Source organism: Lolium rigidum, chromosome 7 (assembly GCF_022539505.1).
Source record: "Lolium rigidum isolate FL_2022 chromosome 7, APGP_CSIRO_Lrig_0.1, whole genome shotgun sequence".
Taxonomy (NCBI): domain Eukaryota; kingdom Viridiplantae; phylum Streptophyta; class Magnoliopsida; order Poales; family Poaceae; genus Lolium; species Lolium rigidum.
In genome coordinates this window covers 31,306,767-31,378,855 of record NC_061514.1, presented here as the reverse complement: position 1 = coordinate 31,378,855, position 72,089 = coordinate 31,306,767, and the positions used below count along the sequence as shown (strand labels likewise).

Below are 72,089 nucleotides of genomic sequence, written 5' to 3'. Positions count from 1 at the left end.
AAATCACGGTTTTCCATGTCAAAAATAGAGAGACGCAATCATAATACATCTAAAATGATTCGCTTACTACAGAAAGTGAAACAATTGGTGCGCTACTTTTCAACTTTAATAATCTGAATACAAAACCAGATAAGTAACAATTTTATTGATAACCAAATGACTGAAAGCTATATTCTAGCTTTTATCAAGCAGACACAAGCTATGCACTATCATCTGAAACCCTATAATCACGTCGTCAACTGGAAGGGGCCGCCATAGAAGAACTGTCCATTGATCATGGGACTCACTGAGTACATGCTCGGCCGAGTCACACGTACTGGTAAGTTCTGGTTCACGAGCGAAGGTTGCCCGTTCTGATCTATAATCTGGAAGTTGCTAAACGCTGCCGCTGCGGTTGTCGATGGGAGATAGCCGCTGCCCATGGGGACTAGATCTGTACTACGGGGCGTCGCAGCGACACCGCCGATGATAATGTCGCTTGCTCGTTCTGCCAAGCCGCCGGTGAACAATGACTTAGGAAAACGACCGATCAATGTGGGTTCATTCTGGTTAAACCCATAATACACCAACCAGTCTCCTGATGCACCGTCCTGTAGTACCATACAAGTAAGTGAACTATTAGTTCCAATTTTAATTTAGTTGGTACAACATAATACATATTTCAGCTAAGATTGATATGCGTAAACCTATTTGGTATACCACCTTGAGGATTTTGATCGTGATGTTTTGCTTAACTCCGTTGGGCTGGGAGACATGCTCAATGACATCACCAAGGACTATGGGTGCGCCAGCCTGAGATTGGAAACCAGGACAGGCGGTGTTGAGGCAACGCGTGTTTTGAAAACCATCATTCTGCACCCGAATCAAGCAAATATAGCATTATTAACATGATCAAGGGAAAGAAACAGTGAATGACACTCCCTTTGTTCTAAAACAAATGTCTCAAGTTGACATCTATATTAAAATGCAGCTAGATACATCCGTATCTAGACAAAAGTGAGACACTTATTTTTAAATAGAGGTAGTAACTTTGATTGATTATTAAGCTAACTTACCGTCCAAAAGGCACATAAATGAGCACGTGAATCACCACCGTATGTTAGTGGGTTGATCTGCAGCAAATTATTGGCAACATCAAAAATAAATACAGCACGTAGATCGTGTTGCAATCGAGAAAGTGTGTGATATATATATACATGTAGATAAGATGGCTAGGAGCTTACCTCCCAACCGATCTGGATGGAGTTCATACTGGTTACTGCACCATCTCCCGGGTTGAAGATTTGAGCAAGGGCGAAACTGTATTGGTCGCTGGCTAGCGAGAAGTCGTACACGTCCATGGTCACGCTGAATCCGTAATAACCAGCGGTATCTCCCGCATGCATCCGGTGAACTGCCCACTACGCACGTGATGCAAACAAATGGCGTTAAGGGGACTCACTACAAAAGTACTCGTTTGATGCGTATAAATATGTACTTCCTCCGTCTCATAGAACATGCATGTTTAAGATTTATTTAAATTTAGATATATCTAGACACTTTAGTAGCTAGATATATCTAAATTTATAAAAATCTCAGAAGTACTACAAAAAAAAAGATAATGTCCCTGCAACAGAAAAAAAAACATGGAAAGGAAACATACACTAATATTGCTCAAACCAAATGAGCAATGCATGCAGGACAATTAAGAAAACACCAAAGAAAAGAAAACACCAAAAAAAACACCAAAGAAGAAACAATGATCATTATTGAACTTAGAAACGGGAGATTATGATACGTACGTAGGTTATGGGGGAAGCAGAATTGGTCGAATCCGCTTGACTCAAGAAGCTTGTTCCGTTGTTGGACTTCTAAATAAAAAGAAAATAAATTGAGTGGCCAAAACGTACGGCTAATTTTTTCAGGATGCAAAGGGATTTCTACTAGCTAGTACCTCCTGGCTTGTTGGGTAGAGCCGCGCTGCATTGCTTCCACCGGCGAAAACCAGCAGCATCAACACGGCGGCTAGAGAAAAGTAGCCCATCGCGACTATCACGATTTGCAGAGGATCGGGAGCCCTAAAAACTGCTCCACAATTTATAGGGGTGGTTTGGGTCCAGTCCATTTAATTTTGGCATGTATGCGACTCGATCTGCTGCTATAAGGGAAATGAATTTGAACATGCGATTGACATGTTGTACAAGGTAATACATGCACAATTTTTGATCCGGCTTTCCGTTGTGACGACGTAATTCTACTATTGCAAATATATGGAATGCGATCTCTCTCCCAATTTCCACGTTTAATTATACAGATTTTAAAATCCGATTTGGAGCATCTTTAACAAGAAGCAAACACGAAGGCTAATTGAAGGCCGCCCTTATTTTCTGATCCCCAAATAATGGAGGCAACTAGTTTTTCTTTTTGATATGGAGGCAACTACTTTTAATTCCTCGTCTCTTATTTAATTTCGCTCAGTCGTAAACATGAACCAATATTACATATCAGCCTCGTCCTCAAAGTAGTACAGTAAATATCAACATTTATTATATAGTAAAAGCAAAATACATGTCTATTTAATAGAGAAAGCAGGTTAATCCACGTTAAAATAAACGAGTAAAAAAATCTCATGTAACGTGTACAAAGTGTGTCCTGGTCACGTAGTTCCTGAAGCGACGCCATCGTAATTACAAAGAACGGGCCGGACACCTAAATCGTACTCCCTTCGTTCTTTTTTAATTGACTCAAATTTAGTATAAAGTTGTACTAAATCTGAGTCAATTAAAAGAGAACGGAGGGAGTATTTCCTAGTTGTTCCTTCTCTCTCTAGCGTCATGCGGGCAAGGCTCAGGCGACACCGGATGCAATCTGATGGTTTTTTTTTTGCGGGTAAAGGAAAATGCAATAAAACTCCAGTCTTACAGACAGACCCAGAAACAAAGCAAAATTACAGATAACCCATTCTGGATCTCGATCTCGCCGTCGAGCAGGAACTGTCGGCGGCGCACCGCTACTGAGCCTCCACTTGACGCCTTGGATTGTTGGAGCACCCCTTACCGCAGCCGGGAAGTCGAGCACCGGCTCCGAAGAGCCTATCCCTGGAAACGACGTCGTCGCCGTGAAGCTCCACTGCATCTTCCTCCACTTCAACATCAACCTCCGGATCCGCCGCCTACACTCTAATCCGGCCGGAACTTGAAGAACTCGAGCACGCCGAGGGTCCTCGAGCTCCGAGAAGTCGCGCGCGTCACGGCGGAGCCCCAAGGAGCGCCACCGTAGGAGGGGGAACACGCCGACACCAAACTACCCACCGCCAGCACCATCGCCTCCATGACGCAGCGGGTCGGGATCCTACCTACTCCTACACTATATACAAGCCAGGAATCAGGGATCCCCCCCTCCCGCCGCCGGAGCGGCCGGCGGAGGAGAGGAATCCCACGATTCACCGGCGAGCAAGGTGGGGAGACAGAGAGTGCCCAAAAACCGCCTTCTGCACTGTAGATGGCTTCTTAACGCTTCCTATTGACTCGGGGCGCGCTTGGTTGCTCGAAAAGTCATCTTCCGGCTTTAGGATACAAAAAATCGTGAGCTTGGATGGTAACCGTGTTCCGCATTGTGGGTTTGCACGAACTTTAAAGCGGGTCGGGAGAGGTTCGCTAGGCACCCTCGATTCATCTGTTGTCGCTGGGACAGGCGCTGGCGGGCGCAAATGGAGGAAAGTCGGGCGCGCGGGGGAACACACGGGTGCAGAGGAAGATGGTGGAAGGGGGAAATTGGCCAGCCAGTATGGCGCGAAAAGTAGGACCATCGCCCCCCATAGTGGGTCACCTCAGTTGGAGAAGAGACCATACCCCATTTACCCTCTCGGATAGGAAAGGCGCTATCGATTTAGATCTGCGGCACCGATAGGTCGTACTAGGCAAATCTACCTCACCGACTTCGTCACCCTCCCATTCACGTCCCATGGACGGCAGGGTTTGCAGATTAGCGGCAGCGGCGACCTTGCTTCGTGTGGAGCGCCATCTTTCCCGTCTTCTCCACCGACGCCACCATGGCGCCAGCTTCAAGTAACGTTGTAAGCACCTATAACCCTCTACCAGCTGAAACCATTAGAACGTATGCCGATATTGCCGTTACTTAGCTCTTATGCCGATATTGCCGTTACTTAGCTGAATTTGCCATTCTCTGAACAGTGGAAGCTCTTCACTCACTCAGCTAAGATCATAGCTGTGATCCATGTCTGGATGTTTGTGATTCTAGAGCGAGCGGATCGTCGCAATGCCATGCTGGCTATCACCTACGGTCCAATCTTCAAACATGATAGAGATCGGATGAACAATCTGAACTATATCTATAACAACAATGATGTAGAGGTCATCCAAATGCTGAGGATGAAAAGAGCACCTTTTAACAGCCCGGTGAACACATTCAGCGTTTGGGGTGCCTCGCCAGGCATCATGACCTCCGTCGTGGCGCTCGGCGACGCGAAGCTTCTTCACACTAGTAGAAACAGGGGCTTTTATCCTGTCCTCGAAAGAGCTTTTGCACCGGATTTGGCACGAACCGGTGCTAAAGGGGTCATTAGCACCGGTTCGTGCGGTCTGGACGTCCAGGAGACATTAGCACCGGTTCGTGAGGGACCTTTTGCACCGGTTCGTGTTACGAACCGGTGCAAAAGGGTTGGTGTCAGCCGCGAACCCTTTTGCACCGGTTCGTGTTACGAACGGGTGCAAAAGGTCTACCCTTTAGCACCGGTTCGTGTCACGCTCCTCCACCCCCCCCCCCCGGGGGATCGCCTTTTTAACACTGTAAAATAGAAAAGAAAATGATAGAAAATTCAAAAAATAAAATCTTTTGAGATTCTTGTATGTTACGCAACGTACTATTAGGGAAAATTAACAAATTTGAATTTCAAATTTTTTTGCAAAAAAAGTTTGAAAAATGGTAAAACCGCATTAACTTTTGCATACGACGTCGAAAAAAACGTATAATATGTCAAAATCATCGTGGGAAAAAGTTACATCCGAATTCACCTGGGTTTACCAGGTTAGCCAATTTTTAGATTCTCAAAATTCGAAATTAAAATATAAAAGAAGGAAGATTTTAGTTTTTTCTAGAAATTTAGGATTTTATATATTTTTTTATTTTTAAAAATTAAATTTAATAATTTCATCCTGCATAAAGATTACACTCTGCAAATTATAAGTTTTTCAAAATTCCAGGTTATAGGTTTGGCAAAAATATTTAAAAAAATTGAAAATAATTAAAAATAATACAAATTATAAAGTTAATGTTTATTTATTTATTCAAGATTATTATTATATCATTAGTTTTGTTTATTAAAAGAATTATTTGAAATTCGAACAATAAAGAAATATGACATCGACCGATATGTTAATACGATAGATATGATACTACTATCACATACATGCGCGTGAAGCACTTAGATGCGGGATGGAAAGGAACTTGGAAGTTAAGCGTGCTAGTGCTAGAGTAGTGGGAGGATGGGTGACCGAGCGGAAAGTCTGAGCACGAGCAAGTAATTAGACTAGAGATAAGGATAGTTGGAGACAAAACTTGTGAAATAACTAAAATATTAGAAATTCTGAAAAAAGAAAAAAAGGAGTGAAAAATAATTCGAATTTTTTTTACGGTAGCGGGGTTCTACCGCGGCAGCATTTTGGGACATTTTCCTGCCGCGGCAGACCCTTTAGCACCGGTTCGTATTACGAACCGGTGCTAAAGGTCATCTCGCTCGGCCGCCCGGGGGCCGCCATGTGGTGCCCCCTTTAGCACCGGTTCGCAACTGAACCGGTGCAAAAGGGGGGATCTTTTGCACCGGATGCTTTGCACCGGTTGGACATCCGGTGCATATGACCCTTATCAACCGGTGCAAAAGCACCATTTTCCACTAGTGTCAGATCGTTGGCGAAGAAGGTCTACGGTGCCCATCCGCTGGTACAACCCTTCTTCGTCGGAACGTTGCTGCCAGCAGTGCGCTTGCCCTTGGGTTTTCCCATGGTGCTTGCAGGAGCACGGATGACGGAGCTCGAGGAAGGCAGTATTTGTAGCGGCGGTGCGAGGAAGAAGATGAAGGCAAGAAAGATGAACAACGCAAAGGGGGGAATGATTTTTCACGGCAAGAGTCCAGATCGGATCGAGATCTGGAGCGGAAGCTCGTCGCCATCAATATTCAGCAACAACTCTTCCTCCTGATAATTGCTTCGCGTCTACATCAACACATGAAGCTGATCATCGCGAGTTTGCACTCTTCCCTCTGATCCTTGCTGTTTAACCGTGTGATACTCGTGTAAAGCAACAATTAAAGCTCGAACTCGATTTCTTCTCATCCCTTTGCTAGTGCTTGTTGATTCATTGTGAATCATGAACTGAGTTACAAGTGATTGTGTGGTTAGTCAGTTTTCTCTCTTATTCCCCTTGCTTGTGTTACCAGCTCGTGAAAAGTGATCCATGTTGTGCTACGATTCTGAGAATTTCCCTTCCTAAACAAACCTTAAAACCTTGCTAACTAGGATGTTTGAACATGTTTGAATGGTAGTTTAATCCCTGATGAGAACCACGACAATACCTAAACCCTACTAAATTGCTACGATCAGGAGGCTCCCAAGTGGAGGCTAGGCTATGCGTCCTACACGGCCAGTGTCAAGAATAGTGTCAAGAATAGCATAGTCAGGGTCACGGTGGCCGTCGATGGAGAAGACGAGGCTCCTGGCAAGAACGTGCTTCCATCTCGTCAAGGGTCACAAGTCCACCAAGGACGATCTTGCCCGCGAGGCTTCAACCATTGCGTTGAGTGAGACCTTGAAGTCGATGATGGCCGAGTCTTAGGACGCCATGGCCAAAAGGGACGAGAAGAAGCGCCGGCAGAAGGAGAACTCTTCTTCCATCTACATCGACCTCACCAAACAGGCCATAGAGGTGCAAAGGCTTGACGGTGAGGCCAAGTCTCGCCCATACGGCAACCGGAGCATGCCCGCCGACTTGAGCACAATGGATGCATACCAACGGGCTTGGTTCGAGAAGAAGCGAGCCGAAATCCGGCAAGGGGACGCCTGATCGCCCGTGTCTACGTCGATAGCACTATGGCCACCTTCTACCTTTGCTACGTATGCCTCTCTTGTGTGCCTTTTGGACGTTCGTTTCGTACTCTGCTTAGTGAACTTTGTTATTGGACTGAATTCAGCGTATTTTGAGCTACTGATGCGGCGGTTGAATGACCTAAATTTTGCCCTATTTGATGCATTTGCTTGATTCAAACATACATGGCGACCAAACAGACAATCGTGGTCAGGCAACCAATCTCGCGTTCGCGTCCCGATCCTAACGAACACAGACGGGCACTTTTGCCGTTTATTTTGCATCGGACCGATGGAAATATCCTTATCTGTAAGAGAGCTTCTTACCCTTCAAGTCTTGTACTCATATGTATACTCGTTATCAGAGGCTTAATACAACATCCACTCGTGTTACACAAATCTCTCTCCCTATCTATCATTCTACACATGTGTTATACACACAACATCATGATAATTCTACTTTGTATATTTTCATATGCGCAATTCTATCTATTGAGAGCCATGTCGTGTTAACCATAGACCACACAGCTTAACGTCGTGGGCTAGGACACGTATCGCGGTTGAAATAGGCCGGGAATATAGACATATATGTTTATAGGAAAAGGTTATAATCTTTTTCTTGAGCTATATCTCTTCTTTAGAGAAGTAAGGCTACCAAACATGTGAATGTACTCCCTCTATACCGGTATATTATTAGGGTAATATATACTTAGAGAAAACACTTTAACTATTAATTTGTTAAATAAAATGTAAAATATATGCCACAAAAAATATACCATTGAATTCGATATTTTATTAGCCAAATGATGGGCCAAAGTTTTATCTTGAAGTACATATTATCTCAATAAGCCGTTATGAGGAAGTAATTGAAATGAATAAATTAGGGATGTGCAATTTAATAAATTACATCGAAGAACAACTGCCTTAATTTATGACTTGGGATTCTTTTTGAGTAAATCAATCATGAAGAGACCGAGCGCTTGCTCTGGTGGCTCGCCTCGCAGTCTTGCAGCTAACCCACCCAAGTTCGAATCCAAAAGCTGAATTCTTGGTACCTCACCCTTCCATTTTACCACCCAAGTTTGACTCGAAAAGCGTGAGACTCCTCCCACGCTAGGTTAAAAGAAGTAATTCAAACATGAAGCTTTCATCAGCAACTTGAACTACACTACAACAATAAATCTTTATTTTTAGTAGAACTTAACTTTGCCAAGATCAAATGTTTTTAAGGTGAACCAAACATGATTAAGTTCAGATAGTCTGCAAGAACAAGGCAGATATCACAATAAGCAAGTACATACCTTCTACATTTAAAAGCACAATCCGTATGTATCTATTACAAAATCACTATGTATAAAAAACATAAGCTGAAACAGCTTGTGCCACTATATTTTGTCATCTACAGTGAGACAACATTTCTAACTACATAGGAGTACTCCCTCCTTCCTCAAATTAGTGTATCTTAGGACATGTCTTCAGTTAAAATTGTATAAACTTTTGATCAACTCTCTAGAAAAAAGTAGAAATATTTATGACACTAAATTGCTATTTTCCTAGATTCCTCTTAACATCTAGTTCAGTAATAATATAGTAATTCAATGCTACATATACGCTTATTTGCAGATGGAGGGAGTAGAGAGAAAGAACAAGAGTAAGAGCATCCCCAGCCGTTGGGGCTCCCCAGGCCGAAATCCGGCGTTATTTAGCGCCGGATGGATGTATTTTGTGGCCTGGGGAGGCCCATTTTCCCAGCCGCGAGCCCATGGTCGCCTTCTGACGCGCACCCACCGCGTGCATAGCGACGGTGCAGTCACCGGGAAGGGCAATCGTCGGAGTGCCCTCGACGTATTGAACCTTCGCGAAGTGGTCTGGAGAGCCGAAACGACTCGTCGGGAATGGTCGAAGTGGCCTCGATGCGAGAACCGCCGTAATGGAGCACGAACTCCGCGGAAGAGCAACCGCCGCTCTCTTCGTCGAGAGACCTACATATACGGTTTCCGACGGCCGACGCCATTCATCCGTTCTCTCCTCACCATCCTCCGTCAACCATGAGCGGTCTCTCTTGGCCATCGGACACCGACGAGCGAGGGGAAGCCGCCCGGATGGCGCCATTGGTGGGATAAAGCTGCATCGTCCAGCAGCGACGATTCCCCCCCCCCCCCCGCCGCCGGCCAGCAAGGACGAATGGGATGACGACGAGGAGGAGGACGCATGGGATGGCGACGAGGAGGAGGACGAAGAGGCCAAGGAGCAGGCCGAGGAAGAGGCCGAGGAAGAGGAGGAGGAGCAGCAGGAGGAGGATGACGAAGAGGCGGAGGACACTGACGAGGAGGAGGACTCAACTTCCTCCGATGAGGAGGTGACGAGCCGGAAGCGTCGCCGCCACGACGATGAGGCGGGGCCATGTAGGAAGAAGAAGTAGTTTAAGTTTGTTTTAAAGTTTTTATATGTAATTTTTATGTTTATTCGAATTATATTCGAAATATATATAATCTATCTATGTTGCACCACTTGAGAGTTCAAAGCTTTCGTTCGACGAGGGTATTGCCGTAGATCGGGAAGACGAGGGTATTGCCGTAGATCGGGAAGACGAGGGTATTGCCGTACAAACCCAGGCTATTGTCGCTGACAAGTTGGGGCCACGCGCGCTTTTGTTTCGTCCGGAGTCCCCGAAAGCTCCCCGGGGGGGCGGGGATGGCGTGGGATCGCCGGATGAATTTAGGCCCAAATCCGGACGAAAACGAGGAACCGGGGGCGCGACTGGACCGAATTACGCCGTCTGGATGGAAAAAAACGTCGTTCGGGGGCCTCGTCGGGGAGACGAGTGGAGATGCTCTAAGAGCATCTCCAGCCATCTCCTCAACGAGGCCCCAGGACGCCTTTTTTTCATCCGGATAGACGAAAACGGCCCAGTCGCACCCCCGGTTCCTCGATTTCGTTCGGATTAGGCCTTTCATCCGTCCGGGGAGCCTAGGCCATCCCCGCCCCCTGGGGAGCGCTCGGGGAGTCCGGACGAAACGAAAGCGCGGGAAACGCCGAGGAAATTTCCCACGCGGCTGATACGTCTCCGACGTATCGATAATTTCTTATGTTCCATGCCACATTATTGATGATATCTACATGTTATATGCACATTTTATGTCATATTTATGCGTTTTCTGGAACTAACCTATTGACGAGATGCCGAAGGGCCGGTTCTCGTTTATCGCTGTTTTTGGTTCCGAAATCCTAGTAAGGAAATATTCTCGGAATCGGACGAAATCAAGACCCAGCATCCTATTTTTCCACGAAGCTTCCAGAACAGCCGAGAGTCGCCAGAGGGGGGCCATTGGGCCCCCAGATGATAGGGTGGCGCGGCCTGGGCCCTGGCCGCGCCAGCCTATGGTGTCGCCGCCTCGTTGACCCTCCGACTCCGCCTCTTCGCCTATTTAAAGGTCCCTGACCTAAAACCTCGATACGAAAAAGCCACGGTACGAGAAACCTTCCAGAGCCGCCGCCATCGCGAAGCCAAGATCTGGGGGACAGGAGTCTCTATTCCGGCACGCTGCCGGGGCGGGGAAGTGCCCCCGGAAGGCTCCTCCATCGACACCACCGCCATCTCCATCAACGCAGCTGTCTCCCATGAGGAGGGAGTAGTTCTCCATCGAGGCTCGGGGCTGTACCGATAGCTATGTGGTTCATCTCTCTCCTATGTACTTCAATACAATAATCTCATGAGCTGCCTTACATGATTGAGATTCATATGATGATGCTTGAAATCTAGATGTCGTTATGCTAGTCAAGTGAATTTTACTTATGTGATCTCCGGAGACTCCTTGTCCCACGTGTGTAAAGGTGACAGTGTGTGCACCATGTGGGTCTCTTAGGTTATATTTCACGAATACTTATTCACCGTTATGAATGGCGTAGTGAAGTGCTTATTTATATCTCTTTATGATTGCAATGTGTTTTGTATCACAATTTATCTATGTGCTACTCTAGTGATGTTATTAAAGTAGTTTTATTCCTCCTGCACGGTGTAATGGTGACAGAGTGTGCATCCGTGTTAGTACTTGGCGTAGGCTATGATTGTGATCTCTTGTAGATTATGAAGTTAACTATTGTTATGATGGTATTGATGTGATCTATTCCTCCTACATAGTGTGAAGGTGACAGTGTGCATGCTGTGTTAGTACTTGGTTTAGTCGTGTTGATCTTTCATGCACTCTAAGGTTATTTAAATATGAACATTGAATTGTGGAGCTTGTTAACTCCGGCATTGAGGGTTCGTGTAATCCTACGCAATGTGTTCATCATCCAACAAGAGTGTAGAGTATGCATTTATCTATTCTCGTTATGTGATCAATGTTGAGAGTGTCCACTAGTGAAAGTGTAATCCCTAGGCCTTGTTCCTAAATATCGCTATCGCTGCTTGTTTACTGTTTTACTGCGTTACTACTGCTACCATATTACCACCATCAACCACACGCCAGCAAGCTATTTTCTGGCGCTGTTACTACTGCTCATATTCATTCATACCACCTGTATTTCACTATCTCTTCACCGAACTAGTGCACCTATTAGGTGTGTTGGGGACACAAGAGACTTCTTGCTTTGTGGTTGCAGGGTTGCATGAGAGGGATATCTTTGACCTCTTCCTCCCTGAGTTCGATAAACCTTGGGTGATCCACTTAAGGGAAACTTGCTGCCGTTCAACAAACCTCTCGCTCTTGGAGGCCCAACACTGTCTACAAGAATAGAAGCACCCGTAGACATCAAGCTATTTTCTGGCGCCGTTGCCGGGGAGGAAAGGTAAAAGGTACTCACACTCCGGATCTCGGCTACTAAGCTATTTTTTCCGTTGTAAGTACTCGAAGCTATTTCCTTTAGATCCTGCAATTGCATCTTTTTGTTTCTTGTTTACACTAGTTTGGCATAATGGACAACAATGAGCTTCTTATTCTATTTCCTGATTTAAGACATGGATGGTTTGATGCGAAAATTAAAAAACCTATGGAACATATTAGTATGAACGCTTTGAACACCATTGTTGCTAATGATATGGAAAATTCTAAGCTTGGGGAAGCTGGTTTTGATGAGCATGATCTTTTTAGTCCACCAAGCATTGAGGAGGAAATTTACTTTGATGATACTTTGCCTCCTATTTATGATGATTATAATGATAGTAGTCTTTTGGTGCCACCTGTTATGGAGGATAAATTTGATTATGATTACAATATGCCTCCTATATTTTGAAGGGGTTCGTAGCATAGAAAACAAAAATTTCCTACCGCAAGACGAATAAATCCAAGATCTAATCTATGGAACACCCAAGATCTAATCTACCAAGATCAAAGCAACGAGAAGATCATGTGAGACTAACCCTCGAAGATTTCCAAAGCCTACGAGATTAGATCTCGTTGTTGATGTAGTCGATCATCTTGTGCTGCAATCCGGCAGCACTTCCGTACTCGGTCGTGCGTACGGTGTCGATGAAGCCCGTCCTCTCCCCGTTCCGAGCGGGCAGCGGAGGTGTGGTAGATCCCCTCGGAATCCCAAGCAAGCACAACGGCGTGGTGGTGGAGGTGGAGGAGAAATTCCTCGCAGGGCTTCGCCAAGCCTCGCGCGAGAAGGAGGAGGGAGAGAGGGGCGGCTAGGGCTTGGGGGGATAATATGCTGCGCCCCAGCCCTCCCCTCCCTCTTATATAGGCGTGGGGGGGCTGCCTTGGCCCCTCCTCCAAGCCTTTGGGTCGGCCAAAACAAGGGGGGGGGGGACTTCCCCCCAAGTTAAGTCCCTATTTTCAAGGGATTTGATCTTATCCACTTGGTACAGCCACATGGGCCTTGGGGGGCTGGTACCCTCCGGAACCTTCTAGAACCTCCGGTACAATACCGAAAAATCCTGAACTTTTCCGGTAACCCTGAAAATGACTTCCCATATATGAATCTTATTCTCCGGACCATTCCGGACCTCCTCGTGATGTCCCGGATCCCATCCGAGACTCCGAACAAACTTCGGTCTCCATCTCATATTCCGAATCTACTTATGCGACATCGAACCTTTAGCGCGTCACCCTACGGTTCGTGAACTATGCAGACATGGTCGAGACTCATCTCCGACCAATAACCAATAGCGGGATCTGGATATCCATAATGGCTCCCACATATTCAACGATAACTTAGTGATCGATTGAACCATTTACATACGATACCGATTCCCTTTGTCACGCGATACTTTACTTGTCCGAGGTTCGATCATCGGTATCTCCATACCTTGTTCAACCTCGTTACGACAAGTACTCTTTACTCGTTACCGTGGTATGTCATCTCTTGTGATCCAATCACATGCTTGCAAGCTAATTAGACGACATTCCACCGAGAGGGCCCAGAGTATATCTATTCGTCATCGGGATGGACAAATCCCACTGTTGATCCATATGCCTCAACTCACACTTTCCGAATACTTAATCTCATCTTTATAACCACCCATTTACGCAATGGCGTTTGATGTAATCAAAGTACCCTTCCGGTGTAAGTGATTTACATGATCTCATGGTCGAAGGACTAGGTAACTATGTATCGAAAGCTTATAGCAAGTTGAACTTAATGACTTGATCTCATGCTACGCTTATTTGGGTGTATGTCCATTATATCATTCACCCAATGACATAACCTTGTTATTAACAACATCCAATGTTCATGATCACGAAACCATGATCATCTGTTAATCAACAAGCTAGTTATACAAGAGGCTTACTAGGGACTCCTTGTTGTTTACATAACACACATGTATCAATGTTTCGGTTAATACAATTATAGCATGGGATGTAAACATTTATCATGAACATCAAGATATAACAATAACTAATTTATTATTGCCTCTTGGGCATATCTCCAACAGATCTCCCACTTGCACTAGAGTCAATAATCTAGTTTACATTTATAAAGATATAACACCTTGGCCTTCTGGTGCTTATCATGTTTTGCTCACGGGAGAGGTTTTAGTCAACGGATCTGACATGCTCAGAAACGTATGTATTTTGCAATTCATTTGCGTCTCAATGCATCACTCATTTTCCAAATGAGTCGGCATATATGCTTAGTCCTCTGGTGGAACCTTAATTCCGTGGTCTGAAATATGTCACTAATATTGTCACACACAATATAGCTTCAAAGTTCTGACACAACATTTAGAACTCATCTAAATCTAGCATAGACTTCTTCTAGCTTATTGTGCTACCTTTTAAACAACACTTAGCCTAATTGAGATTGAAATTTTTATTTTTATATGAGAGCAAACTAATATCGATGCAACACCTTACAGCGATTTGTTTGTCATTACCCCATACAAAACTATATATATATCCTTGGTTCTTCTAAAGCACTCAGGGATATTCTTACTGTTGTCCAATGATCATCACATGAATCATTCTGGTATATGCTCCTAACTCTTTAGAGCACAGGACATCTGATTGTGTACATATTATTTGTGATCTAAAATCACTCATGTGTTTTTACTCATTGAGTGTCAAGTACACTCAAGTCTTGTTTAAACCTTCACATGAAAAAAAACTTCTTAATACTTTTATATTGAACTACTTCAATATTCATTCTATGTACTTTAACTTAAAATTATTATGTGTTTCAATCTATCTTCATAGATCTTGACACTAAATATGTTTCAGTTCATATCCATTCATTGAAGTTAATTCTCAATGAAATCTTCTAATCACATCAACTACATGATTACATTATTTATAATCAACGATATGTCATCTACACAAAGTATTATAAATATGTCTCAGTGCTCCCACTTAATTTCTTGCAAATGCAAGCATCTTCATCGTTTCTGATGAAATCAAAACTCTTTGACTATTTCATCCGGTGAAGATTCCAACTCCGCGATACTCACTTCATCCAATTGAAGTTCGTATACCTATCTAGTATTCCACGGACTAGCAAAACTCTTTGGTTTGTATCTAGTATACATCCTTCATACACACTTCTGGTAAGGAATGTATTTCTGCCATCCTACTATCATATCTCATAAAAGAAATATGTAGCGATTACTAGAATAATCCACATAGACTATAAGCATTGCTACGGAAGATCTAATCTTATCGTAGTCAACTCTTTGAACTTTATCGTAAAACAAATTTTCGACAAGTCGAGCTTCTTCAAGGATATTGCATCCAAGTCCATCAATTGTTATCGATCTTTTTACTTTCAAAAAGTATTCACCTATCTTGGATTTCATGGCACATAGCCATTTTAACGGAGTCAGGGCCCATCATAACTTCTTTGTATGTAGTTGGTTTATCATTGTTCAAAATCAATCCTTTGTCCACAAATCATTTATTTGATCACAAAGTAAACCATACCTACAAGGTTCAATAGGTACTTCGATCTCCATGGCTAAAACACTTTGTAGTCATGGGAGCCATGATCGTCGTGGCCGCTTCCGGAACCATTTCCGATGCTGCGCTACTCTGATCATTATGCTCGTGTTCATCAACCTTATCAAGTTCTATTGTCCTCCCACTCAAATACTTCGCTAGAAAACAATTTCTTGGAAATAAACAAGTAACATTAACAAGCACTTTTGTCTTTTACTTCATAGTGGAAAGAATTCCCAATTCGGGATAACAACAAAGACATTCATCCGATTTTGGTTGTAAACTTATTTACTTATGCTATGCATACCAAAATTTAAGAAAGGACTATTAGGGTTTATACCCATGCCATAACTTGTATGGTGTCATTTCAACGGATTATGATGATGCTCTATTTAGTGTAAAAGCGGTAGTCTCTAAAGCATAATCCACAAAAATATAATGGCGTCATTTTATATTATCTCATCATTAATCCAACAAGGTTTGGATACGTTTCTCGGATACTCCATCATCACTATGATACTCCAAGAAACGTGAGGTTGTAGAACGATTTCATAACTCTCTTAGATATTTGCTAAAACTCGTAATTCAAATATTTCCACCATGATCCAATCATAGATATTTGACTTTTCTATTACGATGATTTCCACCTCATGCTGAAATTTATTTGAATCCATTCAAATGTTTCAAACTTCTTCCTTATCGAATATATCCACATATATATACTCAATTCATTGTTAGAAGTTTTCATGAAGTAGAAGAATCTTCCGCACACAACTATGCCCAGTGAACCATATACATCACCATGTATGTTTCCACTAAGTTAGTTGCCCGTTCAACTCTTGGCCTATGAACGGTATTTCAGTCATTCTCTTTAGAAAAGATTTGCAAGCGCCAAACGATTCAAAAATCAAATGACTCCAAAAATCCATTTGCATGGAGTTCCTTCATGCGTTCCTCTCTAACATGACCTAAATGGCGGTTCCGAAATAAGTGGAATTCAAATCATTTGCCTTATGGCATTTTAGCGTCAGTGTTATATATGTGTGCTTCACCATTAAGATTTATAATAACTTATCCATCGTCCATGGAGTAATGTCATAATTTGAACAACTCATTGTTTTCATTTGACCAGAGCAAAATAACAATTTATTAAGTTCTTTATTATAAATTCTAAGGGCTAGGTAGAATGCCAACGACAAACATAATAACACTTTATTATGTTCCAGACGTGCATCATTACCATATTCCTTATCAGTCACTTAGGCCATCGTATTCTTGTATTGCGTTGTATTGTATGACATCTCATACCAACCAATCTGGTACTAATACCCAAGAATTTTATTATGTGACCAAACAAGGAATACATCCATAACATGTATATCATCTATATACACCTGAGCTAGACTTTCTAGTCTTTTTCTTTCTTTCTGCCAAAATATCTTTTGTAGTCTCTCTTTTAGCTTTCCCCATTCTCAGAAAACACTTCACCTTCAATAACTTTTAGGTCCATTGGTCAAATACCAATAACCTTGAGGTTCTTACTTTGAAGTTGATCATCACATGACAAGTGTTCCAGATTTCAATGTTAGTAACCTTTTAATGTGATGAACAATTTCACTCATAATTTTATCCATCAAATCATGATGACTTTCCGAGACCATGTATGTACATTCTAGTCTCGTAAAGTTTAACCTTAGTATTCGCATGTGCAAATTTGGCTTACACCCGTTGTATGCACACGTAGAATATATAACACCCGATCATCACGTGATGCTTCAAAACGACGAGTCTTAGCAACGGTGCATACTAAGGACGATCACTTCATGGATATGCGAATATCGTTAGTGCCCAACTAGTTGGAGGATCGGGACGCCTAGCGTCTTCAACCTTCGTACATTCCCATAAAACTTATGAGTTTATGTAGTCTCACTAGATTATATTCTATCATCTTGCAATAGGGTCTTAGATATCACACATATCTCATACCTTGCTTATTTCCGAAAACAAAATTTCCAGCTCCTTACTTTTCAAACAGATTTGAACTTCAAGTTTCACGGAGACAAGATGATTTGGTACTAATTGAAACAATTGCTCTTTGAATCATCAATGTGAGGTTTACTAAAAGTTTGCATTAGGACTTAATCATATCTTGATTCTTTAACAATACGGTACCAGTCCGTAAAGTTACTTGTCAGACTTAACAGTATTTCTATCTCAATTACAAGACTAGCGCATGGTAGATAACGGATGCCAATTCTACAAATTTAATTCAAAATACTATTCGGACTATGTTCATGATAATAAGTTCATGTTTTAATCTAATTACTAATGAACTCCCACTTAATACAACATCCCTCATAGTTGTTAAGTGGCACACGATCCACATCCACTACACCAAAACCGATCATCACGTGAGATGATGTAGCTTCAATGGTGAACATCAACTTGTTGATCATATCATCCATATGACTCGTGTTCAAACTTTCGGTTTCCGTTGTCCCGAGGCCATGTCTGTACATGCTAGGCTCGTCAAGCAAACCCAAGTATTTCCGTGTGTGCAACATGGCTTACACCCGTTGTATGTGAACGTAGAATCTATCACATCCGATCATCACGAGATGTTTCGAGACGACGAACTGTAGCAACGGTGCATACGAGGGGAGAACACTTTATTATCTTGATATTAATGTGAGGGATCATCTTATAATGCTACCGTCACGATCTAAGCAAGATAAGATGCATAAAGGATTAACATCACATGCAATTCATAATATGTGATATGATATGGCCTTTCTTCTTGTGCTTTTGATCTCCATCTCCAAAGCACATGAGCATGATCTCCATCATCACCCAGCATTGCACCAAGGTCCATGGCACCGCTTCATGGTTGTCCATCACTTATAGCTACTATAACAACTACTTGAAATAAAGCTATTACATGATGAATAGACACGCAGGTCTTTAACAAAAAATTAAAGACAACCATTAGGCTCCTGCCGGTTGCCATAATACAACAATGAACATCTCATACATCAAATATAATCATCATCACATCATGGCCATATCACATCACCAAATCCTGCAAAAACAAGTTAGACGCCTCTAATTTGGTTTGCATATTTTACGTGGTTTAGGGTTTTCGAGTAAGATCCAATCTACCTACGAACATGAACCACAACGGTGATACTAGTGTTGACAATAGAAAGTGCAAATTGGAATCTTCACTATGGTGGGAGAGACAGACACCCGCAAAGCCACTTATGCAATACAAGTTGCATGTCAAGCGTGGAGCAAGTCTCATGAGACGCGGTCATGTAAAGTTAGCCCGGGCCGCTTCATCCCACCATCCCGCAAGATGCAAAGTACACAAACTAAAGCAACAAAAGCATCAACGCCCACAAAACCATTGTGTTCTACTCGTGCAACAGATCTATGCATAGACATGGCTCTGATACCACTGAAGGGGTTCGTAGCATAGAAAACAAAAAATTTCCTACCGCAAGACGAATAAATCCAAGATCTAATCTATGGAACACCCAAGATCTAATCTACCAAGATCAAAGCAACGAGAAGATCATGTGAGACTAACCCTCGAAGATTTCCAAAGCCTACGAGATTAGATCTCGTTGTTGATGTAGTCGATCATCCTGTGCTGCAATCCGGCAGCACTTCCGTACTCGGTCGTGCGTACGGTGTCGATGAAGCCCGTCCTCTCCCTGTTCCAGCGGGAAGCGGAGGTGTGGTAGATCCCCTCGGAATCCCAGGCAGCACAACGGCGTGGTGGTGGAGGTGGAGGAGAAATTCCTGCAGGCTTCGCCAAGCCTGCGCAGGAAGAAGGAGGAGGGAGAGAGGGGCGGCTAGGGCTTGGGGGGATGATGTGCTGCGCCCCAGCCCTCCCCTCACTCTTATATAGGCGTGGGGGGCTGCCTTGGCCCCTCCTCCAAGCCTTTGGGTCGGCCAAAACAAGGGGGGGAACTTCCCCCCAAGTTAAGTCCCTATTTTCAAGGGATTTGATCTTATCCACTTGGTACAGCCACATGGGCCTTGGGGGGGCTGGTGTGCATGGCCCATGTGGGCCTATGCGACCCCTCCGGTCCATGTTGGTCGTCCGGGATAGGTGGGCCCCACTATGGTACCCTCCGGAACCTTCTAGAACCTCCGGTACAATACCGAAAAATCCCGAACTTTTCCGGTAACCCTGAAAATGACTTCCCATATATGAATCTTATTCTCCGGACCATTCCGGACCTCCTCGTGATGTCCCGGATCCCATCCGAGACTCCGAACAAACTTCGGTCTCCATCTCATATTTCGAATCTACTTATGCGACATCGAACCTTAAGCGCGCCACCCTACGGTTCGTGAACTATGCAGACATGGTCGAGACTCATCTCCGACCAATAACCAATAGCGGGATCTGGAGATCCATAATGGCTCCCACATATTCAACGATAAATTAGTGATCGATTGAACCATTTACATACGACACCGATTCCCTTTGTCACGCGATACTTTACTTGTCCGAGGTTCGATCATCGGTATCTCCATACCTTGTTCAACCTCGTTACCGACAAGTACTCTTTACTCGTTACCGTGGTATGTCTTCTCTTGTGATCCAATCACATGCTTGCAAGCTAATTAGACGACATTCCACCGAGAGGGCCCAGAGTATATCTATCCGTCATCGGGATGGACAAATCCCACTGTTGATCCATATGCCTCAACTCACACTTTCCGAATACTTAATCCCATCTTTATAACCACCCATTTACGCAATGGTGTTTGATGTAATCAAAGTACCCTTCCGGTGTAAGTGATTTACATGATCTCATGGTCGAAGGACTAGGTAACTATGTATCGAAAGCTTATAGCAAGTTGAACTTAATGACTTGATCTCATGCTACGCTTATTTGGGTGTATGTCCATTATATCATTCACCCAATGACATAAACTTGTTATTAACAACATCCAATGTTCATGATCACGAAACCATGATCATCTGTTAATCAACAAGCTAGTTATAAAAGAGGCTTACTAGGGACTCCTTGTTGTTTACATAACACACATGTATCAATGTTTCGGTTAATACAATTATAGCATGGGATGTAAACATTTATCATGAACATCAAGATATAACAATAACTAATTTATTATTGCCTCTTGGGCATATCTCCAACATATTTGATGATGAGAATAATAATGATAGCTACTTTGTTGAATTTGCTCCCACTACAACTAATAAAATTGATTATGCCTATGTGGAGAGTAATAATTTTATGCATGAGACTCATGATAAGAATGCTTTATGTGATAGTTATATTGTTGAGTTTGCTCATGTTGCTACTGAAAGTTATTATGAGAGAGGAAAATATGGTTGTAGAAATTTTCATGTTACTAAAACACCTCTCTATGTGCTGAAATTTTTGAAGCTACACTTGTTCTATCTTCCTATGCTTGTTACTTTTTTCTTCATGAACTTGTTTATTTACAAAACTCCTATGCATATGAAGCATGTTAGACTTAAATTTGTTTTGAATTTGCCTCTTGATGCTCTCTTTTGCTTCAACTACTATTTCTTGCGAGTGCATCATTAAAACTGCTGAGCCCATCTTAATGGCTATAAAGAAAGAACTTCTTGGGAGATAACCCATGTGTTTATTTTTCTACAGTATTTTTGTTTTATATTTGTGTCTTGGAAGTTGTTACTACTGTAGCAACCTCTCCTTATCTTATTTTTATCGCATTGTTGTGCCAAGTAAAGTCTTTGATAGTAAGGTTCATACTAGATTTGGATTACTGCGCCGAAACAGATTTCTTGCTGTCACGAATCTGGGCCTAATTCTCTGTAGGTAACTCAGAAAATTATGCCAATTTACGTGAGTGATCCTCAGATATGTACGCAACTTTCATTCAATTTGGGAATTTTCATTTGAGCAAGTATGGTGCCTCAATAAAATTCGTCTTTACGGACTGTTCTGTTTTGACAGATTCTGCCTTTTATTTCGCATTGCCTCTTTTGCTGTGTTGGATGGATTTCTTTGTTCCATTAACGTCTAGTAGCTTTGAGCAATGTCCAGAAGTGTTAAGAATGATTGTGTCACCTCTGAACATGTGAATTTTTGATTATGCACTAACCCTCTAATGAGTTTGTTTCGAGTTTGGTGTGGAGGAAGTTTTCAAGGGTCAAGAGAGGAGGATGATATTCTATGATCAAGAAGAGTGAAGAGTCTAAGCTTGGGGATGCCCCCGTGGTTCATCCCTGCATATTTCAAGAAGACTCAAACATCTAAGCTTGGGGATGCCCAAGGCATCCCCTTCTTCATCGACAAATTATCAGGTTCCTTCTCTTGAAACTATATTTTTATTCGGTCACATCTTATGTACTTTACTTGGAGCGTCCGTGTGCTTTTGTTTTTGTTTTTGTTTGAATAAATGCTTGTGTGGGAGAGAGACACGCTCCGCTGGTTCATATGAACACATGTGTTCTTAGCTTTTAATGTTCATGGCGAAGGTTGAAACTTGCTTCTTTCATTGTTATATGGTTGGAAACGGAAAATGCTACATGTAGTAATTCTAAAATGTCTTGAATAATTTGATACTTGGCAATTGTTGTGCTCATGTTTAAGCTCTTGCATCATATACTTTGCACCTATTAATGAAGAAACACGAAGAGCTTGCTAAAATTTGGTTTGCATATTTGGTCTCTCTAAAGTCTAGATAATTTCTAGTATTGAGTTTGAACAACAAGGAAGACGGTGTAGAGTCTTATAATGTTTACAATATGTCGTTTATGTGAGTTTTCCTGCACCGGTTCATCCTTGTGTTTTTTTCAAATAACCTTGCTAGCCTAAAACCTTGTATCGAGAGGGAATACTTCTCATGCATCCAAAATCCTTGAGCCAACCACTATGTCATTTGTGTCCACCATACCTACCTACTACATGGTATTTCTCCGACATTCCAAAGTAAATTGCTTGAGTGCTACCTTTAAAATTTCCATCATTCGCCTTTGCAATATATAGCTCATGGGACAAAATAGCTTAAAAACTATTGTGGTATTGAATATGTACTTATGCACTTTATCTCTTATTAAGTTGCTTGTTGTGCGATAACCATGTTTCTGGGACGCCATCAACACTTTGTTGAATATCATGTGAGTTGCTATGCATGTTCGTCTTGTCTGAAGTAAGGGCGATTTTCATGATCAAATGGTTTGAGTATGCATACTGTTAGAGAAGAACATTGGGCTGCTAACTAAAGCCATGATTCATGGTGGAAGTTTCAGTGTGGACAACTAATCCTCAATCTCTTATGAGAATTTTAACTGTTGTTGTATGCTTATGCATTAAAGAGGAGTCCATTATCTGTTGTCTATGTTGTCCCGGTATGGATGTCTAAGTTGAGAATGATCAAAAGCGAGAAATCCAATGCGAGCTTTCTCCTTAGACCTTTGTACAGGCGGCATAGAGGTACCCCTTTGTGACACTTGGTTGAAACATATGCTATGCAATGATAATCCGTGTTAATCCAAGCTAATTAGGACAAGGTGCGGGCACTATTAGTATACTATGCATGAGGCTTGCAACTTGTAAGATATAATTTACATGATACATATGCTTTATTACTACTGTTGACAAAATTGTTTCATGTTTTCAAAACCAAAGCTCTAGCACAAATATAGCAATCGATGCTTTCCTCTTTGAAGGACCTTTCTTTTACTTTTATGTTGAGTCAGTTCACCTATTTCTCTCCATCTCAAGATCGAAGCAAACACTTGTGTGAACTGTGCATTGATTCCTACATACTTGCATATTGCACTTGTTATATTGCTTTACATTGACAATATCCATGAGATATACATGTTATAAGTTGAAAGCAACCGCTGAAACTTAATCTTCCTTTATGTTGCTTCAATACCTTTACTTTGATTTATCACTTTATGAGTTAACTCTTATGCAAGACTTATTGATGCTTGTCTTGAAAGTACTATTCATGAAAAATCTTTGCTTTATGATTCATTTGTTTACTCATGTCATTACCATTGTTTTGATCGCTGCATTCATTACATGTGTTTACAATAGTATGATCAAGGTTATGATGGCATGTCACTTCAGAAATTATCTTTGTTATCGTTTACCTGCTCGGGACGAGCAGAAACTAAGCTTGGGGATGCTGATACGTCTCCGACGTATCGATAACACTAGTAGGAAAACCCTTATAGGTGAAGCTTAGTTCTGTGGCGCACCGTTTTGAATGCGCCACAGAAACTTATTTTATGGCGCACCAGGCACGGTGCGCCACAGAAATAGCTTAATTTTGTGGCGCACGGTTGGGTAGTGCGCCACAGAAACTGTGTGGGGCCCACATCCTGCCACCACCATTTATTACTGTAGGTATTTACGTGGCGCACATGTCGTGCTGCGCCACGAAATAACTCTTCGTGGCGCACCGGCCTTGGTGCGCCACGCAGTAGTTGAATCCGTGGCGCACCTTCTCCGGTGCGCCACGGAATAAGGGACTTATATCATCTCGCCCGTGCCCTCCCCCGCTTGTTCACCTCTCCCTCCCGAGCCCCTCCCTCTCCCCTCTCCCCTCTCCTCCGTGGTCGCCTGGATCCGCCGCCGCCGCCTTCCTCCGTGGTCGCCTGGAGGATTACCCCCCTCTCCCCTCTCCCCTCTCCTCCGTGGTCGCCTGGATCCGCCGCCGCCGCCTTCCTCCGTGGTCGCCTGGATCCTCCATGGTCGTCGCCGCCGTCGCCGCCGCCTTCCTCCGCGAGGGGCGCATGCCGCCGCGGTCCTCCCATCCCCGCCACCTGCATCACAAGCTGCCCCTACGGCGAGGAGGGGCCGCCGCGAGGAGGGGCCGCCGTCGCGGCAAGGTGGAGGATCCGCCGCCTCCTCCACCCCTGCCGTCATCTTCAAGCTCGTCCTCCACCCCTGGCATCGGTGATCTCTCTCCCCTCCCCTCCTCTCCCTCTTAATTCCTCCTCCGCTGCCCCTATGGCTTGTGTTTGCAAGCTCTGGTGATCATTTGATCACCAATTGGTTGATAATTACTTACTACTTTCTCTATCTATGCATGTTGCTTGATATACTTGTGTTGTTGCTTGATTTGTATAGCTTCTCATCATGTACTTGGTGGTTGCTTATGCTTTGAAAAGCATATGAATGGATGCATGATGCTTGCCAAGCATCCCTGTTGCCTAGCAGATTGACTAATTCATTTATCTCGTGAAACTTTATCTTGTTAATGTAGATAATTGAGATGAACTACTTTGCGAGTAATGATTCTATTATCGTATTTACTTAAGCTAGATGGATGCCAACTATTGTTGGGGACCCTAGCTTCATTTTGAATCCTGTTGGGTAATGATAAGTGTGTAGGCTTGGTGGTTTGGATGGTTTGGTGGTTGAATTGGCCTTTGCGGTCATGAACTGGCTGGCTTGGTAAATCATCCGGGATGGTTTCCTTCCTAGTTCCATTTGGAAGATGCTACTATTCAATTGGTTGGCATAACCATGGTGACTTGAGTTGGTCAAATTCCTGGTCCTTGCCATTTGTACCAGGCTTCACTTGGTCTATGATTAAATGATGACCAAACATTGTTATTCCACCCTATGTGCTTGTGTTTGACATGGCTGTTGCTATGTCTCGTACATATTTACTTGATGGATTCTTGTGAGCTTATGGTATGCTAAAATAGAGATATCCACTCGTAGGGGATCATGTAAATGAATGCCACTCGTGGTATCCTTTGAAGAAAAAGGATCTGTTTCGATGGTTTTAAAATGCTAGGTGGTGCTAGGTGATTCGGTTGGTCGTCAAGGTTGGTTTTATCTCGGTTAACTTGGATAGGCTATGTGTTCTTGCTTACTTATGCATATCCATCTCTACTTGGATTGACTAGCTCGAGCTTGGCCTCTCTCTTGCCAGCATCACTTGGTTACTACCAAGTGATGAGTAATCCCTTATGGACCCTAGCTTTGTTTTGAACTCAACCGAGTAATGATATATTTCCTTTTCTTGTTGGCTTTGATGAAATTAGAGATATCCACTGTAGGGGATCATGTAAATGAATGCCACTTGTGGTATCCTTTGAAGAAAAAGGACTCGTTTCTGATGGTTTTAAAATGCTAGGTGGTGCTAGGTGATTCAGTTGGCTGTCAAGGTTGGTTTTATCTGGTTAACTTGGATAGGCTATGTGTTCTTGCTTACTTATGCATATCTACCAAGTGATGAGTAATCCCTTATGGACCCTAGCTTTGTTTTGAACTCAACTGAGTAATGATATATTTCTTTTTCTTGTTGGCTTTGATGAAATTAGAGATATCCACTGTAGGGGATCATGTAAATGAATGCCACTCGTGGTATCCTTTGAAGAAAAAGGACTGTTTCGATGGTTTTAAAATGCTAGGTGGTGCTAGGTGATTCAGTTAGCTGTCAAGGTTGGTTTTATCTCGGTTAACTTGGATAGGCTATGTGTTCTTGCTTACTTATGCATATCCATCTCTACTGGATTGACTAGCTCGGGCTTGGCCTCTCTCTTAGCCAGCATCACTTGGTTACTACCAAGTGATGAATAATCCCTTTGGAGCATCTCGCTCCATGCATGCTATGTGTGTTTGAGCATCTTGACTTATGTCACCATGGTTGCTGGTTTGGTGGTGTTTTTGTACTTGTCGATGATTAGATGGTTGGTTGATCACTCGTACACTCCGGGTGTCGCTAGTGAGCCCGGTGTGATGGCACAAATATCAATCTCTTGTGCATCCTACCCGGCCTCACTAACGTCATCCCGGGATGTTCATATTTGTTTCGACCAACAAAGTATGAGGCATTCCATTTAGTTCATACTAGCTACTTCTTAATTGCATTGGCCTTTCTTCCATTTTAGTGCCGATGATTAGAATGTTTGGTCACCTATACGCCGCAATATACTTTGTAGACGAGCCCCCTTTCCTCGGCCGCCGTTCCGTGAACGAGTCCTTGATGAGACAACAACGCCGACATGCCTCTCCGGCGCAGCGACCACTTTTCTTCTCTCGCCGTCCAGTACGTGAACGAGTCCTTAATGCCAAGACGGTGCCAGCCTCCCTAGCATCATGCCGACCCTCGTTGTCGCGCTTCGGGCCGTGTCGATCACGCGCCCTGCACTCTTCGCCTTTTGCCCGGTGAACGAATAGACTAATCGTTGGAATAAGGAAGCCGATGACGGCCGATCGCAATTTAATCTTGCGACCGGCTGTCATCGGTTTCCTTATTCCAACGATCAGCCTATTGGTTCACCGGAGCAAGGCGAGCAGCAGTGCAGGCGCGGGACACACGGCTTGAAGCGCGGCAACACGGCCCGGCATAATGCTCGGGCAGGCCGGCACGGTCTTTGCATCAAGGACTCGTTCACTGGACAGCGAGGGACTGGCGTGGTTCTGCGCCGGAGATGCAGATCGGCGTTGTTGTGTCGTCAAGCACCCGTTGACGGAACGCCGACCGGGGAAAGGGGGCCCTTCTTCAAAGTATACGGCGGTGTATACTGCAACTATGGTTTCTGACCATAGTATTTGTGTTGACCAACAATGTATGAGGCACATATTCCATTTTGTCATTCCATTTGCTTTGAGATTTTCAAAATGCCGATGATTAAAATGTTTGGTCACCGTACACTTGGGGGTGGCGTAAGTGAGCCTGGTAAGATAGCACAAATATCAATCTCTTGTGCATCCTACCCGGCCTCGCTTACACCATCCCTAAATGTTAATATTTGTGTTGACCAACAATGTATGAGGCACTTATTCCATTTTGTCATTCCATTTGCTTTGAGATTTTCAAAATGCCGATGATTAAAATGTTTGGTCACCGTACACTTGGGGGTGGCGTAAGTGAGCCTGGTAGGATAGCACAAATATCAATCTCTTGTGCATCGGACTTGGTCTCACTTACGCCCAATGTTAAGGAAATCGGTAATCGTTAACTGCTCGGCCGACTTGAGAGTAGCGATTAATCGGAATTCGGATGATTAACTGATTTAATCGGTCGGCTGTTAATCGGTGCAACCTACACAAATTAGCACTTAAAATAATTTATATAAGAAAAATAATAGTATATGAGCCTCTATATGTCTCTCCCTACTTCTCTAAAGCCTAAAATCTTAGAAAAACTTGTACGCTTCTCCTCCATGACCTAATCTTTAAGGCCAGGAGTGAATCAGGATCCACTAGCCGAAGCCGTGTTCCTTCCTTCCACTTCTTCTCCTCTCACCTCTGAAGTTTATATTCTCCCACCACCTACCTAGGGTACGACCCCTCTTACACCTCAATCACCTAACCTACTGAAGGCGTCCTCCAGTTCCTGGACGAGCTCCTCATCGTGATCGAGCTCCTGTATCTGAGGTCTGGGCAACTATGAGTAACTGGTCTGGGAGGGCAAGCAACTATTTGGCAACAGTGTAAATGAAGCTACTGGAGGCTGCAATCAAGCGGGAGCTTCACAAAATCTACTTTATTGGGGAGGGGTAGCGCCTGTATTAGCGATATGCATTTAAAATATTGTAACTTTTTTTACCAAGTGTGGTAGTTAATCGGGAAAATACCTAGTAATCGGACTTTCGAACTGATTAATCGGGCTAAAGGATTAACACAAGAGATTAATGGTAATCGACACGGTCACGCCCCTAGTAGCGATTAATCGGCCTAGTAATCGTTGAATCGGCCTAGTTTTTGAACAGTGCTTACGCCATCCCTGAATGTTAATATTTGTGTTGACCAACAATGTATGAGGCACTGCTTATTCCATTTTGTCATTCCATTTGCTTTGAGATTTTCAAAATGCCGATGATTAAAATGTTTGGTCACCGTACACTCGGGGGCGGCGTAAGTGAGCCTGGTAAGATAGCACAAATATCAATCTCTTGTGCATCGGACTTGGTCTCACTTACACCGTCCCCGAATGTTAATATTTGTGTTGACCAACAATGTATGAGGCATTTATTCCATTTCTCTTGTGCATCGGACTTGTTGGTCTCACTTTCTTCCATTTTCATCATAGTAGGAACTGGATGAAGGACCCCGATGCAAGCGAGCCTGGTGGGTAGAGATGACGGAGCAAAGGAGGAACCGGATGAAGACTACTTTGTATCTCGAAATTGTGAATTTTGTATGAATTAAGAGTTGTATGCAAAACATTTGACACTTGCCACTATATATGTATCTCGATCGGGCTCTAAGTAATGTGATGATGATGTCTATGTTATATCTCTGCAATGTACATGATATTTATATTATATCTGAATATATCTGAATGTTGCTTGTATATAACCTGTGTATACTGTATCTATATTGCTGTCTATAAACCGCATGTGTATAGCGAGGCAGCACAAAATCGTGTATAATACAAGCAAATTCCGTGGCGCACTAAAAACAAATTCTGTGGCGCACGCTTTTCCGTGGCGCACCTAAGAACAAGTGCGCCACGGAAACCTTAATTCTGTGGCGCATGGGCAGGTGCGCCACAGAAACCTTATTTTTGTGGCGACGTTTCTGTGGCGCACCTCCCATGCGCCACAGAATCCATTTTTCGTGCGCCACTGATGAGGCTTTTCCTACTAGTGTAATTTCTTATGTTCCATGCCACATTATTGATGATATCTACATGTTTTATGCATACTTTATGTCATTATTATGCGTTTTCCGGAACTAACCTATTGACGAGATGCCGAAGTGCCGGTTCTCGTTTTCGCTGTTTTTGGTTCCGGAAATCCTAGTAAGGAAATATTCTCGGAATTGGACGAAATCAACGCCCGGAGTCCTATTTTTCCACGAAGCTTCCGAAGTCCGAAGGGGAAACGAAGTGGGGCCACGAGGTGGGGACACAGTAGGGCGGCGCGGCCCAAGCCCTGGCCGCGCCGGCCTAGTGTGTGGTCCCACCAGGACTCCACCGACCTTGCCCTTCCGCCTACTTAAAGCCTCCGTCGCGAAAACCCTACCACGTTCGACGAAACCAGAGAAAACCTTCCAGAGCCGCCGCCATCGCGAAGCCAAGATCTGGGGGACAGGAGTCTCTGTTCCGGCACGCCGCCGGGACGGGGAAGTGCCCCCGGAAGGCTCCTCCATCGACACCACCGCCATCTCCATCAACGCTGCTATCTCCCATGAGGAGCGAGTAGTTCTCCATCGAGGCTCGGGGCTGTACCGGTAGCTATGTGGTTAATCTCTCTCCTATGTGCTTCAATACAATAATCTCATGAGCTGCCTTACATGATTGAGATTCATATGATGATGCTTGTAATCTAGATGTCATTATGCTAGTCAAGTGGGTTTTACTTATGTGATCTCCGGAGACTCCTTGTCCCACGTGTGTAAAGGTGAAAGTGTGTGCACCGTGTGGGTCTCTTAGGCTATATTTCACAGAATACTTATTCACTGTTATGAATGGCATAGTGAAGTGCTTATTTATATCTCTTTATGATTGCAATGTGTTTTGTATCACAATTTATCTGTGTGCTACTCTAGTGATGTTATTAAAGTAGTTTATTCCTCCTGCACGGTGTAATGGTGACAGTGTGTGCATCGTGTAGTACTTGGCGTGGGGTATGATTGTGATCTCTTGTAGATTATGAAGTTAACTATTGCTATGATAGTATTGATGTGATCTATTCCTCCTTTCGCAGTGTGAAGGTGACAGTGTGCATGCTATGTTAGTACTTGGTTTGGTTATGTTGATCTGTTATGCATTCTAAGGTTATTTAAATATGGACATTGAATATTGTAGAGCTTGTTAACTCCGGCATTGAGGGTTCGTGTAATCCTACACAGTTAGTGGTGTTCATCATCCAACAAGAGGGTGTAGAGTCTAGCATCTATCTATTTATTCTGTTATGTGATCAATGTTGAGAGTGTCCACTAGTGAAAGTATGATCCCTAGTCCTTGTTCCTAAATACTGCTATCGCTGTTTGTTTACTGTTTTACTGCATCTATACTTTCTGCAATATTACCACCATCAACCACACATCAGTCCTGGACAGCAAAACACTTTTCTGGTGCCGTTGCTACTGCTCGCATTTATTCATACCACCTGTATTTCACTATCTCTTCGCCGAACTAGTGCACCTATTAGGTGTGTTGGGGACACAAGAGACTTCTTGCTTTGTGGTTGCAGGGTTGCATGAGAGGGATATCTTTGACCTCTTCCTCCCTGAGTTCGATAAACCTTGGGTGATCCACTTAAGGGAAACTTGTTGCTGTTCTACAAACCTCTGCTCTTGGAGGCCCAACACTGTCTACAAGAATAGAAGCACCCGTAGACATCAGAGATCCCCTAAAATTTAGAGGAGCAAACGGCGCCGCAAAATAGACGAGCAAAAATAAACGGTAGCTGCCAGATCTGACCCCCTATATTTCGAAGCCGCATTTCACAGATTTCATAGAAATGAACTAAAACTTGCACATAGTTCATACATTTCACACCTAGTTCATACAAAACAAACTAAACTTAACCGAAAATTTTAAACTAAAACTTAAACTTAGCAGCCGCTGTCATCGCCGCAGCCTAGTCGTCGAAGACGGAGAAGTTGAGGCCGTCGCCGTTGAAGACGGAAAGGTCGAGGTCGTCATCAGCACCGCCGCCTCCTCCATTGTGGCCCAGCTCCTCGTACCTCGCGAACTCCACCGCATCCTCAATGTCGTGCCTCCACGCTGTTTGCGCTGCTGATTGGAACGTCTCCTGCCAGATCCAGCGGCCGGTGTTCCGGTCGGTGATCTTGGAGACCCACGTCCCCCACTCGCGCTTCCGCACGCCGTGGTAGCGGCCGGGAGGTGGTGGCGGGAGGTCGGTGGCGCCGCGCCGCAGATGCCGCATGCGCTGCTGCGTGTCGCAGTTGCCGCCGGCGCTGCTGATGGGCGGAGGGAAACGGCGACGGGAAGAACCTGCCATTTTCAGTGGCCAGGATGTGTTTCGTGGCGGCCCGTAGGTGATTCGCGGCGTCCAGGGGGATATGCAAGTCGGTACAGCCGAGAAAATAGGGGGGGAGGGGCTATTTTTCCTCCTCGACCGGCGATATGTGCGCCGCTAACCATTTTAGGTTTATGGATAGAGCCAGCCCAAACGGTTAGCGCCGCAGATTTACTCCTCTAAAGCCTTTTGAAGAGATGCTCTAAGCACACAGGCGTCTCTGAATTTAGTGAATACACTTATGAACTCTGAATCCTGTGTGTTCGGTGAGGTTTCTCCGGCCCACCCATTCCATGCAGCTTTGCTCTTTCTAATCAGATCCGTTTCGGTGTGGTATGGTAATATGGTATGGTCATGGCTGATTTGGTCCAGTGTTAAACACACGACATAATTTTATTTGGGATAACCTGCATGTGTAGATATGCCGAGGAAGAACTCAACAATTTACGATCCAATTTCACGTTAATCGATCAATCTTAGATTTCCTACATATTTTATTGCATGTGCAAGGGCGTAGCTCATTTGTAAGAAGATATTTGCACACGCCAAGTCCCAGACCTATCACATATTCATAATCCACTTCAAGCTTTCCTGACCGTGTTGAAGGCATCGGCCGTCGCAACTTCGAAGTGGTCATTTTTCTTCTCAGACGCCGAACGGACTCACCCTCGAGGAGCCACGGCTGCAGGGCGCAATGAGATGCAACGGTTCGGAGTTGGTCCAAGAACACGTATGTGGCTGACCATGTCGCCACGCCAGGCAGTGACAAGAACACCAGAGGCACCGATCGAGGCCTTCTCCTGAACCCGATGGGGAAGAAAGACGAAGCCTTCGAAACAGAGACACCGCGCGGGCACAACTACCATGTAAAGCAGCAAAAAACATAAGGATCAAACGGCAATCCTGGACGTTGCACAGGGCGGCAAGCTGTAACATATATGGTACAGACACTTGCTCGACGGCAAACAGTGAAATACATGAAGAACTAGGTACTGAAATACATGGTACAGACATTCAGAACACTTGCTCGACACTCGGCAAACAGAGCACTAGCTAGCTAGGAAGAATTAAAAGTACAGGGGATCTCGAGCAGGACGATCCACGGATCCAGCGCACAACGATAGATCGACACAGATGGACATAAGTAGGATATAACTAACGCGCGCATGCAGATGTCGACGACGCGCTAGTCCGAGTCGTCGGAGCTGGAGGCGATGTGGCCCGCCTCGACGTCAAAGGTTGGACCGGCGGACGTAGAGGTAGCGGACGTAGGCGCGGCGCTGTCGATGACGATGGTCACCGATGTCGCTCCGCCGCGATGGCGACCACCGCCGCGGCCCGTGACGTAGGCCCACACCAATATCGATGAGAGGACGACGCCGATGACGCCGAAGACTAGGCCCTCGACCACATGGGTCGACATGCCGCCGCCGCCGGCCGGGGTCGGAGTCGAGCAGGGCGGCGGCGTCGGGCAGACCCGTGGCAGGCACGGCGGAGGTGTGGGGCACGTGCAGTCACAGCACACCTGCGTGGTGACTGTGCTCGACGCGGGCGGCGGTGCAGGGACGGCGGCGTTGTAGCGGGGGAAGAAAGGCAGGGTCACGGACGGGATGTTGTCGTCGGCGTCGGCGTCGGCGTCGGCGGGCGGCGCGGTGGGCTGCTGCTGCGTGGCGGGGGTGCAGGGTGGAATCGAGGGGCATTCCTCGGGGAGGCAGGGTGGGGTGGGCGGACAAGCCGGACACGGCGGGCACGGCGCGGCGCAGACCTGGGTCTGGCCGGTGCCGGCAGAGGGAAGGTCAGTGGTGGAATCGGAGAAGACCGAGAGCGCGGAGAGGAAGAGCACCAGCGGCAGGAACCACTTGTCGGCGGCCCCCATCGCCGCCCTCGCTCTGGCTTTGGGAAGAGAGCTTTTTTGTTGGGGTTTGGCGGATGAGGGAGGGAAGATGGGAACTGGGAAGAGCGAGCAGCGATGTAGCTAGCTAGCGCGTTGGGTTTAAATAGGCGCATGGGATTGGGAGGGACGAGGGAGGCGGTCCAGGCGGCGGAGGCCGGGGTGACCGGTCCGTCGCCGGCCGTCGCCATGCGTCATCAATTTGAACCGGAGAAAGCAGTAGTCCTCCATGTCCTAAGTTTTGAAAATTAGCCTTGTGAGACCATCTAGCATTTCCCTTTTCCGCAGCTAGCTAGCTCCTTGCATGCAACAGCGCGCGTACGTACGTACATGGTCAGGCCGGCTGCAGCATGCATGTGATAGTAGGTGAGCGAGCCCGTTGGATGCATTGGTGCATGTAGTATTTGCAGCTTAAATTGGATGCTCGCACTTGATCGCCACGCTGCCGGCCTGCAGGATCCATACACACTCTGAGAAGATTGCCCAATATGGCTTCCTAGCTAGTGCGAGAGATTCTCACAAGAAGCTGGTGCGAGATGCACCTGCCGCTCTGCGCGTTCTCAACAGAAGCTAACGTGCCAAAGTTAATTTCTTAATGCATGTACTCTAGATGCTAGGTGAACAAGTTGGATGCATATTGGTGCAATGTGCATGTAATATTTGCTGCATACATTGTTACTCCCTCCGTCCTATTAATTCCAACTAGGGAATTTCGTGCACCGCAATATAGAGGTGCCTTACGTTGCCAGCTCGCCAACCTCGCGCGCGCTTGCTGTGGCAAATTACATATATATGAAGTATTTCTACACGAAAACCCTGGTGATTTACTACAGCTGAGCGATCATGGAAAGGGCACTTATATGGCAATGAGAAGAGCCAAGGATAAAGATGAATCCTTACACTTGTGTTGACCAAGACAATAATGTGCTACTAGATTAGTAAGTAAGGTGAAAAGGAGAGATTCTTCGTTCGCAGGTAAAAGCAAGTTGAACAATGATTCGGATGTACTCATGGATAACGTCATTATTAGTACCTTCTCTTGGCTAGCTCAACAAAAAACATGTACTATACTATATAACAGTCTAACGGAGCGGAAATGGTGAATGGAACCTGGGTACGCGCGCACCCATTTACGAAAAGTTCAAAAAAATGCAATTTAAAAGTTTCCAAAAAATGTGAAGTAAATTTTTGCATGTAGATATTATGTTGATACTTGCTCGTGTGTGTTTTCACGGAAAAATACCATTGTGAGTGACCTACACAAAAATGACAAAATGCAAATTCCTATTCATGTGAATAGTACAAATTCCTGTTCACTATTCTCATTCGGACATTTTGTCATTTTTATGCAGGCCACACACAATTGTATTTTTTCGTGAAAACTCACACGAGTAAGTATCAACGTAATATGTACATGCAAAATTTATTTCACATTTTTTTGAAACTTTTAAATAGCATTATTTTGAATTTTTCGTAAATGGGTGCGCGCGCACTCAGGTTCCATTCGTCCGGGTCGTCTAACGGAGTGACCTATCAGTGTGTGAAGATGTGATTAAGATGTTGGTGGCATTCTCTGCTACTTCTCAGGATTAATTGCACATTGATGGCAAGCAGGTTTGATCAACTTACTGTTTGATTATTATCCAAGGGAAACCAAATGAGCGGTGGATGAGGTAGATATCTTGTTTACCATGCATGCATATTTTGCTCTACGAAATTTAGTTGCTACCCTACATATACAAGTTTTCTGGCCTCGCGACCCTCGTGTTGTCCGCCTAGGGCGACTCGGGAGAACCCTACCACCCGAGATGCCGCCACACTTCCCCGACATCCCTTCTCCATGCCGCCGCTGGAGGAGGTGGTCCGATAATGAAAGACGCTAGCAGGGATTCTTTGCCTGTATTTTTTTTCATTCAACCTTGGCAGTCTTCCCTCCCAAACCTCATCTTTCTGTCTACGAGGTCACCTACAAGACCCGGCTCGGCCGCCTCACTGCACGCGTACCCAGGAGCAAGATGGAGGTTGGACATCGGCAACTGCTCGTGGATGCAAACGTCTTCAGGACGGCATTGTGAGTTTATGGGGGTAGTTGAGCACCGAGTGAGGTCTTCCTCAACAAGGCCTTGGGTGGTACAATTGTTATCACCAGAATTTGACCAAGTCAGAGGTGGGCCGCGATCGAAGATGGGTGTGAAGAAATATATATAGAAGAAGTATGTGGATCGGCCTTTTTACCAAGTTGGGCTTAATTGCCCGTGTATACGTAACATATTAGATCGTATCTTAGTTTAGAGATAGAATCTTATTCGTGCACGGTTTGGTGCACGCCGCATTAGAGAGTCCGCTTGGACTATAAATATGTATCTAGGGTTTATGGAATAAACAACAACTCACGTTCAACCCCAAAACAAACCAATCTCGGCGCATCGCCAACTCCTTCGTCTCGAGGGTTTCTATCGGGTAAGCGACATGCTGCCTAGATCGCATCTTGCGATCTAGGCAGCACAAGCCCCACGTTGTTCATGCGTTGCTCGTACTGAAGCGCTTTTGATGGCGAGCAACGTAGTTATCATTAGATGTGTTAGGGTTAGCATTGTTCTTCGTTTAAGCATGCTTACGTAGTGCAACCCTTGCATATCTAGCCGCCCTCACGCCTATCTCAGGTGTGGGGCGGCACCCGCTTGATCATTATTTAGTAGATCTGATCCGTTACGATTGCTCCTTGTTCTACAAGGATTAGTTTAATATCTGCAATAGTTAGGCCTTACAAAGGGGGAGGATCCGGTGGCACGTAGGGTGGCGTTCGCAAGTCCTAAACGGGATGTTCCGAGGATCAACTTCATGTTGGTTTTTAGGCCTTGTTTAGGATCGGCTTACGAGCACCGTGCGTGGCCGCGAGGCCCAACCTGGAGTAGGATGATCCGATTATGCGGTGAAAATCCTAAATCGTCGTAGATCTCATTAGCTCTATCTTGATCAAGCAGGACCACCAAGTATTCGTGCACCCCGTACGAATCATGGGTGGATCGGCTCTTTGAGCCGATTCACGGGATAACCTGAGAGCCGATCGAGGCTCGTATTTAATGTTTACATGTATGCCCTGCAGGAAACTAAGCGAGGCATCCCCATCACCTTCACGACCGGGTATAGGTCGGGTGGCACGCCCTTGCACTTCGCATCGCCGCGTGTGACCGGAAGAGCATTGCGGGCCGTCGCTCGGAGGAGTCTCGGCCAGCCACGGCTCTAGGCTCTTCCCGGCTCTACGGTGTTGACAAGGCCGGCTGCCCGCCGGTGGGTTTTGGCGATCAACACATTCCGGCACGCCCGGTGGGATAATCGTCTACATCAACCACATCGCCATCTACATCCGAGATGGCGGACGGCACGCCGATCACCTACGAGGATCTGCTCGACGAGCTCAAGAAGCGATACAACGAGATCAAGGCTACCCTCGAAGCCGACCTCATCGGCTCATATCGCCGAACCCGTCCGCATGGCGTCAGGCGGAAGGAGTTCTCACCGGAAGGCGCACTCGATGAAGTGGACCTATCTGTCCCGTCAGAAGAACGTACCAGGGCCGTACGCCACGAGATTGGTGGCATGGTGGCTCACTCGTTGCGCCTCCATTCCGAGAGCCCGGTGAATACTTTGGAGCATGTCGCCGTTCGGATGATCAGGGAGGTCATGAAGAGTCAGCACTCTTTGTTAGAGTCAGCTCTCAGAACCTACCAAGGAAAAGTGCCACTCCAGCCCCGCCTGCCGTTGTCGCGCACATCGGCGACACCAGGAGCGCATAATTCATCGGCGCGTGCCGTTGACAGGATTAGCGGTACTCACCCCGGGAGGTGCCAACCAGGACACCCGTTCAACATCAACATGATAGAACTGGGGCACCCCCTTGATGAAGATAAAGGCGAGGGCAACTGCTCTCGTGGCAAAGACAAGGAAGAGGCTGCTCCATGTGACCGGCCCCGACACCGCCAAAACATCCTGGTGATGATCAAGGTGGAAGCCGACGCTAGTAATCGGCCCGCTGTATCCGTATCGCCCGCTCTCCCAGTATGCGCAGTCGACCTCACAGGTGACGGGAAGCTAGGGTACGGGTTCACGTCAGCTGATGAGCTAGAAGAAGTTGACATCGGTCCCGGGGATAAGCCTCGACCTACTTTTATCAGCAAGAAGTTAGATCCGCGGCTCGGGGAACGGATGATAGCTCTGTTGAAGGAATACCCGGATTGCTTTGCATGGGATTACACGAGAGATGCCTGGTTTGGACAGGAGCATCATTGAGCATCGCCTCCCCACGAAGAAAGGATTTCGGCCGTTCCAACAACGAGCACGTCGGATGAAGGCCGAGATTCCGGAAGAAGTCAAGAAGGAAATTGAGAAAATGTTGGCCGCCGGATTCATCGAGCCGTGCGAGTACGTTGAGTGGATCTCCGAGTATAGTTCCGGTGGAGAAGAAGGACGGCCGATGGCGCGTGGCCATCGATTTCCGAGATCTTAACAGAGCTACCCCAAAGGACGAATATCCGATGCCCGTGGCGAAACGTTGATAAACGCCGCTGCCTGGACACAAGGTGTTGAGCTTCATGGATGGCAACGCCGGTTATAATCAGATTTTCATGGCTCGGAAGACATACACAAGACCGCATTCAGGGTACCGGGGCGGTAGGCCTGTTCGAGTACGTGGTCATGACCTTTGGGTTGAAAAATGCCGGTGCAACGTACCCAGCGAGCCATGAATTATATTTTTCATGACCTGATCGGCAAGTTGGTGGAGATCTATATCGACGACGTGGTGGTCAAGTCGGTATCCATGGAGGGGCACTTGGACGATCTACGGCGCGTCCTAGACCGGACTCGGAAATTCGGGCTGAGAATGAATCCGAAGAAGTGTGCCTTTGGCGTGACGGCTGGTCAATTCCTAGGTTTTCTGGTTCATGAACGGGGAATTGAGATCGGCTCGAAGAGTCGGAGGCGGTGCGTACCATGCAGCCACCGACCACGAAAAAAGAGCTTCAACGCCTCATCGGCAAGATCAATTTCGTCCGACGGTTCATCTCTAATCTGTCAGGACGAATCGAGCCGTTCATGGCGCTGGTGAAGACCAAGTCTGACGACGAGTTTCACTGGGGGGGGAACGAGCAACGAGCGTTTGATGAAATCAAGCGATATCTGACAACGCCGCCTATGCTAGTTCCGCCCCAGCAAGACAGGCCATTCTACATCTACCTGTCGATAGCTGATACGTCCATCGCTTCAGTGGTGGTGCAACTTTACGATGGCGTTGAAAGAGTCGTTTTCTACCTCAGCGAGAAGGATGCTTGGACGCGGAGACAAGATACCCCGAGGTCGAAAAACTTTGCCTCTGCTTATTCTTCACCTGCACCAAGCTTCATCACATCCTTCGACGGCGAGAGATCATCGTCATCCGTAAATCAGACGTCGTCAAACATATGTTGTCGGCCCCTGTTTTGAAAGGCCGACTCGGTAAATGGATGCTTGCGCTTTCGAATTTGATCTCCGGTACCGGCCGCGAAGGCGGTCAAGGGCCAAGCGTTAGCCGATCTCATCGCTGAACGGATCAGCACCAATATAGCAGCACTATCCATACGTGCATGGGCTATGTTCTTCGATGGATCGGTTTGTGACGGTGGTTGCGGCATCGGCATTCTGCTCGTATCGCCTCGGGGGCAGAATACTCCTTCTCCATCGGATTATCTACCCCTTGCACCAACAACGTAGCGAGAATATGAGGCAATACGTAAGGGAATGGAATTGTTATTAGAAGCTGGAGCTGAAGCTGTAGAGCTCTTTGGAGACTCAAAATTGGTGATTAACCAGCTCACGGAGGAATATAATTGCGAAAGTGAATCGCTGTTCCCATATTGGGTGGAATGCCGTGAGTTGATGACACGGTTCCGAGTACATCAACTTCAATTGGATCCCAAGGTCCCGGAATACCGATGCCAACAATCTCGCACAAATGGCGTCAGGCTACATAGATATAGCCGACGGAGCGGAAGTTGAGATACAATTCCTGGAACAGAATGATTGGAGAGCCGAGATCTTCGATTATTTGAAAGATTCGGCTCGGGGGGCACCTAAACGGGTGAGATACAGAGCCATGAAGTATGTCCTTATAGGAGACGATATGTTCTACAGGACATTAGAAGGGTTGCTACTCAAGTGCCTAGAACCGACTGAGTCCAATCGGCTCTTACATGAGGTGCATGAAGGCGCCGTGGAACACATCGATCGGCTCATAAGATGAAGTGGTTGATCGGGCGATCGGGGTTTTATTGGCCCACTATGCTTGAAGATTGCTTCAATTATTACGGGGGTGCCAAGCATGTCGGATGTTTGGAAAAATTCGGATGGTGCCAGCATCGGCGATGAACCCCATCATCAAGCCTTGGCCGTTTCGGGGTGGGGCATGGATATGATCGGCAAAATCCATCCGGCATCGGGTAAAAAACATGAATGGATTTTAGTTATCACGGATTACTTCACCAAGTGGGTGGAGGCCGTCCCTATGAAAAAGGTAACATCGGAGGACGTGATCAAGTTTGTGAAAGAACACGTCATTCATAGGTTTGGAATCCCCGGACTATCACGACCGATGGAGGTTCGGTCTTCACTTCTAAAGAATTCAGGAAGTTCCGTGATGACGTAGGGATTAAACCGATCCGATCATCCCCATACTATGCTCAAGCTAACGGACAGGCCGAGGCGTCCAATCAAAGCCCGATCAAGCCGATCAAGAGGAAAATTGACGAGAACCCTCGGGATTGGCACGAGAAGCTATCGAAGCGTTATGGGCCTACCGCATGTCGTGCCATGGAGCTATAAAGACCTCGCCGTACCAGCTTGTCTATGGACAGGGAGGCCGTATTGCCTTGGGAAATTACGGGCTGGATCAAGACGCGTCACGTTTCGGAATGATCCGACGATCGAAGAGTATGCAGCTTTGATGAGCGACACTATTGAGGACGCAACGGAACTCGAGGCTTTGGTCGTTGGAGAAGATTAAGGAGAACAAAGCCAGGGTGGCTCGTGCTTACAACAAAAAGGTTAGGCCAAAGGAGTTCCAAGTTGGTGATCTTGTGTGGGAAGGCTGTGTTGCCATTGGGAACCGGGGATAAGGCATATGGCAAATGGTCTCCTAATTGGCACGGCCCGTACAAAGTGGTCCGGGCCTTGAAGGGTAATGCGTACATGCTGGAGGAATTGAGCGGCGAAAAGTTCCCCGTGGCTGTTAATGGTCAACACCTCAAGAAATATTTCCCAAGCATGTGGGATGATGGACAGTAAGATGTGGGGGCCGATTTCAGAATCGGCCAGTAAAAAAAAAACATATATATATCAGAGCCGATGCACAGGCATCGACTTGAGAAAACGTATGGAGATTAACAGTATGCAAGTACAGCCGATGCACGGGCATCGACTTCAGAGAACAGAGCCGATACGCTGATATCGACTTTAGCGAAATAAGTTTATACAACAGCTTGGCCTCAGACAGCAAGATGAGCCGATATTTTGCCATCGGCTCCCTGTACGACAACTCCATTCGACAATCGACAAGGGAGCGAAATTAGTTGAGGGATTTTCTTCATTGATAAGGGGATTTCTTACAAAGAAAGAGCCGATTGCTCGGGAAGGGAGAACAAAAGAAGGGTCTATTGACCAATCTACTATTGCTAGGCCTATACTAGTAGATCTTAATCTACGGGCCGTCGCTTCCTTCGTCGTCGTCCTCGGAACTCTCATCGGCACTACTGCCGATGGGTTCCTCGTCGTCTGCTCCCGTAGCCCTCTACGGGAGCTTCGTCTTCGTCTTCATCGTCGCTGCTGTCGTCGTCCCACCACATGCGGAGGCGCTTCGCTGGCGGGTAACCCTCGAGGGAGTCGTCGTCGTCGTCATCGTCTTCCTCTTCCTCTTCTTCAGAGGTGGGGCAGCCGTCCCAGGGGAACTGGTCGTCCTCGCTCTCCGACTCCAGTTCCCCGACGGCGAGGAACTGAAGATCTTCGTCCCCGCTGGTCAGGGACTGGTCGTCTTCGGACCGGACGGAGGAGGCATGGTCTTCCGGGTCCCATGCTTCTGGGGCGCGGATGTCCGGTGGCGTCTCGCGGGAGGAGGAGGACCCGTAGGAAAGCTCGAAGGAGGAGTCGTGGAAGACCGACGAGGAAGAAGAAGAAGAGGAAGACATGGCTGTGGGAGTTTGGGGGTTTTTTGGTGCCGATGGCCAGAACAGAGCAGGATGGTGAAATGGCGAACTGCTCAGGGCGGTTAAATAAAAGGGGGCCACGGTGAAAAAATTCAATGACACAGCAGTTTTCGAGGAGGCAGTACTCAAAGACAACGGTCAAATTGTGCGGAGCAATGGTTCTGCTCTGCCATGACATGACCCGACGAAAAATGCTGCAATGGTTCTGCTCTGCCATGACATGACCCGACGAAAGAAAAACGTAATGATTTTGGAAATATCATTTCCAAAACCAGGGGGCATGTGTTATCACCGAATTTGACCAAGTCGGAGGTGGGCCGCGATCGAAGATGGGTGTGAAGAAATATATATAGAAGAAGTATGTGGATCGGCCTTTTTACCAAGTTGGGCTTAATTGCCCGTGTATCTGTAACATATTAGATCGTATCTTAGTTTAGAGATAGAATCTTATTCGTGCACGGTTTGGTGCACGCCCGCATTAGAGAGTCCGCTGGACTATAAATATGTATCTAGGGTTTATGGAATAAACAACAACTCACGTTCAACCCCAAAACAAACCAATCTCGGCGCATCGCCAACTCCTTCGTCTCGAGGGTTTCTATCGGGTAGCGACATGCTGCCTAGATCGCATCTTGCGATCTAGGCAGCACAAGCCCCACGTTGTTCATGCGTTGCTCGTATCGAAGCGCTTTTGATGGCGAGCAACGTAGTTATCATTAGATGTGTTAGGGTTAGCATTGTTCTTCGTTTAAGCATGCTTACGTAGTGCAACCCTTGCATATCTAGCCGCCCTCACGCCTATCTCAGGTGTGGGGCGGCACCCCGCTTGATCATTATTTAGTAGATCTGATCCGTTACGATTGCTCCTTGTTCTACAAGGATTAGTTTAATATCTCGCAATAGTTAGGCCTTACAAAGGGGGAGGATCCAGTGGCACGTAGGGTGGCGTTCGCAAGTCCTAAACGGGATGTTCCGAGGATCAACTTCATGTTGGTTTTTAGGCCTTGTTTAGGATCGGCTTACGAGCACCGTGCGTGGCCGCGAGGCCCAACCCGGAGTAGGATGATCCGATTATGCGGTGAAAACCCTAAATCGTCGTAGATCTCATTAGCTCTATCTTGATCAAGCAGGACCACCAAGTATTCGTGCACCCCGTACGAATCATGGGTGGATCGGCTCTTTGAGCCGATTCACGGGATAACTCGAGAGCCGATCGAGGCTCGTATTTAATGTTTACATGTATGCCTCGCAGAAACTAAGCGAGGCATCCCCATCACCTTCCCGACCAGGTATAGGTCCGGTGGCACGCCCTTGCACTTCGCATCGCCGCGTGTGACCAGAAGAGCATTGCGGGCCGTCGCTCGGAGGGGTCTCAGCCAGCCGCAGCTCTAGGCTCTTCCCGGCTCTACGGTGTTGACAAGGCCGCTGCCCGCCGGTGGGTTTTGGCAGTCAACAACAATACATGGTAGGATTGCTTCACTGGGTCAGGACGACTCACTTCCTTAACTAGATCTCTGGGCCTACAATTGGATCGCCGGATTTATAGCCGTCATCCATGGCCAGCCGTGGACCTGCCATCAGGGTGCTGACAATGATGAGCAAGATTAAGGTGGTTGCGCCAAATGACCAGTGGATCTCAATGGCTTTTGTCCAATTCGAGATCTCAAGGAACGACAGGGGCAAGTTTGGATGTGTGAAGCATGTGAGCTGGATGATCAGTGTTTTGCAGCAGTTTTGGTATCGGCGGGGGAGGGGGGACAACATAGGGGGAATTAGTTCTTGGTGGTGCTCTTTGAGCACCAAGTCTCGATTTACAGGGAGAAAACCCTTGGTATGACCATCATGGGTTGTTCCTAGCAAAGACAGATCCCTATGTCTCCTTGGCATTGTATGAAGTTCAGTCGGACTTTCTTCAGGGTGAAAATCCATGATCTATGATCAGGCGATGATGGTATTGTGCATTGTTCCCTTCTTAGAGGCGTTGTATTTGGAGAACATTTTTGTAGTACGGGTGTGGCCTTTGGTGGTTTGCTGTTCATTTCGACAGTTTATTTTTATTTTATATTTATTTTTCTTTTGGATGTGTGCATCCTTGATGTCTCCAAAATAATATAGATTTATGTCTCCATTTTTTTAATATGCATAATACCAAATATATAAAATATAAAACTGTACTTTATGACAATTTTAATAATATAGATATTATGTTGTAGATGTTAATATTTTCTCGTAAGCAAAGTATTTGTGAACGGAGAGAGTACTTAGGGAATAGAAAACAACCAAACAAAAAGTCATATTTAGCCATGCATGCATATATTTTGTTCCACGCAATTTATTTGTTAGCCTACATGCTCAAGTTTTCTCTATACGATCGAGTGTACATGCATGAGCGCAAAGGAAAGGGTTACACGTACGTAGGGATGACTAGTCTAACGTGCCAACTTTAATTTCTACATTACCAACTTCCTATGCATGTAGATGCATGCTAGGTGATCAACTTATATATATATAACCTGTATAATAAAGTAGGGAAAGATCTTGTGTTCTAAGTTGTATGCATTGGTGCATGCAATAGCTTTAAACATTAAGTTAAAATGTTATTTCCATGAGGGAATTTCGTGGCGGTCAAGATGTGCCTGCAGGATGGCTATAATTGTCGGTCTACGGGGAGCAGATAATATGGTGGGAGGGAGCCAGGGAGGGGAAGAGAGGGGTGGGCGGTGGCTAGCTAGTGCCATTGGGTGAGCGCAGCGCGTGACTAGCTAGGAATCTGCAGCCTGCAGGTTAGTTAGGGCTATCATAACACCTTTTGCTATCTACTAGTACTGAGTACTGACAAGCCAGCAGAATCTTCTTCTTTGTTCCGGCAGCACTGCAGATAGCGAGCTACGGCCACATGCTACAAATGGCTCCCCAAACCAAACCAGGACAGCGAAAAAAACTTCCCCTTCCAAGTTATGGATCGGGAGTAGATGAGATCCAGATCACGTAAATTGGAAAATGTAAAATTGATTGTATAGTATATTCAAAATGTGAGTACAGTCTCAAATCGACAATGCGCAGATGAGATCCCATAAAAAAAGAACCGTAAAACAGTGTATTACAGAATATGCCACTAAAAGAACCTATGTCCGATTTTTTTTCTTTTTTTCCCCTTTCTTTCGTGCTCGCCTCCCCTCCCGCCCAGCGTCGGCCACCACTTTGCGCTTGCCGCGCCTTGTTCAGCCCCACTTCGCGCCGGCATGTGCTCGCCCGGCCCCCGCTCCATGTTCTCCTTCCCCCATCCCCGGGTCGCCCTACTTGCTTCAATGCACTCTCGAGGCCAGTCCGTTCCATCCAAATCCCACCGGATTTTGACCTGCGGCGGCCGATTCCGGAGAGCACCACCACCCGCTGGCATCTCGCGGTAGATTGGTATCCTCCCCGTCCGGATTCATTTGATATAAACAAAGCGTTATGTAGGTGTACGGCGGAATTTTATCGGACTCCAGCGAGTCTACGGTCGGAAGCGGTTGTCATGATGAGCTGAAATTTTCGTCCCGCCAAAACGCGAGTAGGAGTACAAGCCGCACTTGGGTTGGCCGTGAAAAATGGGTATATAGAGGTGTGGCGCAGATTTTTACCGACCCTCTTAAATTCTTTCACAGATCAGGTGTTTTTATGGAATCTAATCAACGGCTATTATTGTTGCTTTTTAGTTTTAGCCGATTTACGGGATCTGATCTGCTAGACATTGGTAATAGAGAAACGGCACTGCGGCTCCAGAGGGGCAACCATCGTGCCTGGCTTTGCTTGCCAATGGCTTGATCGACACGGACGGCGCCAGTCACGCACACACACATACACAAGTCCGCGATGCATATTTGGTCTTTTCCTCCCCCTATATGACCAGTCCTGATAATGCTATCCTGGTGTGCTAGCTAAATCTACAATAAGAGCCACGTCACCGTAAGCTCTTACTAGCAACGGCTTGCTGTCCTTCCAGATTCCATTGGCTTCCAGACTTCCTTTTCTGGTAATGTGACTGCCGAGTCAACCCATGTCGAGGATCGTGGCAACGTAACCGCGCGAGTGCAAGTAAAGGTGCTACTACAATGGAACCCAGATTGTTATGTTCACCGTATTAACATATTCTCTTTGTCGACCATATTATATCTCAATCTTTGTCGACCATATTATATCTCAACCATCAAGCGCATCCGGATTGGTGCTGATTTAGTATGAGAAAGACCCTGAACTTTATCGAATTCGTGTAAGGAACTGTTTCCAGTTTCAGATCAGCTGTTGTTGTCATAAAGTTCTTCAGGATTTCTCATATGGATCAGCTACCGTCATCGTAAAGTTGTGTGTAGTTGCACACTCATTTTCAAGAAATATAGATCCATTTTAAAGGTATCCATACAAATATGCAGCGGAATACCAGATCCATATAAAGTACTGTACTATGAATTTGAACAAAAAGATGCCAAATGGATCCATACAAGGATCCCAAAAGCCAAGCAGATCCCATCTCAAATCGAAAAGAAAAAAAAATGGCGCCTAGGCCATATACATCTCAACTGTGCATCAAGGTTCGTGCTATTTTTTATGAGAAAAGCCGTAAACTTTATCAAACTAGGTAGGAAATATGTAGGAAATAGCAGCTTGCCACGCGCTTGCTCGCCATTAGAGCCCACCTAACAGCAAGCAATCAGATATAATTAAACATTATGAAAGAAGTTAAATTAAGGAAACATAGTTATAAAATAAATTCAATACACAGTACATAGTTTAGACATAATAATTGCATGATCTGTGGAGCTAAATAGTGATATGATCATAAAGGTGGTGCTTTGTAGATACTAATATACTGAAGAACATAATTATATTACACATAATATAAGAACAGGCTACAAGGAAATCTGTAGAAACTACTAATCTTCTGCGGCCAATCTGACACCTATGTTACAGCACTTCATCTCCTTCCTCTGTACCTATTGTGGTTTCACAGAACACTGGTGCTGCATATACGATATCAACCGAAGGAGTACTTCGTTTTCTGTCGATCCAAACAACACTTCTATAGTCATTGATATCTGGTGATATCCTAGATGATAACCATCTATGTCAAACATACAGAAAGGGCCAAAGCACATTCTCAATCACTGCAAGAGCGTAAACTTCTGGTGCTAGTAAAATCAAGATGATATATGCAAAAGTATTAACATATAGGAATTAGGAAGTAGTCTTAGGTCATATACGATATATAAAGATGACATGTCAAAAGGTTTGATAAATCGTTTTCTAGATTTTCCTAGCACTCATGGGCAAGAAGCCGATGGACAGATCCAAGGAGTGAAATGCCTTCCTGCACACTTTGCATCAGTAAATGGTCACCCTTAGGACATGTCCAGACAACCATATTGGAGCATACAAGCAAGATGTAACATCAATTCTAATATCGTGTTGCAAACTTTGAGAAAATGTTCATGGGAAGCAAAATCAATCATGCCACTATTGTTTCCTTTTTAGCTCCTTATATGAACATTTTAACAAAGACAGAAGCATGGTTTCTTTTGCCAAGGAAGCGTATTTAACTAAGATTGCATACATCGCATGATTATGTGACACTGAGAATCGATAGGAGAGAAATCAAAATTTGAAATCTCTATTATGGCACACAAACTATTTCTAAAATCATTTTTATGGCATGCTGCTAACAATTTGATGAGAACATGCAGCTACCACTGGAAGGCCTAGTAAAATATGAAGGCATCTAGCTAAACCAAACATATTCTATTGCCTCTAAATATATCCTATAGACAGAACTATATTAAACATCACATGTCATGAGAATCAAACCTTAATCCAGACAGATGGGGAATGAAGCACAAATTTCAAGGAAATGTATTAGCCACTAACCATTACACCAGGAATGAGAACAAACAGTTGTTCAGACTATACATGAAAACTGAAAGAGATGAAGATGAACTGCACAAGGGCTATGAGGGTCAACCTGATAGTGCACTTATTCTGGAGATTGAAGAAAGATAGATCGCTCACCATACAAGAGCACCTTGATTTGATAATGGCTGCACCTACAGATAGCACACAATAAAAAGATGCAGCCAGTTTGTACAAACATGCTGTTTTCAGTAGACTTCTGCGCAAAATTAAAATACAAAACAATTGCTATGAGTAAGAAGATCCAAGAACTGAACTCGAACTAATTCTAGAGTGCATCTATAACTTCCAGGTATAAATACATGTGTGCTGATTGTTGAGCACAATGTAACCAGCAACACCAAATGAGAAGTGAATTCACACCGGTGACATTACCTCATTGGCATGTGTGATTGTCGGAGATAGCATCTTTATTTGAAAGTCTGGGATATGCTAATGATACTCCTATTGACTACGCATAAATTATATACATATATATGGATATTCAGATGTAATAAACAGAACCTTGCAGAAGAACATGGTGCCATACTTCTCTAAAAATCAGGTATATTAGTGAAATTAGTGTGTACCCAGCCAAAATATTTACTCCCTCTGGCCAAACTTAATTTGGGCGGGAGGGAGTAGTCAAATCAGTGTACCTAACCAAATAAATGTGTATATATATGAAATTTCTGTGCATGTAGGATAAAATGTTTGTGTCTAGAATGACAAAAATAATTATGGATTCCAACAAGTTATTTTTTAAAATTTCCTAGAACCTGGTTTATGTACAACAATAAAACAAAGCAAGAATGTAGGAATGCTCAAGGAAAATCGAATACTAAAGCTTACTTTCAGTCCAGAATCGGTCACAGATAACTATCAACGAACCTATGTATGTATAACTAGCTAAACAATACAGACCACTGGAAATGTAAAAAATAACTCTCCAGTCTCCACGCACATACATAGCTACAGGAGGAGTGCGCATGGACCTAGGTTCATATTCGGGTTTCCCAAATTAGCATAGGTTTATCAAGACTAGTGGTTGGGGCGCCCAATGGGGCGCCTCCTCACTGTACGGTGGCTGTCCAATCCCGTCCCAATAGCAGTCATATTTTATTTTATAGTATGTTTGTTTTTTCACCACTCCTTCTACCCCAAACGCTGCCCAAATGCCGTGTCAATACGAAAAAAATACAGGTTAGGGGAAAGCAATAGTCAATCAGGCTGTAGGAAAAGCAAACGTTACATGTAACATCCCCTTTCCATGATTTTTCTTCTAGTGGCTAGGTTACAGATCACACACCCATATACACCCCTACACGGCTACACACAGCTTAGCTGGAGTCTTTTAATGAACGTGGATTAATCTAAATCTACCTGAAGTAGTACCTGTTACCAGAAAACCGTCCTCCTTGCCATACGGTAGCAGCCCGATCTCATCATCCCAATCACTGCCCAATTTCGTACTCTGTTGGTTCCTTATTGCCGTATGCTTCGATCAATTCTTCTGAGGGTCCATCGCAGTTCTCTTTGTTCACAATTTTCCTGTTGGCATGCCGCCCCTGTCCAGTCTTCGATGTGAAAGCTCTCGGTCAGATGCTTCATCAAGTCATGGGAGGTACTTGTCTTGGACCTTGGCATGCAAATCTGCATGGTCGTCTTACCAGGAAACTACCATCATCGATTAATTCTGCCAAAAAAGGGAAAAGAGAAAGGCCTCTGTAAATGGTGTGATCTCTAATTACGACCGAAATAATAATAAATTGAGTAGGCAAGAAGCATGATAATAGTTTCGTCAATGAAATAATTCATCCTAAATGAGCTATATAAATAACTAACATGTCGATAAGCATGTGCAAAACTTTTGTTTAATCTCAAAATAGGTGTAACCCTTTCTAACAAAAATTAGAATGCAAAAGAGAGTTGAGCCCAACTCAATGCGGATATTAAAACATAATGAGCAATAGAGGAAAACAAGTTTATTCTGCAATAATAGAACAATGTGGTTTTTTCGGCCCAAGAAGGTAAATCAACTCAAGTCTGCACATCATAAAAGATGAAGTACCTTACATAAAAATAATGAAATGCGGCTAAATTATGTATGGCACCATGGTGAATGTAGATACTTATTTCATCCTATTTACCTAGAATAATAAGATTTATGAAGGGCTAATCATCGCCCCAAATACGACACCCGTTGGCAGACTATGGAGAGATGGAAGATAATCAAATCTATCTCCAACCTCAAAAGAGAAGGACAAAAGGCATTGTAGAAAATGAATATGGTGCAAGACTAACTTAAGACAGTTAGTACAAGGGAATTTTATGATGAAACAGGTAGGAGCTCACATTCCTTTTCTTTTTAGAAACTTCATTATACTCTGATATGACCTCTACCATCCAATTGTCCTAGTGTTCATAACCTATATCTGGCAGAGGCAACAATCTTGCAGCGTCTTATTTATCTCTAAATACTCAGGAATGTAACTACCCTAAACATTTTCTACAATGGAGATAAATGCTATGGATACACCCTAAGATGAAAAATGTATCATTAGTATGCATTAGAGTCTCTCTGAAATAGATAATCATATAATCTTTTAACAATACTGCTATTACATATCGTAGCAAGAATTACAGATAATTGGAAGGAATGTCGTTGTACCAATGTACCTATACTATATATGTCATTCTGTCAATGGAAGAATCAAAAATGTTTAGAGAAGCAGAGCAGTGTACCAATGTACCTACACCGTTCTCACATGAACAATAATTTACCTGAGCTTCTTCGAAAAAAGCCATTTAAGGAAGACGTACACACGCGATTGGAACTATGTCAAGTATCTGATGGACATGACAAGACAATATTGGCATTGTTAGAGATATAGGAGCAGACGCACAAATTTAACAGAGTTAATAGTGGTGCAGAAGTTAGTTTCTCCAGACCCTGATTATCCCAGAATCAATGTATGAACAGAAGCAAAATGTTTGAAGAAACCCCGGTCAATAAGCAATTAGATGAACTCAAAACAATTTGGAGTGCCCCGCCCCTCCTAGGATGATCTTTGGCCATATCTAAATTTTGTTCTTTGTATCGCATGAATCAAGCAGTTATGGAATAACAACATTGTATGCATTCCTTCAAATGCAGAAAAAGGAAAATGCTACCACTATAAAGTCATAGTACCCTGACCTATTTATTGTTACCCCTAATTATGAGCTATAATAGAAAACGTGAACCATGATCAACATGATTGTTCAAGAAGAACTGAAGAAGCAAAATAAGACAAGTACATTGTACGTTGCAAGAAAATAGTATGTAAGAAGACCTTGTCTGGTCTGTAATCATTTCTGGAGGATCAGGCGGGTTGGCAATGAACATGGAAGCTTCAATCATCCAAACCCATTTCTTAAAACTTTCATGAACTTCTGATCACCTGCAAAAGAACAAAAGGTTAGATTCTTACCAGAACAAAATTTTCATGGTGGCAGGTTAACAAATTTATTTATTGTAGGAAGCAAATAAAGGAGCCAGTCCTAGAACAGTATGCAAATAGAGAAAATATTTGACCAAATTTTCATGAAAATAACATGTAAATCTTTTAAATTAATTACCTCAATTCCCACATAGGGAGCCACCTGAATTCCAACTAATTGAACATTCTCATCCAAACTTTGCTACACATACAGTTTCTGTCATGCGGATCTCATCAAGTTTCAGCTAGGTCTAGATACAGAGAAATCATGAGGTTGAGTTTGTGAACATCATCTATGTAGTAGATGTTTTTTAACAAATTCAGACAGTGTATGAGGCGTATGATACAGTGAATGAAACATCAAATCCAAGGTCTATCCTGATTGGTTCACTTTTTTTTTGCATCAGACATAAAAACAAATGGAACCATCATCTTACCTAGTTTTAAATTCTATCCGTTCATGCCAATTAGTTTCTTCGAGCTCAGATATTGCTTTTCTACAGATTTCTGAAGATAGCTCATTATCTATTGTCTTATCTGGAAATTTTACACTTCACTGATGCTCCACAGCCAACCTACAAACTGAACCAAACTTGAAGTTCTACAAAGTTATGATGCCACACACTTCAGTATTTTAGAGCTTCTGGACAATTATTTGTTTGTACGGTTAAGCAAGCAAAAAAGATTCACCGACATCATAAGCGACAATATATTTTGCGTGATTACTCAGGCTGTCTAATTATACCGCCAGGAGCGAAAAACGCTCTAACAAAGTCACAAATCAATCATAAATTCTAATTAACAACTAAATGTCACTTAAGCCATGGCTGAAAAGAAAACTGAATAAGAGGGAGAGACAGAGAGCTCACCACAATGACCACCCAATTGCACCCATGGGCCACGATGGCATTTGCTCGCCAGTTACGTGCGCTGTCTATGAGCATGTGTAGGCGGTCAAAAAACATCAAGCAGATAGATTCAGCTGTATGAAGCATCACAACAAACATGTAGAGGGCCCTAACACAAAAATTATATGCCAAAGATTTTTTGCATCAATTATTTGTGTGAAATCAGTCAGTCTAAAGATTAATTTACTGTACGCACTGTACCCAGTACGTAGCAGGTTAAACACAATTTATCATGCTCACTGGAGCACCCACATGGGAAAATAAAATTGAAGTTCATTGCTTGTCTTGTCTGCATACTCTGAAGTCTGAACGGTGTGCACCTCCATCAAGTAAAACAACCTTCTGATCCTGTTGAAACGATGCACAAATCAGGTTGTGTAAAGGATTGAGGAGAGGGGAAAACAAAGAAAAACAGATCGAACGCTGAAATGGAAAATTCGGAGAAAAGAGGTTGTTCTAGGAGATGAGATTTGGGAAATCACCTGACTGCTGCGGTGCCGTGAAGGAATTTTTGTCGATGTCGGTCCTGCTGCTTTTCTAGTTGGTTAGTTGTTCTCCTCCACTGGTCTGGAAACAAGAGAAACGGGATATTCAAAGGAAGAAGTAAAAGAGAAAGAAACTCAGAGCTGCTACAGCCGAAGCTTAGCTTACCGCCATGGCCACGTGCGTTCGGCCCACCGAGCACGAAGGAGAGGCAGAGCGAGGGGGTAGTGCGAGCTCATCGAGGGAGAAGGAGAAGGATGAAGGAGGAGAGGTGGGGCGTTCCATGGAGGCAGGTCGGGTGGCATCGCAATGGAAGGAGGGCAACAATGCGGGCCGTGGGAGAGAGGAACAGACGAGGAAGAGAATGAGGCTGGCGGCGGCTCGGGGCTAGGGTTTTACCCCGCGTTGAGGGGAACTGGGAGTGGGGGATGGCGAGGATTGACGCGGGCTGCGCTTCTAGATCGAACGACTCGCGATGAAGAACAGAGCCCTACCGCTGAGCACCAGTTGGCTATCGTGGAGCGTCCTGAGATAGGGCAAACATACACGCACTTGCTTGTTCTCAATACTACACAATTGAATGTACAGACAGTACTGAAACAGGATAAAGGTTGCCCGAAAATTCAATAAATGCTCGGTATCGGGAATCAGTGCGAAACAAGAAGGCGAGCATACCATAACAACAGCAGTATAAGTGCATATATATGTGCGGAAGCTCAATTTCCACTCCCTGATGCCTGGAGGCACAAGAGATGGAAAAAAGCATGGGCAGGGTTTAATCAAAGTGAGGTGAATAATATGAGCTTACCAACAATTCTAATCCTCGGGACAAGTTCTGTGGCATGAGCTTGATTTCACTCTTAGCAAAAGGAGCATATGACGTGAGCAAAAGAAATAGGACGTGAGCATATTATTTTAGTGTTCGAACAGATTCTCATGAACATGACTTCTTACACACACTCTTCTTTATGGGCGAGAGATCAATGGTTGGACCTGAATATCACCCTAGTATATTCAGCAAGGAATTGGCTATTTTTCCAGGGACAAAGAACTAATGAAATTTCCTTAACAGACATGAAAAAACCCAGAAATGATATACCTCATACAATTATAAGCAGGAAGAAAATTAGCCAAAAAATGAATACCAAATCCAAATACGTGGCCATTAAAAAAAAGAGGTGTAAAGAAAAAGAACTATACAACAGGAAGCTGCTGTTGATTTGAATTGATGCCTTGATGGCCATTCTGGAATTAAATCAATTTGCAATCACAAATGTAGAAAATGAAAAAAGAAGGACATCTAAGGCCTATTCATAACTTCATCATATTAGTACGAAAAACATATGTTACCAATAACTATTATTTGTATTAACTCTTGGGAGTTCATTCTGGTTGTGGGGGTGAGGCTGACCTTGCCATGAAGTTTAATCCACCTCCATCTGCACAAAAACAAGTAAAGTTTATTCTAAATTTCTAATCAGTAAAAGATAACTAACCCAAAAAGGATGGACCGGGAGGCCTGTTACTTACCCTAATCATCAGATACATCTCTAATGGTAAACTAAGGCACAACTGCACAACATCTAAAAGCTATTTTGCACCTGAACATGCACCTACAAGAAAATTTGAGAAAATTTAAACTGATGCATGATGTACCTTATATACTGTCAGCATATGCTTCACAAGGCAACATCAAAAGACACACCAATCTGTAGCTCGCCAACAACTTCTCACATTACCGAGTCCCTTGAAGAAAATGAGAATCAAAACACAACGATCAGCATTTTGTGAAATCTAGAGCTCTCAGCTACAAAAAAAATACACTGCATAGTTTGATAGGGTCAAACTGAATTCAGCATATATGGATAACGAGGCTTTAACATGTGAAAAAAATTGACAGTACTAAGCAATGACCTGAAGGTATGTTGCATTCATTCACCATCCCCACCTGGACAAAACTAATAGTATTAACAACTAATAAAATGTCCTATTTGTTCAGGAATCGAACAACCAACGTTTCAAGAGAGAATATGTTTTAATAAAATCAATACAAGCTTACACTTAAAAGATTACACATCAGTAATATTAAGATATCTTTTCTCTTAGCTACTGAACATGTGCCAAATCGCTTTCAAAAATCTATAAAGGGGTGAAAGGCTTCGGTTCCACAAAAGGTACAGAAAAATAAGTGGACATGCTGGATACATGTAGCAAAAACAAAACTTTTGAGGCTTTGAACTTTTGATGTACAAAATCTGAAATCGTCTAGCTAACGAGCCCTGAAATCTGATACATGGCACTAAAATTATCAACTTCTCTCAAACATTACAGAAGTAATGATGAGACCATATTTCGTGAGAAAATGTGCGTTAAATTTAGAGATTCATAAGGAATTCTAGCTCAGATACCTATATCATTACAGTCGATGATAGTTTCAGTAGAAAAATAACAACCACCTAGATAAAGAGCTCTCAATCGACTGAACTTCCTGGCAGGAAAACAAAAATATTGAGCTGTGCTTTAGAGAACATATATATTAATACAACCTAGGGTGGCCAATATTTCCTAGCCGCAAAAGAAGTTGTGTCTTTTCCCATTTGTTTGTAATAACCTTACTCATAATGAAACATCAAGCAGTGAGCACTTTAAAAGCTAAGCTACCAAAAGAGAAAATCTGAAGCATTACTACGCTAGCTTTACTTATTTTACATTAATATCATTGCATAACCTCCTCATCAAGAAGATTTATTGACTCCAATTGCAGGATAAAATATATGAACGTTCAAGTTAGGCAAGTATAGTATATACAATTGCTTGATTTATCTGAAAGTTATACTTAAAAGTACAAAAAGGATGAAGCAGAAAAAAGAGGTCAATAGCTACAAAATAAGGACAAGAGATACATTTAAAGCTATACGGCGAAAAAATAGATTGCTCGGAGAGATGCTGCCTACATTTTAACGCACACAGATCAGTGATTAAAGAATGGGTGGATAAATAGCAATATTTAACATGGGGCCTCAGAAAACTCTAGAAAACATATATGAGGTGAAAGTAGCGAGAACAAACCATGGATTAGCTTTTACAAAATATTAGCAGTTCCCTCATGGACATTAGAGATAGTGCTGCACATTTTCCATTATAAGTTATGTACTCTTTGTACTTAACCAGAACAAACCAAAAGCTATAGAAGACTGAAATCAGATAAATGATGCATACATTGTTTCAGGTGGGACTGAAATCAATGTGGTAGCGAACTATCAAAAAAATACAGCAATCATATCATACGAGGTACTGCAGATTTTGAAGCTACCAAGGCCATCCTTATTTTCAAAGTACAAATAGGGGCAATATTGGAACACTCTGAGAAACAGTAAGTTGGAAATCACAGAGCTAAACAATAAAGAGTCGATAGTGCCACTTTGCAAATCAAATAGTGGCAGTAGCAGACTCAGAGGAGCAAGCAATATATTCATACAGAAAATAAAGACATGACTCCTTGAAAAAGAAACAGAAGAATCTCCAATCAAACGAACCTTGACATAAGCTGATGCTTCTACAACGTGGCCATAGCCATACTAACGTCTAGTAGGGCTAATATCAAAGATGAAGAAGCTAACCAATTACCCTTGCAAGCTCATTATCTGCGATCTCCTTGAATAACATAATCGGATAAAAGGAAATGAGCACACAGATACTATACTGGTAATTTTATCCAAACTATAATAAATCTAAATCTTTTGATTTCCACATGCTAGAAATTCACACAACATAATTGGATTTCTTTGTGTGGACACTGATAATACACGAAGAAAAATGATGCTGATACAGATTACAGAGTAAGAACAACACCTATGGTATAAATTTCTTTTCGGTGATGACTTTGGCTTTTCCTGGCAGAGGTAATTGAACTGCACTTTGAGCTGCTGGACTATGGACTCTTCCACATTCTCTGCAAGCTCTAAAAACCAGATAATCTGAATATTGGAACACTCTAAGAAAACATGCATACATAAGTATCATGCGAGCATGTACTCTGAATGTACTAATCAGAAAATAGACCTAGATGAGAAAAGCAATATAGCGCTAAAATCAATATATAATTTTCTTTACAAATAACAAAGTATGAAAGGCGCCAATGATATCACGAAGAGAAAGTAACAACCAGTGTAAGAAAGTAATCTGACCATTATCTAGAATTTCATTATCAATTTCCCACACAATTTTCCAACTCTTGATCCTGATTTTGTATTTAGGTGTACAGTCCAACCCTTACCTCTTATTTTCTGCAAACAGAAATCGAATAGAAATGGCATGGGAAACTAAAGAAGGGAAGGAGCTCACTGTGGTCTTGGAAGGCATTGACATGATGAGTAACACATGGTACATGAAAATTTAAGCAAAAAATTCTTGTGAATCTGGAAATGATTCCATACCTGAAAATAAAGAAACAGGCATGGTTTAGCTCCTCTTCTTCCATTGTGTTTATCCATCGCCGAAGAGGACCCCAATGGTGCCATGGCTGAGCTCTGCACAGAGAAGCCGTGGCCACACCTGCATGCAACCACAATGGCATGACAAACTCCGAGTCAAACCGCTAAGCAGCCATGGCAGATCCACCCAGCCTTGTCTAGACCCACTCACAGACACATGCAAGAAACAGATCGAATGGATTTGTGGGCAAAGGGAGAAGGAACTGTGCTTCTTTGTTCAGCGACATAATTGACTGTAATCAGCATGGCATGATAGTATAGAGCAGATATCAGAGAATAGAGAAATGCTCAAGTTATATAATCTAGCACATGGTTAGTTCTTGCTAGCTCTTGATTAGTTGCATAGAATGAGGTGTTATTTTTTATCAGAAGGCACATTTGTATTTGAACCTGTGAGCTCTGATCTACCATGGACTATAATTTACCATGCTTTAGTAAAATGATCGACATGGCAACAAAAATGATTGCCTTACAGTACGCGAAAACAATGGCTAGCCGTTTGACTTGTTTATTTAAACAGAGACAGAACTTGCAAATAACTGCGAATTAAAATTGATTTGTAAGTAACCAAGAGATGACGAAATTACCTAAAAGGATAGAAGACATTTAAGTACACACCATACTGGCATCATGATTGTCAATATCAGGATTGGAGGTAAGCACTTGTAATACGGCATCCATGGACTGAACTGCTTGCTCCCCCTATAGACACAAGTGAGAAAATCATTTAGTTTAATTTCAGAGCTACAAATAGTGCACCGATGGATCCGGAAAATTGTGAAAGTACCTCATTTCTCATTGTTGAGCTAATGTCATGTTGCTCTCATACTGAATAAAACACATGTGTTGACCAGTGTCAGCTGCTTGCAGCTCAGGACTTGATCGTGAGCCAGAGTGTTACCTTCACGAGTATGAGCGAACTTGAGCATCTTCTCAAATCCCATCTCTGGTTCATTAACAGGCACAAAGATAGGGCAGAGAAGCTCCATGTGATACCTAGGTTAAGACACACATGAGTAACAAGGATCCAACTAGCATGCTCCAGCACTAGCAGTATAATTTATTAGGTGCTTGCTTGAAATATGAATGGTTAAACAATTCGATTTGCTCAACCGTGGGAACAGAAACAACGAAATAGATATTTTCGAACTGCCTCTTCAGTTTATTCAACCTGCAAAAAAAAGTCCAAGCCACCGATACAATCATCACAGCAAACAATACAACATGCTGTAAACATAACAGGGAAGAGCTTCGGACCTGCTAAAAATAGCAGTTGCATTCCCACAATCAAAGCTTGCATTGAAAATAAAAGCAACACATAACTCCCCATTGCTGAAGATGAAGTCCTGCATGATCAGCCTACACTAAGACACCGCAAAACCATTTGCAACTTGTGACTTGAAGGGCAGGAAGTGATGCTTACATGAGATACTGACAGGAAATTTAGGGGAAACAAGTTGGCGGCCAGGAATGCGGCAATGAAGTTCACAAGGTTGGGGCGTTGTTTGTCTCTCCAGGAAGTGCCCGTCATGCATACTCCACGGCCTGTGATATAAACACCCAGCAGATCCACATCAGGATGTAATACAGCACATGGTTAACTGGTGTGAGGTTCTAGGATAAGCTAAAACATGTTGTGCTACCAGAATCTTCATCAGCCAAACAGCTTTTGAAGCTAACCTTTGAACCACAGAACCTTTGACTCGTTCCTCGAATTAGAGAAAGAAAGGTGCAATCTATCTGGGCATGAATATGCTACTGCCAAGTCAAAAACAAAAATGCTACTGCAGAAGGGAATCGATAATGAACCGGAGAGAGAGAGAGAGGGAGAGAGAGAGAGAGCTGTAGGTGGAGAGAGCGCTGTTCAGATCGAGGAGGAGGGCGTGATTGAGCTCCCGGCGGCGAGACCCTCCTGCCGCTCCGCGTGATCTGCCACCATGGCCGCCGCCGCCGACGAGTCACACACGCCCGTACGCCGCGAGACCCTCCTGGCAGCTCCAAGTGGACTTGTACCGCCGCCGACCACAAAGAACTTCGTGCGGCCGAAATATGGCTGCGCCGGATGCTGGGGGAGCAAGCCGCCGCACCCGACGGAGAAGGAGGAGGACGCCGTGCAGGGCGGCGGGATTGGGGTGGGGACGAGAGCGAGAGGCACGCGAGAATTCCCGATTTTGCCCCCGGCGGATTAGCGAAACCCCGGTCAGGCTCCTAACACTTTTATATTAATCAAAACATCTTCTTTAGCTCCAAGATCTTGCAAGTTGATAGAATAAATTATGAAATTATTAAAATTTGTTTTAAATTTAAAATTCACTTTATAAATTTTAATAAATACCATGCTCCGTATTGGTATGGAGCGATCAAGGATTTTCATATTAGACATGAGCATTTTCAACACTATAGAGAATTATAGGCTAGGGAGTTTCAAAGGTAGATGCATTAAAACAAGATGCAATATAACATGTAGAAGGTACTCTAATAACCTTAGGTTGAAAAAAAAATTGAGGTTTTTTTGGGGTACCTGTCTTTATTGTGTTTTCTCGCCTCCTGGTATGGTCGGGTGGTACGAGCTGATGCGCCCGTACGGGAGCTCGCTATTTCCACTGGAATTTTTTCAACTTCTCTGCGCCTGCGTCTGGTGGCGAGGTTGATACGGGTGGGCGGTGCAGCCGCATCCCGCCGTACCGACCGCCCGTACCGACGGTCGCTAAACTTATAGTGACTTCTCTGGAAATTTTATGGTTTTTTCGCTGCGTTGTATAGAGCGGTACGGGTGGATGGTACGGGTAGATGCCCTCGTAATGGTGCATGCTAAACTCCCTGGAGTTTGAAAAACCATTCATTCTTCTCCCAAAATTCACTAAGGACGTGAAACATTAGTTTAACAACCAAAAACGCATACATATGTTCTGTAGAATTTTTTTTACCTAGATATGCAAGACATGATTTCATCAAAGATCAATTCTACCTTTTGATATAGTTCCAAGCTAGCTCTAATAGGAAATTATGCATATATAAAATTGCCAATGCAACATGAATGCAACTATACTCAAGACCCGAAATTAAGAAAGACACCTAATAACTTCCGGGTTGCCTCCTGGAAAGCGCTTTCTTTAAAGCCATATAGTCAGGCTTTGATGCTTCATTATTATTTTAAAGAATCAACTAGAATTATGCATTTTACCTTTATGAGGTTTGGAGCATCTCATAGTGGAGTATGTTCGGAGTCGTACCCGCTTGCGGTGCATCTGCATCTTCTAGATGAATAGGTTCTCGCTTTTACGCGAGTGTGGATGCACCAAGTGTGATGGGCATGCCTTATTATGTAGCTGCAATGGGAGGATTATAGGTTGGAACATAATCTTAAAACTTTTACCATGATTACCATTGTAGGGGAACACTTCACGGTATCCTTCTTTTGCATCAGAAATTGGTTCTTCCATATTAGCATTGAAAGATGCTGGGGAAGCAAGCCGCCGTCCCACCACCCGACCGTGCCTCTTACCCCTCATTTGTTGCCGCCTCGACGGAGAAGGAGGAGGACACCGTGCAGGGTGCTGTGTTCCCTTCGGTTCCTCTCCGTGGCGACGGGGTGCGGGGGATGAGCTGGTGAACGGCGGCGGGATTGTCATCATTGTTCGAGACAGGCGACGAAGAGACTCGCCGCCAAGCTTCACCAAGCCCGCTTCAAGCGGAAAACTCGCCGATATCTTCGACAACATGTCCTTCGGGTCGTTTGCATATTCAGATCTGAGCAGTGAATCGGAGAGCATCGACAGCTTCGACTTCATCGACAGATCTATTTCCGTTCAGGAGGTCCTTGCTGATCTACCCTGAGGAAAACACAGCGACAAAATATCATCAAGTCTATGCAATTGGAGAATCGAGTTGCCAAGACGAAGAAACATCAGAGGCTTTCGATGATTTGGGAAATCCATACATCGATCCCGCCAATCTCACACGAGGATTGGGAACCAAATATATTGAGAGCACACCTTTTCAAAAGCTGCAACTTCCACAAGTAGCTTGGGAGAGACCGTCGAGAGCCATGAGCGGCACGGAGCCGATGACTACCACCGCTACATTAGAAGAGATGCAAGCGTATCAATATAAACTTGCTGATGCAAGACGGGAGATAGAAAAAAGAAAAAGTGTTACTTGAGGAAAGAAAAGCTGCAGCTTCCGCATCGAGCAGGCGAAGAGCTGAGTTAAGTCAACAATCAGCGACTTCGGGTGATAACCACAGAGCAGCGCGCGATAGAGGAAGATCTCGCCTGCAGCATATACCCGAGCATGAGCGCGAGTACCTGATACAGAACCTCGACATGTCCTTTATGTCGATAGATACAAGAGGATTATCCCCAAAACACCGGAAGTTGGGTACATGGCGGCTCAAGCTTTTATACTAGCATCAAAGCCACCGACTGGAGACCCGAGAGAAGCATTGTATCAGATGGCCATGACAGGAGTTGGAGTCATGGGAACAGTGTTTGCAGGTCCCAGTACACCACAACCTGAAAGTGCTCCAAGACGAAATAGTCCTCGAAACACCACGGTGGTGCGGGACCCTCCACGAGTAGACGTGGCGAGAAATACAGAAGCTCAAGATCGAGTAGCTAGAGCACGGGAAAATAGATCTCGGCGATATTCGCCAGAAGTCGAGGAAGAGGAAATCAATATTGGCCATGCTCTAGCTTATGTGATAAGCAATGAATGATCAAGATCTTGAGTGCTTGATTCCAAGTGAAGAATTCAAGTTATGGCTCTAAGTCGGTGTCATGATAGTCTCATGAGTTGAGCTATGGTTGACTAAGATTTAGAGCATGCAAACAAATGAAGAATTCTTTATACACCTCAAGATAGTATAATAGAGCATGAGAAGATACAAGGTTGACCAATGCAAAGAGTGAAGAATAGATTCAAGTTTGGTCAACACATGAAGCATGAAGAATATGCCACGAGAAGTCATGTGGTATGGTAAGCCGTGTCAATCATGCTTTATGAACTTACCCATCATATATGTTCCCTTGTGTTGTCTATGTGGGTTAGGTATCTTTCCATGGGCTTGCATCAATAGTGAGATCTCATATAGCCCATGAGAGGATGACGTCAAGTGGTGATCGCCATCAAGGTTGAGTTGGGAAAGTTCAAGTTGAGCATCTCAAGAGGATCATATGCTTGAAGCTTGCCATCCATTTGGTGATAATGGACATGTGAAGATGTGCATCAATGGAGTTTTCCCATCATGGTGTATGGGGGAGCATTTGTGAGTCTTCACGAAGCAAAAATGATCAAGTGAGGCATTCCGGCTTGAGTGGAGCTTGAAGAGTTATCATCAAGATCAAGCGGGATGCGCAAGGCAAAGGTATGACTTTGATAGGTTTTCCTTTTACCGGTCTCAAGGTGGTTGATGGGAGACCGGATTATAGGATAGATAGCCGCACCATCAAGAGGGGCTTTCGGTTGGGTAATTTGATCACATCATCTTAGGGAGCTCAACACTTTGCATACTTGCATATCCCTATTCTTCTTGGTGTTTCTCTGTGAGAGGTTCTTGAGCTTGTTGCTAGCTTTACAACAAGCCCAAGTTCATCGAAAACGGAATCCGCATGCATCTTCTATTGCGTTTTCGAGTTTGGACGTTGATGTCTACGGGAGCTTCTATTCTTGTAGACAGTGTTGGGCCTCCAAGAGCAGAGGTTTGTATAACAGCAGCAAGTTTCCCTTAAGTGGATTACCCAAGGTTTATCGATCTCAGGGAGGAAGAGGTCAAAGATATCCCTCTCATGCAACCCTGCAACCACAAAGCAAAAAGTCTCTTGTGTCCCCAACACACCTAATAGGTGCACTAGTTCGGCGAAGAGATAGTGAAATACAGGTGGTATGAATAAGTAGTAGCAACGGCACCGGAAAAGTGCTTTGCCCGGGACGATAAACAAGCAGTAGTAACGCAGCGGTAGTAACGCAGCGGTAGTAACGCAAGTAAAACGATAAACAAGCAGCGATAGCGATGATTTAGGAACAAGGCCTAGGGATTAGACTTTCACTAGTGGACACTCTCAACATTGATCACATAACGGAATAGATAAATGCATACTCTACACTTTTGTTGGATGATGAACACATTGCGTAGGATTACACGAACCCTCAATGCCGGAGTTAACAAGCTCCACAATAATGCTCATATTTTAGTAACCTTTAGTGTAAGATAGATCAAAAGACTAAACCAAGTACTAGCATAGCATGCACACTCTGTCACCTTCATGCATATGTAGGAGGAATAGATCACATCAATATTATCATAGCAATAGTTAACTTCGCAATCTACAAGAGATCATGATCATAGCATAAACCAAGTACTAACACGGTGCACACATCGTCACCTTTGCACACGTGCGAGGAGGAATAAAACTACTTTAATAACACATCACTAGAGTAGCACATAGATAAATTGTGATACAAAACATATTGCAATCATAAAGAGATATAAATAAGCACCTCACTATGCCATTCAACAGTGAATAAGTATTCAGTGAAATCTAGCCTAAGAGACCCACACGGTGCACACACTTGTCACCTTTACACACGTGGGACAAGGAGTCTCCGGAGATCACATAAGTAAAACTCACTTGACTAGCATAATGACATCTAGATTACAAGCATCATCATATGAATCTCAATCATGTAAGGCAGCTCATGAGATTATTGTATTGAAGCACATAGGAGAGAGATGAACCACATAGCTACCGGTACAGCCCCGAGCCTCGATGGAGAACTACTCCCTCCTCATGGGAGCAAGCAGCGGTGATGAAGATGGCGGTGGAGATGGCAGCGGTGTCGATGGAGAAGCCTTCCGGGGCACTTCCCCGCTCCGGCAGGGTGCCGGAACGGAGACTCCTGTCCCCAGATCTTGGCTTCGCGATGGCGGCGGCTCTGGAAGGTTTTCCGTATCGTGGTTTTTCGTCGAACGCCCCGAGGTTTTTAGGTCAGGGGCTTTATATAGGCGGAGAGGCGGCGCAGGAGGGCTTCTGGGGGGCCCACACCCTAGGGGGGCGCGCCCCCCCCTTGGCCGCGCCGGGGTGTGGTGTGGTGGCCCTGCCCCCTTCTCCGGCGGTTCTCGTGTGTTCCGGATGCTTCCGGTAAAATAGGAACCCGGGCGTTGATTTCGTCCGATTCCGAGAATATTTCGTTACTAGGATTTCGAAACCAAAAACAGCGAGAAAACAGAACCGGCACTTTGGCATCTTGTTAATAGGTTAGTTCCGGAAAATGCACGAATATGACATAAAGTGTGCATAAAACATGTAGGTATCATCAATAATATGGCATAGAACATAAGAAATTATCGATACGTCGGAGACGTATCAAGCATCCCTAAGCTTAGTTCCGCTCGTCCCGAGCGAGTAAAACGATAACAAAGATAATTTCTGAAGTGACATGCCATCATAACCTTGATCATATTGTAAACATATGTAATGAATGCAGCGATCAAAACAATGGTAATGACATGAGTAAACAACTGAATCATAAAGCAATGACTTTTCATGAATAGCACTTTCAAGACAGGCATCAATAAGTCTTGCATAAGAGTTAACTCATAAAGCAATAATTTAAAGTAAAGATATTGAAGCAACACAATGGAAGATAAAGTTTCAGCAATTGCTTTCAACTTGTAACATGTATATCTCGATGATAGTTTGTCAACATAGAGTAATATAACAAGTGCAATATGCAAGTATGTAGGAATCAATGCACAGTTCACACAAGTGTTTGCTTCTTGAGGTGGAGAGAGATAGGTGGACTGACTCAACATAAAAAGTAAAAGAAAGGTCCTTCAAAGAGGAAAAGCATCGATTGCTATATTTGTGCTAGAGCTTTGGTTTTTGAAAACATAAAGAGAGCATAAAAGTAAAGTTTTGAGAGGTGTTTGTTGTTGTCAACGAATGGTAGTGGGCACTCTAACTACCTTATCAACCAGACTTTCAAGAGCGGCTCCCATGAAGGACGTTATCTCTACCAAAGCAAGGTAGATCATCCCTCTTCTCTTTTGTTTACACATGTACTTTAGTTTAGTTTTTCTTTATTTATGGATGACACTCCTCCCAACCTTTTGCTTACACAAGCCATGGCTAACCGAATCCTCGGGTGCCTTCCAACAATCACATACCATGAAGGAGTGTCTATTTGTAAAATTAAGTTGCTTACTGATGAATCGAAGCAAAACATGTGAAGAGAATTATTAATGCAAGTTAATTAACCGGGCCGGGAACCCCATTGCCGACTCTTTTGCAAAATTATTGGATAAGCGGATGAAGCCACTAGTCCATTGTGAAAGTCCGTCGAAGTAAATGACAAGATCGAAAGATAAAACACCACATACTTCCTCATGAGCTATAAAACATTGACACAAATCAGAGGTGATAAATTTTGAATTATTTAAAGGTAGCACTCAAGCAATTTACTTTGGAATGGCGGAGAAATACCATGTAGTAGGTAGGTATGGTGGACACAAAGGGCATAGTTATTGGCTCAAGGATTTTGGATGCATGAGAAGTATTTCCTCTCGATACAAAGTTTAGGCTAGCAAGGTTATTTGAAACAAACACAAGGATGAACGGTGCAGCAAAACTCACATAAAAGACATATTGTAAACATTATAAGACTCTACACCGTCTTCCTTGTTGTTCAAACTCAATACTAGAAATTATCTAGACTTTAGAGAGACCAATTATGCAAACCAAATTTTAGCATGCTCTATGTATTTCTTCATTAATAGGTGCAAAGCATATGATGCAAGAGCTTAAACATGAGCACAACAATTGCCAAGTATCACATTATCCAAGACATTATAGCAATTTACTACATGTATCATTTTCCAATTCCAACCATATAACAAATTAACGAAGAAGAAACTTCGCCATGAACACTAAAAGATAAAGCGAAGAACACATGTGTTCATATGAACCAGCGGAGCGTGTCTCTCTCCCACACAAGCATGAATTTATTCAGAGAATGAAAATAACAAAACGAAAATAAAAGCACACAGACGCTCCAAGTAAAGTACATAAGATGTGGCCGAATAAAAATATAGTTTCAGGGGAGGAACCTGATAATGTTGTCGATGAAGAAGGGGATGCCTTGGGCATCCCCAAGCTTAGACGCTTGAGTCTTATTGAAATATGCAGGGGTGAACCACCGGGGCATCCCCAAGCTTAGAGCTTTCACTCTTCTTGATCATAGTATATCATCCTCCTCTCTTGACCCTTGAAAACTTCCTCCACACCAAACTCGAAACAACTCATTAGAGGGTTAGTGGACAATAAAAATTAACATGTTCAGAGGTGACACAATCATTCTTAACACTTCCGGACATTGCATAAAGCTACTGGACATTAATGGATCAAAGAAATTCATCCAACATAGCAAAAGAGGCAATGCGAAATAAAAGGCGAGAATCTGTCAAAACAGAACGAGTCCAGTAAAGATGGATTTTATTAGGCCACCAGGCTTGCTCAAATGAAAATGCTCAAATTGAATGAAAGTTGCGTACATATCTGAGGATCATGCGCGTAAATTGGCTTGATTTTCTGAGCTACCTACAGGGAGGTAGACCCAGATTCGTGACAGCAAAGAAATCTGGAACTGCGCAGTAATCCAAATCTAGTACTTACTTTACTATCAAAGACTTTACTTGGCACAACAAAACTCAAAACTAAGATAAGGAGAGGTTGCTACAGTAGTAAACAACTTCCAAGACTCAAATATAAAACAAAGTACTGTAGCAAAATAACACATGGGTTATCTCCCAAGAAGTTCTTTCTTTATAGCCGTTTAGATGGGCTCAGCAGTTTTAATAATGCACTCGCAAAAGATAGTATGTGAAGCAAAAGAGAGCATCAAGAGGCAAATTCAAAAACATATTTAAGTCTAAAATGCTGCCTGTGCATAGGAATCTTGTAAATAAACAAGTTCATGAAGAGCAAAGTAACAAGCATAGGAAGATAAAACAAGTATAGCTTCAAAAATTTCAGCACATAGAGAGGTGTTTTAGTAACATGAAAATTTCTACAACCATATTTTCCTCTCTCATAATAACTTTCAGTAGCAACATGAGCAAACTCAACAATATAACTATCACATAAAGCATTCTTATCATGAGTCTCATGCATAAAATTATTACTCTCCACATAAGCATAATCAATTTTATTAGTTGTAGTGGGAGCAAATTCAACAGAGTAGCTATCATTATTATTCTCATCAAGTGTAGGAGGCATAGTATAATCACAACAAATTTTAATCTCCATAGTAGGTGGCACCAAAAGACCACTATCATCATAATCATCATAAATAGGAGGCAAAGTATCATCAAAGAAAATTTTCTCCTCAATGCTTGGGGGACTAAAAAGATCATGAAAACCAGCTTCCCCAAGCTTAGAACTTTCTATATCATTATCAACAATGGTGTTCAAAGCGTTCATACTAATATTACTACCAAGCATGCAAATAAGATTCCATAGGTTTTTTAATTTTCGCATCAAACAATCCATGTTTTAAATCAGGAAATAGAATAAGAAGCTCATTGTTGTCCATTATGCCAAACTAGTGTAAACAAGAAACAAAAAGATGCAATTGCAGGATTTAAAGGAAATAGCTTCGAGCACACACACGACGGCGCCAGAAATTTACTTTACCTGGGACCGTAGTATGAGTGCCTTTTTACCTTTCCTCCCCGGCAACGGCGCCAGAAAAGTGCTTGATGTCTACGGGAGCTTCTATTCTTGTAGACAGTGTTGGGCCTCCAAGAGCAGAGGTTTGTAGAACAGCAGCAAGTTTCCCTTAAGTGGATTACCCAAGGTTTATCGATCTCGGGGAGGAAGAGGTCAAAGATATCCCTCTCATGCAACCCTGCAACCACAAAGCAAGAAGTCTCTTGTGTCCCCAACACACCTAATAGGTGCACTAGTTCGGCGAAGAGATAGTGAAATACAGGTGGTATGAATAAGTAGTAGCAACGGCACCGGAAAAGTGCTTTGCCCAGGACGAGTAAACAAGCGAGTAGTAACGCAGCGGTAGTAACGCAGCAGTAGGTAACGCAGTAAAACAAGTAAACAAGCAGCGATAGCGATATTTAGGAACAAGGCCTAGGGATTAGACTTTCACTAGTGGACACTCTCAACATTGATCACATAACGGAATAGATAAATGCATACTCTACACTTTTGTTGGATGATGAACACATTGCGTAGGATTACACGAACCCTCAATGCCGGAGTTAACAAGCTCCACAATAATGCTCATATTTTAGTAACCTTTAGTGTAAGATAGATCAAAAGACTAAACCAAGTACTAGCATAGCATGCACACTCGTCACCTTCATGCATATGTAGGAGGAATAGATCACATCAATATTATCATAGCAATAGTTAACTTCGCAATCTACAAGAGATCATGATCATAGCATAAACCAAGTACTAACACGGTGCACACACTTGTCACCTTTGCACACGTGCGGGAGGAATAAAACTACTTTAATAACACATCACTAGAGTAGCACATAGATAAATTGTGATACAAAACATATTGCAATCATAAAGAGATATAAATAAGCACCTCACTATGCCATTCAACAGTGAATAAGTATTCTGTGAAATCTAGCCTAAGAGACCCACACGGTGCACACACTCGTCACCTTTACACACGTGGGACAAGGAGTCTCCGGAGATCACATAAGTAAAACTCACTTGACTAGCATAATGACATCTAGATTACAAGCATCATCATATGAATCTCAATCATGTAAGGCAGCTCATGAGATTATTGTATTGAAGCACATAGGAGAGAGATGAACCACATAGCTACCGGTACAGCCCCGAGCCTCGATGGAGAACTACTCCCTCCTCATGGGAGCAGCAGCGGTGATGAAGATGGCGGTGGAGATGGCAGCGGTGTCGATGGAGAAGCCTTCCGGGGGCACTTCCCCGCTCCGGCAGGGTGCCGGAACGGAGACTCCTGTCCCCCGGATCTTGGCTTCGCGATGGCGGCGGCTCCGGAAGGTTTTCCGTATCGTGGTTTTTCGTCGAACGCCCGAGGTTTTTAGGTCGGGGGCTTTATATAGGCGGAGAGGCGGCGCGGGAGGGCTTACGGGGGGCCCACACCCTAGGGGCGCCCCCTTGGCCGCGCCGGGGTGTGGTGTGGTGGCCCTGCCCCCTTCTCGCGGCGGTTCTCGTGTGTTCGGATGCTTCGGGTAAAATAGGAACACAGGCGTTGATTTCGTCCGATTCCGAGAATATTTCGTTACTAGGATTTCGAAACCAAAAACAGCAGAAAACGAGAACTGGCACTTTGGCATCTTGTTAATAGGTTAGTTCCAGAAAATGCACGAATATGACATAAAGTGTGCATAAAACATGTAGGTATCATCAATAATATGGCATAGAACATAAGAAATTATCGATACGTCGGAGACGTATCAGACGTCTTCACTGTTTCTTGACAGTGGGAGACTCCCTCTATAGAATCCCTAAAAATATCATGTGAGGAGTCTCCATATTTCCAACAAAATTGGTTTCATATCAATCGGAGTTCGGGAGCATTTTCTGTTTAAAATATAGAAAAGTTGTTTAGCCACTGGCCGGTCTGTGGTCCGGTTGGACCGGCCGTGGCGCTGGCTGGCCCGGCGCCGACCGGCCCCTGGACCGGTGCCATCCAGGGGCATGTTATCTAAGTCCCCAATCCGCCCCGGTCATGGTCCGACGCCAGGTCCGGTTTGGACCGGTTGGTCCGGCCTGTGGCCCGGTCGGACCGGCCCCTGGACCGGACGGCTCGGCCCCAGGCCCAGTTGACCGGCCTCCTCGACCGTGCTGAGCTGAAACTCACCCAACGGTTATATTTCTCCCTAGACTATAAATAGGCCTTCTTCCACCTTGGGTTGGATAAGTTCTTCCACTCTCTCTCCACCATTGTTGACTTTGAAGAACTTGTCCTCTCTCTTGCTTCCCCCCATGATTCTTGCTCATTCTTGAGGGATCTAAGAGAGGAGATCTAGATCTACAATCCCCACCAATCCATTTCTCCTCTAAGTGAGGGGAACCCTTTGGATCTAGATCTTGGAGTCATTTGTTGATTTCCTCTTTGTTCTTTGGTGGGATTTGAGTGTGAAGGATTTGAACACCTCTAGTGTTCTTGCTTTGCATCATTGCATAGTGTTGAGCTCTCCACCACGATTAGTTCGAGTGAGAGACCGTGATCTTGTTACTCTTGGAGGGAGACCTCCTAGTTGGCTTGGCGGTTGGTGCTCCGATGATCTCTTCAGAGAAGATTGTGAAGAGGCCCGGGCTTCTCCTTCGTGGAGCTTGTGAAGTGGTTTTGGAGCTTGCCATCTCCGGAGTGGAGGAAAAGCTAACCATAAGGCAATGGCCATTATCCTTCGTGGGTTTGGCTCGGAGAATAGGGCGAGCCTTCGTGGCGTTGGGGAATCCTTTGTGGGACCTCCACCCCTCCAAACGTGACGTACCTTCTTGCAAAGGAAGGGAACACGGGAATGCATCCTCGTCTTCGCGTGCCTCGGTTATTTCTATACCCGAGCTTACTTTCCTTGTGATAGCCATCGTGCTTGAAGTACATATATCTTGCTATCACTTGTGCTACATATATCTTGTGCCTATCTTGCTTAGCTCTAGTTGTTTTTGTTGCACTTAGTTGAGCCTAGCATATTTAGGGTTTGTGCTTGTAAACTAAACGTTAGTTCAATTCCGCATTCTTACAAGCCAAATCCGCAAGAGTTTTTAAAACGCCTATTCACCCCCCTCTAGGCGACATCTCTTCCTTTCAAAAATCGTGTGCCCTCTCAATTTACCGCACAAGAAATACCACACCTGCATTGGTGACTGCGTAATATATCGGAACGAGCATGCCAAGCTCGATAGCTGCCCACTATGCGGCGAATCTCGATACAAGAGAGGGACGAGAAAATATCCTCGAAAAGTTGTGTGGTACTTCCCGCTCAGGCCCCATCTGCAGCGGTACTTTGTGGACCCCAAGGAAGCAATGCTCATGCGCTGGCACACGAAAAGAAAGGAGGCCGTGATGCGGGATGTAGAACGGGTTGAAAACCCAGTGCTAACACACCCTTCGGACGCAAATCAGTGGAAAGCATTAGCCGATGAATATTACAAAGAATTCGGGAAAGAACCAAGGAACATCAGGTTGGGCGCAAGCACTGATGACCCACAAGTATAGGGGATCGCAACAGTCTTCGCGGGAAGTAAAACCCAATTTATTGATTCGACACAAGGGGAGACAAAGAATACTTGAAAGCCTTAACGAGCGGAGTTGTCAATTCAGCTGCACTGGAAACAGACTTGCTCGCAAGAGTTTATCGATAGTAACGGTTTTATAGCAAGTAGCAGTAGTGAAATAACGAGAGCAGAGTAACAAAGACAAGCAGTAGTGATTATAGTAAACATCAAGATTAAAATATTGTAGGCACAGGGGATGGATGAACGGGCGTTGCATGGATGAGAGAAACTCATGTAACAATTAAAGCGTGGCATTTGCGAGATAATAATAAAACGGTATCCAAGTACTAATCAATCAATAGGCATGTGTTCCATATATAGTCGTACGTGCTCGCAATGAGAAACTTGCACAACATCTTTTGTCCTACCAGCCGGTGGCAGCCGGGCCTCTAGGGAATCTATCGGAAATTAAGGCACTCCTTTTAATAGAGCACCGGAGCAAAGCATTAACACTCCGTGAACACATGTGATCCTCATATCACCGCCATCCCCTTCGGTTGTCCCAATTTCGTCACTTTGGGGCCTCGGGTTCCGGACAACAATACGTGTATACAACTTGCGGGTAAGATCATAAAGCAATGAATATCATAATGAATTGATAACATGTTCAGATCCGAGATCATGGCACTCGGGCCCTAGTGACAAGCATTAAGCATAACAAGTTGCAACAATATCATAAAAGTACCAATTACGGACACTAGGCACTATGCCCTAGCAATCTTATGCTATTACATGACCAATCTCATCCAATCCCTACCATCCCCTTCAGCCTACAGCGGGGGAATTACTCACACATGGATGGGGGAAACATGGCTGGTCGATGGAGAGGCGTCGGTGGTGATGATGGCGATGATCTCCTCCAATTCCCCGTCCCGGCGGAGTGCCAGAACGGAGTTTCTGGTCCCGAGACGGAGTTTCGCGACGGTGGCGGCGTACTGGATGGTTTCTGGCGATTTCTTCTAACCCCCCGTGCGTTTTTAGGTCGAAG

At 44.2% G+C, this 72,089-nt stretch overlaps 1 long non-coding RNA gene and 1 pseudogene across 27 annotated transcripts; both read right to left on the bottom strand.

Annotated features, from left to right (window-relative positions):
• Positions 1-45,931: 45,931 nt before the first annotated feature.
• Positions 45,932-55,965, bottom strand: LOC124678685. 27 transcript variants are annotated; one of them, XR_006994593.1, is made up of 13 exons: positions 55,848-55,965; positions 54,720-54,799; positions 54,226-54,259; positions 53,968-54,057; positions 53,723-53,750; positions 52,987-53,048; positions 52,480-52,837; positions 52,311-52,395; positions 51,790-52,176; positions 50,774-50,881; positions 50,223-50,288; positions 48,834-49,134; positions 46,283-47,593 (listed from the first exon to the last, which is right to left on the bottom strand). It is a non-coding gene; the product is annotated as an uncharacterized LOC124678685 (long non-coding RNA). The 27 variants fall into 27 exon arrangements; XR_006994598.1 differs by adding an exon at positions 53,842-53,924 and having other exon boundaries at positions 52,480-53,048; positions 54,017-54,057; XR_006994599.1 differs by lacking the exon at positions 52,987-53,048 and adding an exon at positions 53,842-53,924 and having other exon boundaries at positions 54,017-54,057.
• A 203-nt stretch (positions 55,966-56,168) lies between these two features.
• LOC124671121 lies at positions 56,169-58,378 on the bottom strand (annotated as a pseudogene).
• Between the last annotated feature and the right edge of the window lie 13,711 nt (positions 58,379-72,089).